Source organism: Apium graveolens, chromosome 2 (genome assembly GCF_009905375.1).
Source record: "Apium graveolens cultivar Ventura chromosome 2, ASM990537v1, whole genome shotgun sequence".
Lineage (NCBI taxonomy): Eukaryota > Viridiplantae > Streptophyta > Magnoliopsida > Apiales > Apiaceae > Apium > Apium graveolens.
Genome location: NC_133648.1, coordinates 52,010,353 through 52,082,441, shown reverse-complemented (window position 1 = coordinate 52,082,441; position 72,089 = coordinate 52,010,353). Strand labels below are relative to the sequence as shown.

Genomic DNA, 72,089 nt, shown 5'->3' with positions numbered 1-72,089 from the left:
GTCTTGCTGATTTAATGCAGATTTTAATCCAATTTAAATTCTGAAAATTCCTAAAATTAATTCAGAATTAATTAATCAAATAATTCAATTAATAAATAAATTATTCTTCGCAGATATAATTTATTTTCTTAATTAAATTAGATGACTTAATTAATTAATAGAGAATTAATTCTAGTCTTCAACAACACCCATCCTTCTGCAGATCTTCTGAAAATCACTGAAAATTATGAATCAATTCCACCACTTCAATGTTGACACTCGATGTACTGTCTGGTTCATGAGTGACTAACTTCCGTGACGTTTCTTCATGTCTTGACTTTGATACTTTGATTTTCTTCAGATTAAATCCTTATAATTAATGATACTCTGACGAGATCTCTGTCACTTGATTAAATCCACGATCTTGATTTATATCACTGAGGCATGATCAACTTCTTGAACTTCTTCCAGTGAATTAACTCCTCAAGTCTGTAGATGAACCTTGTTTCTGAATCCTTTGACAGATATTACTTTGCGAGATCTCTCTGACGGTCGATCCACTATTTACTTATTATATTCTTATTTGAGTTGAGTTGAATCCTCGAATATACAAATAGGCCTATGACATATGACTTACAAGGATCATACCCGGGATCTTATTACTTAGGTTCCCTTAACCTTTCTCAATACATTATATTCCTTTTTATGATCCTCTATTATAATCCTTTAATTTAAATCCTTTTATCCTGTTACCTTATACTCAATTCTTTCCGTATCTATTGGATTTCCGGGAAAAATCAAAGTGTTCGGATTTGGATTCTGACGATCTTTACATACACTTATATCCCATATAAAGTACTAATAAAATCTCAGAATATCCATATCAGAACCCCTACATAGTGTGGCATGAAAAGTTTTCTCATTCAGCTAAAACACTATTCACAAGGGTTACAAAAAGTTCAAAATTTTGGGGGTTATTACAGTCTCCCCTCCTTAAAAGGATTCCGTCCCGGAATCAAATTGAAAATAAATAGGGATACTCTCTTAGCATTGCACTCTCTAACTCTCGAGTAAATTTTCCCACATTGTGGTCCTACCACCAAACTCCGCCTAGTTTGATAACCCTTCTCCTAAGTACTTGTTCCTTTTCACTCTATAACCCTTCCTGGTTGCTCCATATAGGTTACGTCTGGTTGCATGTCTATGCGCTCATATGCCCCTATTTATCTGGCATCCAAATTATACTTCCTTAACATTGACACGTGGAACACGCTATGAACTTGCTACATGTTCGGGGTTAGGGCTAACTCATATGCTAACTTCCCAATACGTCTTAGTATATCCCAGGGTCCAACAATTTGTCGACTTAGCTTTCCTTTCTTTCCGAACCTCATCAATCCTTTTTCCAAGGGATACCTATAACATTACTAGGTCCCCTATTTCCCATTCCTTGTCCTTTCGTGTTAATCAACATACTTCGTGTTCCCATCTTGGGCTACTACCAGCCATCCTCTGATTAGATTTATCATATCCTTGGTCCTTTGGACTACTGCGGGTCCGAGCATCTTGCGCTCTACAACTTCATCCTAATATAAGGGATGTAATAACCCCAAAATTTTCAACTTTTTGTAACCCTTGTGAATAGTGTTTTAGCTGAATGAGAAAACTTTTCACGCCACACTATGTAGGGGTTCTGTTATGGATATTTTGGGATATTATTAGTACTCTATGTAGTATATAAGTGTATGTAAAGATCGTCAGAATCCAATTCCGAACAGTTTGGTTTTTCCCGGAAATCCACTAGATACGGAGAGAATTGAGTATAAGGTAACAGGATAAAAAGGATTTAAATTAAAGGATTATAATAGAGGATCATAAAAAGGAATATAATGTATTGAGAAAGGTTAAGGGAACCTAAGTAATAAGATCCCGGGTATGATCCTTCAAACGATAAACGAGAACGAAAGTTAAGCGAACCGTATAACAGATCAGCGGTCATTAGGCAAACGATTAGGTAGTTAATCAAAGGGATTAGTGGGAATGATGTCATCCAACCAATAGAAAGGGGACAAGGAGGGAAAGATGACATCACCACATGACACAAGCATGACATGGGAAGGAAGGAGGTGTGGTGGCTTTGTAACCACACAAATTCAAGGGCAAGAAGGTAATTGACTAAATCAAGCACAAAAACAAATCAACCAAGCCAAGCAAATTCATTCTTGATCAAAATCAAAAAGAAACCAAGGCCTTGTTCATCTTTGCTCTCGGCTTTTCACTATTCAAAAGGCAAGAAAAAATTCAAAAAATCAAAGATCCAAGCTTCCTAAATTGGTGAGTAAATTCCCTAATCATCTTCATGCTTAGTTAGGGCTATATCATGAGTTTAAGCCATTAATTCCTTCTCAATCTTCTTCATTTAATCAAAGAAGAAGACTATGAATAGTGTTTTCAAGTTTTTAACTTGAAGTTTTCTTGTTTTCCTTGAAGATCCAAGCATTCCTAAGACTTCTCAAAGCTTCTTAAGGCTTCCTAGCTCCTCCCACCACTTCAAGGAAGGTATACCATCTCCAAACCCTAGATTCCTATATATTATAAGATGATTTTGATTAGTAGGGTGCTATTGTAGCTTGTTGTTGTGATTTAGAGTTTGGGATTTGAAATGGTAGTGAAATGGAATGGTAAATGTTGTGGTTTTGATTAAAAGAACTTAAGTATGATTAAAGTTAAGCTTAGGCATAAGTATGAATGATTAAATTGAATTGGTTGGGGTTGTTATGATGTGATAAGGATGGATGTTGGTTGTATGTTGGATTTGAGGTTGATTTGGGATGGTTTTGAATGGTTTAAAATATTGGAAATCGCGTAAACATAGCCGTCGTAACGTCCGATTTTCTTTAGACTGTTTTTGTGCATAACATTAGGACCCGAGAACCCCCTGTTAGATTATTACCATTGCCATGTCTAGATAGCTCATGTTACGAGCTTCGTTTTGATATGTAGTTCGTTCGATTCCGATGCACGGTTTAGGAGAAACGACCGTTTCAAGTAACGGCGTTTCGCGAACGAAACTTTTCCCTTCGCCTTACTTTGAAACATAGGTTAAAGACCAAAAAGGGTTAATTAATGTATGAAACATTTATGGTAAGTGTGTTAGGCAGTTGGTAAGACACTCGCGAAGGAATCGCTTTAAAACTCGTAAAGGTTAAATTATTAAAAATGGTGGAGCCGAGGGTACCCGAGTGACTTAAGCGAATCAGTGAGCGCAAAACAAGCATTAGAGTCTAAGTTAGTTAAAGTATAGATTTACAAGTGATTTTGGTTTAATCCCAACTTACTTGTTGTTTATAGGTTACCAGACTCGTCCCGAGCCTTTTATCACCCCAAGTCGCTCAGGCAAGTTTTCTACCCGTTATACTGTTGTGGTGATGAATATGTGTATATGCATGATCTTGCGATAAATGCATATTGGTTATTAGCAAATTCTTGCGATATATTGTAGCATGTGATATGGTATATATGCATGCCTGATTTATATTCTTGGTTTATATATCTGTTGGTTCAAATGCTTATAGTTGCATAATACCTATGCTAGAGGATAGCGGTAACTTGCATATACCCTTAGTATAGGGACCCAAAGGTGAAAATATTTTCTAAAACCGGGAGTCGAGGATTCCGAGTAGATTTTGTATATATGGATATGAATATATATATATATATATATTTATATATATATATGGTTATAGTTTTCCAAACTATTAATCGAATAAGGTTTGTTCGATAACTTTAACTTTATTTTATTATTGAATATTATTTCGAATATTCATCCGAGGACTTATGACTCCTTTATTTTATTATTGAATATTATTTCGAATATTCATCCGAGGACTTATGACTCCTTTATTTTATTATTGAATATTATTTCGAATATTATTCGAGGGCTTATGACTCCTTTATTTTATTATTGAATATTATTTCGAATATTATTCGAGGGCTTATGACTCCTTTATATTATTATTGAATATTACTTGGATATTCAATCGAGGATGTATGACTCCTTTATTTTATGAATATTATTTATAATATTCATTCGAGGTATTATGACTCCGCTTATTACTGAAATATATTCTTTATTTTATTAAAGAATAAGTTGTCAATAATCAAACTTATTTTCGATTATTCAAATAAAGATAATACTTTCATATAAGTATATCTTTGGTTATTTAATACTCGTTTCAAGTATAAGTTTTAATACTTCTACTTCAATTATTTTTATAAAGATAATTCTTTGTGGGAATATTATTTAAATAATAATATTCAGATATTTTCTAATATATCGGGACTGATTTATTTCATTAAATCAGTATTACTCCAAACACTCTTTAAAGTGTTTTCGAGTCTTCAAAATGATTTTTAAAAGTTAGAGCGGATCCCAAAACTCATTTTTATATTTAAGATCTTCCTTTTAAGGGGATTTAAATACCCGCTCAAAACCTGAGGGATCCGGCTCTATGGTGTATTTTATATTCGCAACAAGGTTGCTGTTTTGATAAATGAATTGATTACTTGCCCAATGTTCGGGAAGTAAGCCCATCTAATTGAGTCGGCATAAGCGACAGGCCGGGGTACGGTCTATCAAAGTGTAAGTGGCTGGGTGGCAGTCCATCAACGCGTAAGAGGCCGGGTGGCGGTCCAGCACAAGGTCCTTATGTGGCCAGGGTGATGACCGGTGGGGGATTCATCCATCTACTAGTAGAAAAGGTTACTTATTGGTATCTTTGCCTGATCAGCAAGATATCTGGTTTATGCCAAAATTCTTTTCCTTTCCAAAATTCATTGGATGTTTCAAACTCTGTCATACTTTACATAACAGAGGTTCCAGGAAATGTTTAAGAGATATATATGTGGGTATATATATCGGGACTAAATAAAGTATCTCGTAACTTTATTTCATTCAATAATATTTCAAAGATTGAATCTATTCAAGTCTTAACTTGTGGTCTCATCTATGGGAGGTTTTTTTTAAAAACTTATAATACTTTGAACGGTGGTAGTTCAAGTAGCTTTATAAATGATATAAGTGTAGTGAAGTATTGGTAACTTCATTCCTTGTTTTTACTTATATCTAGTAAGTAATTATCTTACTCATGATAAAGATTCTAGTAAGTATCCATTTAGATACTTATATTATTGTTATCACTATGTATTATCTTGCGAGCTGTAAGGCTCACTCTTGCTTTATTTCTTCATCACACAACAACAGTTAGGAGAGATGGCCAGATTCCAGCAGACCCAGCGCAAGCGCGTGGGAAGCGTCCCGCGTCTTCCCGATGATGTTGTAGCTGCTATAGCTGCAGAGGTAGATCTATTGTAGTTCAGACCATCTACTTTTGAGAATCAAATTATGTATAATTATAACTTGTGGCAGATAATGGCAATTAACTGTAAATTTATCAAGTAATCATTTTGGGTTGTAATAACTTTTAAATGGTGGATTCAAAGACTTGTACTTATTTCAATTTCATCTCTGAGACTATAACGGGTTGTGGTGTGTGTTAGTGTGGGGTCACAGCATAAGGTTATTATTATTAATTAAGTGAAGTGATATTGTGGAAAGAAAGACCGTGACGACCCGGATCCCCGACCCCGGATCTGGGGGTGTTACAGAAATGGTATCAGAGCTAAGCGTTATAAATCTCAGAGATGATGCGATGATATAATAATAAACTCACAAAGATAATAAGAACTCTTGCCAAGTTCATGGTCGGACTACTTAAAGTAGTACTGACAGTTAAAACCCTTACGGGAACCCTTATAAGTATCATGATAGTAACTTAGCTCGTTTAATGTGTAGGCGCTTGAGATAGGGGACCCTGAGATGTTCGAGCGCGAGCATGATGAGGCACTTCTAGATGTTGAGGATCAGGAAGAGCCTGAGATGGAGGAGGATGAGGAGGACCCCTCAGAGGAGTCAGAGACGGAGGTCATTGCTATTTCAGATGAGGAGGACCCCTCAGAGGAGTCAGAGACAGAAGTTATTGCTATTCCAGATGAGGAGGACCCGGATGAGGTCCCAGTAGCTGAGGAGCGTGTTGGACCTATGGTAGTGTATGCTGGTATCCCTTTACCCACACTCCCGGTGGTCAGAGCTCCTACCCCTCCACCACTATCCTGGATTCCCGATGATGACAGCTCAGAGACCCATACTTCCGAGCCTAGGCAGACCGAGGAGGCACCCTCAGCGGCTCCGGATTCACCACCTCTTGACCCTGCCCACAGGCAGTCTTCGTTAGCTCATGGATATGTTCAGGATGTATTGAGGACCCGAGTGGCTGTTGCCGAGGGCCGACTGGATGAGGCCAGGAGGGAGTTGGATGCAGAGAGGGCAGGTAGGCGTACCCGAGCTTATGAGACTAGGGCTTCTATACCCCGATCCTTGAGGAGGGAGCTTACGGGGATAGAGCTCACATCCCGAGCGAGGCTCAGATCGCTCCAGGGGGACAGGCATGGTAGGATCTCCAGGCGGCAGGCCGACTATATCTTCCATCGTGCGATGGAAAGGGTATGGGAGCTGACCCGCTCCGGTGTGTGATTCAGGATTGATGATGGAATAGTCTAGTTGTCTAGTTAGCCGAGGCCTTAGTAAGAGCCAATTTTCCGGGATAGTTGACTTGTATTTAGCATCCTTTTTTCTGACTAGACAGGTAGACTCTTGTGTATAACTTTTGGGACAGATGACTGTAGCACTGTTGTACTTTTGACCAGATCAAACTATGTATTTCTCGCATTATGTATATATTTGTTTCCTTTCGGTTCAGTTCCATAGTGACGGGATCACTGTTTTTATCATTATTATTACTGCACTTCGTATTAGAACTTTCTTAAAATAATAGAATTGCGATATACATTCTCCCCATTATAAGAGCTGTGCAAGGCACAATGTTGTATATGATTGTGACCTAACGTTGAATTTTCCCAAAAAAAAAAAATTATTATCAGAATCATGCCGCCAAGAAAGATTGCAACTAGGGCGAACCCTGGATCTGAGGACCAGGGAAGCCATAACCAGGATGATAGGAACCAGGAGCACAGTGAAGAGGAAGATGAGGATTATGTGGAACAGGATGACTCCCTGTATGAAGAGGAAGAGGAAACATATGATGTTGAGGGATTTGAGATAGAGGCTGAAGAAGAAGAAACCGAGGTTGAGCAACCAGTACCAAACCCAGGCATGGATCCCATGGGCCAGTTCATGCAACTCCTAAGGCAGAATTTGGAACGTCAACCCAACCCACCCCCTCAAGGAAGTAACAATGCTGTGGCAAACTCTTTCAGGGCTTTTAAGTCCCTTAAGCCCCCTGAGTTCCACGGATCAGCCGACCCAGTTGAGGCAAGGGCATGGTTAAAGGAAATGGAGAAATCTTTTGAGATTTTGAGTACCGAGGAGGCACAGAAGACTGTATTTGCTACCTACCTTCTGAAAGGAGAAGCTAACTACTGGTGGGAGGCCAAGAAAAATATGGAGACAGACGCTATTATAACCTGGGAGAGATTTAGTTAGTTGTTTCTGGGGAAGTATTTCCCGAGGTTTATGGAAAACCAGATGGAGCTCAAGTTCTTGGAGCTAAAGCAGAATAACTTGTCTGTAGAAGAGTACGAAGCGAAATTTACTGAGTTATCAAGGTTTGTGCCAGAGTTTGTGAGCACCGAGGAAAAGAAAGCTAGGAGGTTTCAGCAGGGACTGAAACCGTGGATTCATAATAGGGTGGCAATCTTTGAGCTTACGGACTATGCCACTCTGGTACAAAAGGCAACGATTGTAGAAGTTGGAAGTGAACAGATGCAGAAGGAAAGAGAGAAGAAAGGAATAAAGAGGAAAAGTATGAGCATGGGTGGAGGTTCCGCGGGAAGGAGCTTCCCAACTAGATTTAATCGAGGAGCAGTGTCCCTACCGGGAAAGAACACTGGGTTTAAGCGGCCAATGAGTGTGAGTGTGAGCCAGGGCGGCCAGAAGTCAAGAATGTCCTATTCCAACCAGTCTCGACCCCCATTGCCAGCCTGTAACATATGTGGAAGGAATCACACTGGGGAGTGTAAAGGAAAGCCAGTAACCTGTTTTAAGTGCGGTCGGGAAGGCCACTACTCAAATAAATGCCCTTCGTCAGCCCCTGCCGTCATTCCAACCACCAATTGTCATCTGTGTGGACGCCCGGGTCATTGGAAGAGGGAATGCCCAATGAACAAACCAGCAGCTTCGGGAGCAAGCAGGGCTGCTTCTAATAAGCCACCTACTGCGAGGACTTTCAACATGACAGTCCAGGATGCTATGAAAGATTCAGATGTGATAGCAGTTACCCTTTCTCTAAATTCAGTCAGTGCAAATGTTTTATTTGATTCGGGAGCAACTAAATCTTTTATATCAAAGGACCTTGCGCGTAAGTTAAGACTTAAGGCTGAACCCTTAATAGAACCCTTACAAGTAGAAATAGCCAATCATGAAATTATTCCTGTTAACCAGATTCACCCCGTCTGTGAGATAGGCATAGGGGAGCAATCTTTCAGTGTTGATCTGATTCCTTTTAAATTAGGGGAGTTTGATGTGATTTTGGGAATGGATTGGCTATCTAGCAACGATGCTCAGATAGACTGTAAAGGGAAGAAAGTTAAGTTAAATATCCCCGGGAAGAAAGAAGTTATATTTAGAGGAAAGAGGCAGGCGCATAAATTTTTGACCATGGCCCAGGCCAAAAGGATGCTACGAAAAGGGAGTGAGGCTTACCTAGCCTATGTGGTGGACACGCAGAAGAAGGTGCCCAACTTACAAGATATTCCAGTAGTCAACGAATTTAAAGATGTATTCCCACAAGACCTTCCGGGATTACCACCCGATAGAGTGATTGAATTTGCTATTGAGTTGGCCCCAGGGACGGCGCCAGTTTCAAAAGCACCTTACCGGTTAGCCCCGTTAGAAATGAAGGAATTAGCTATCCAATTGCAAGAACTCTTGGATAAGGGTATGATAAGACCCAGTGTGTCTCCGTGGGGAGCACCAGTTTTATTTGTTAAGAAGAAAGATGGGAGCATGAGGTTGTGCATCGACTATCGAGAGTTGAACAAACTAACCATAAAGAACAGGTACCCATTGCCTAGAATAGACGATCTGTTCGACCAGCTAAAGGACGCTGTTTATTTTTCCAAGATCGACCTGAGAACTGGATATCACCAACTAAAGATTAAACCTGAAGATATTTCCAAGACAGCGTTCCGTACCAGGTATGGGCATTATGAGTTCTTGGTAATGTCCTTTGGATTAACCAACGCCCCAGCGGCTTTCATGGATTTAATGAATAGAGTATTTAAGAAGTACTTGGACAAGTGTGTGATAGTTTTTATCGATGATATTTTGATCTACTCAAGGACTGAGGCAGAACATGCAGAGCATTTGAGGATAGCTCTAGGAATACTCAGAGAGGAGCAGTTATATGCCAAATTCTCGAAGTGTGAATTCTGGCGGAATGAAGTACAGTTTTTAGGACATGTGATCAATAAAGAAGGAGTATTGGTCGACCCCTCCAAGATAGAGGCGGTCTCAAATTGGGAAAGGCCAACCACACCCACAGAGGTAAGGAGTTTCATAGGATTGGCTGGCTACTATCGTAGATTTGTTCAGGACTTTGCGAAGATCGCAGCCCCTTTGACACGACTTACTCGTAAGACAGAGAAGTTTGAATGGACGGAGAAATGCGAGAACAGTTTTCAGGAATTAAAGAAAAGGTTGATAACGGCTCCGGTATTGGCATTGCCGGACGGAAAAGGAGATTTTGTGATATATAGTGACGCGTCGCACAAAGGATTAGGATGTGTGCTTATGCAGCATGGTAAAGTTATTGCGTATGCGTCGAGACAACTGAAGGAATACGAGGTTAGATATCCTACTCATGACCTTGAGCTCGAGGCAATAGTATTTGCTTTAAAAATTTGGAGGCACTACTTGTATGGAGAGAAGTGCGAGATTTTCACAGACCATAAGAGCCTCAAGTACATATTCACGCAGAAAGAGCTCAACATGCGCCAGAGGAGATGGTTAGAACTAATCAAGGACTATGATTGTGAGATTCTCTATCATCCAGGGAAAGCCAATGTGGTGGCTGATGCCCTTAGTAGAAAGGAGAGACTCAGAATGATAACGACTTCGGAAGAGTTGATAAGGAATTTTGAGAGAATGGAAATAGAAGTAAAGGTAACCGGAACCGGAACTGAAAAGCTTTTTGAGATCTCAATGCAGCCAGAGTTATTGGAAAAGATCAGATTGTGCCAGGAGAAAATAATGAATGAAGGCAGAGAGTTAATGACTGGAGAGGAGATCCATACCGAGAAAGATGATAAAGGGATAATGAGGTACTCCTACCGAATTTGGGTTCCGAATGTTCAAGAACTTAAAGATGAGATTTTGGATGAAAGCCATAGTTCAAGGTATTCTATTCACCCGGGAAGTACCAAGATGTATAGGGATTTGAAGGAATATTACTGGTGGCCCAACATAAAGAGGGACGTAGCAGAATGGGTAAACAAGTGTTTGACTTGCCAAAGAGTAAAGGCAGAGCACCAGAGACCCAGTGGACTTTTGCGACCCCTGGAGATTCCCGAATGGAAATGGGAACAGATAGCGATGGATTTTGTTGTAGGCTTGCCAAGGACGAAAGCCAATCACGACGCCATTTGGGTAATTATAGACCGACTGACAAAGTCAGCTCATTTCATTCCTATCAATGAGAGATACACAGTCGATAGACTGGTGGACATTTACCTTAAGGAAATAGTGACGCGACATGGAGTCCCAGCGTCCATTATCTCAGACCGAGACCCCAGGTTCAACTCCAGATTTTGGAGGAGCTTTCAGGAATGTGCGGGGACCAAGTTAAATATGAGTACCGCGTACCATCCCCAGACGGATGGACAGAGTGAAAGGACCATCCAGACACTAGAGGATATGTTGAGAGTCTGTGCAATAGACCTTAAAGGAAGTTGGGATGATCACTTGCCGTTGATCGAGTTTTCTTATAACAATAGCTTTCATGCTAGCATCAGAATGCCGCCTTATGAGGCCCTGTACGGAAGAAGGTGTCGATCTCCCTTATACTGGGATGAAGTAGGAGAGCGGAAGATGCTCGAACCCGAAGTGGTCCAAAGGACCAAAGATATTGTGGATCTTATCAGAGGGCGACTTGTAGCAGCCCAAGACAGACAGAAGAAATATGCAGACCTAGCCCGAAAGGACAAGGAATATGAAGTAGGGGACTTAGTACTGTTGAAAGTATCCCCTTGGAAGGGATTAATGAGGTTCGGAAAGAAAGGAAAACTAAGCCCAAGATACATTAGACCTTTTGAGATATTAAGACGGATTGGAAAGTTAGCTTACGAGCTAGCCCTACCCCCTAATTTGCAACAAGTTCATAATGTGTTCCATGTGTCAATGCTAAGGAGGTATCATCGGGATGCCAGACACATAGTGGAGTACGAGCAGGTGGATATGCAGCCAGATCTAACTTACGTGGAGAAGCCAGTAAGGATTATGGATAAGAAGGAGCAGGTGCTTCGGAACAAAGTGATCAAGCTAGTCAGAGTACTATGGCAGAATCATAACGTGGAAGAATCAACTTGGGAACTAGAGAGCACAATGCTAGAAAAGTACCCCCATTTGTTTTCTGTTTGATTCCGGGACGGAATCCTTTTAAGGAGGGGAGACTGTAATAACCCCAAAATTTTCAACTTTTTGTAACCCTTGTGAATAGTGTTTTAGCTGAATGAGAAAACTTTTCACGCCACACTATGTAGGGGTTCTGTTATGGATATTTTGGGATATTATTAGTACTCTATGTAGTATATAAGTGTATGTAAAGATCGTCAGAATCCAATTCCGAACACTTTGGTTTTTCCCGGAAATCCACTAGATACGGAGAGAATTGAGTATAAGGTAACAGGATAAAAAGGATTTAAATTAAAGGATTATAATAGAGGATCATAAAAAGGAATATAATGTATTGAGAAAGGTTAAGGGAACCTAAGTAATAAGATCCTGGGTATGATCCTTCAAACGATAAACGAGAACGAAAGTTAAGCGAACCGTATAACAGATCAGCGGTCATTAGGCAAACGATTAGGAAGTTAATCAAAGGGATTAGTGGGAATGATGTCATCCAACCAATAGAAAGGGGACAAGGAGGGAAAGATGACATCACCACATGACACAAGCATGACATGGGAAGGAAGGAGGTGTGGTGGCTTTGTAACCACACAAATTCAAGGGCAAGAAGGTAATTGACTAAATCAAGCACAAAAACAAATCAACCAAGCCAAGCAAATTCATTCTTGATCAAAATCAAAAAGAAACCAAGGCCTTGTTCATCTTTGCTCTCGGCTTTTCACTATTCAAAAGGCAAGAAAAAATTCAAAAAATCAAAGATCCAAGCTTCCTAAATTGGTGAGTAAATTCCCTAATCATCTTCATGCTTAGTTAGGGCTATATCATGAGTTTAATCCATTAATTCCTTCTCAATCTTCTTCATTTAATCAAAGAAGAAGACTATGAATAGTGTTTTCAAGTTTTTAACTTGAAGTTTTCTTGTTTTCCTTGAAGATCCAAGCATTCCTAAGACTTCTCAAAGCTTCTTAAGGCTTCCTAGCTCCTCCCACCACTTCAAGGAAGGTATACCATCTCCAAACCCTAGATTCCTATATATTATAAGATGATTTTGATTAGTAGGGTGCTATTGTAGCTTGTTGTTGTGATTTAGAGTTTGGGATTTGAAATGGTAGTGAAATGGAATGGTAAATGTTGTGGTTTTGATTAAAAGAACTTAAGTATGATTAAAGTTAAGCTTAGGCATAAGTATGAATGATTAAATTGAATTGGTTGGGGTTGTTATGATGTGATAAGGATGGATGTTGGTTGTATGTTGGATTTGAGGTTGATTTGGGATGGTTTTGAATGGTTTAAAATATTGGAAATCGCGTAAACATAGCCGTCGTAACGTCCGATTTTCTTTAGACTGTTTTTGTGCATAACATTAGGACCCGAGAACCCCTTGATAGATTATGACCATTGCCATTTCTAGATAGCTCATGTTACGAGCTTCGTTTTGATATGTAGTTCGTTCGATTCTGATGCACGGTTTAGGAGAAACGACCGTTTCAAGTAACGGCGTTTCGCGAACGAAACTTTTCCCCTCACCTTACTTTGAAACATAGGTTAAAGACCAAAAAGGGTTAATTAATGTATGAAACATTTATGGTAAGTGTGTTAGGAAGTTGGTAAGACACTCGCGAAGGAATTGCTTTAAAACTCGTAAAGGTTAAATTATTAAAAATGGTGGAGCCGAGGGTACCCGAGTGACTTAAGCGAATCAGTGAGCGCAAAACAAGCATTAGAGTCTAAGTTAGTTAAAGTATAGATTTACAAGTGATTTTGGTTTAATCCCAACTTACTTGTTGTTTATAGGTTACCAGACTCGTCCCGAGCCTTTTATCACCCCAAGTCGCTCAGGCAAGTTTTCTACCCGTTATACTGTTGTGGTGATGTATATGTGTATATGCATGATCTTGCGATAAATGCATATTGGTTATTAGCAAATTCTTGCGATATATTGTAGCATGTGATATGGTATATATGCATGCCTGATTTATATTCTTGGTTTATATATCTGTTGGTTCAAATGCTTATAGTTGCATAATACCTATGCTAGAGGATAGCGGTAACTTGCATATACCCTTAGTATAGAGACCCAAAGGTGAAAATATTTTCTAAAACCGGGAGTCGAGGATCCCGAGTAGATTTTGTATATATGGATATGGATATATATATATATATTTATATATATATATGGTTATAGTTTTCCAAACTATTAATCGAATAAGGTTTATTCGATAACTTTAACTTTATTTTATTATTGAATATTATTTCGAATATTCATCCGAGGACTTATGACTCCTTTATTTTATTATTGAATATTATTTCGAATATTCATCCGAGGACTTATGACTCCTTTATTTTATTATTGAATATTATTTCGAATATTATTCGAGGGCTTATGACTCCTTTATTTTATTATTGAATATTATTTCGAATATTATTCGAGGGCTTATGACTCCTTTATATTATTATTGAATATTACTTGGATATTCAATCGAGGATGTATGACTCTTTTATTTTATGAATATTATTTATAATATTTATTCGAGGTATTATGACTCCGCTTATTACTGAAATATATTCTTTATTTTATTAAAGAATAAGTTGTCAATAATCAAACTTATTTTCGATTATTCAAATAAAGATAATACTTTCATATAAGTGTATCTTTGGTTATTTAATACTCATTTCAAGTATAAGTTTTAATACTTCTACTTCAATTATTTTTATAAAGATAATTCTTTGTGGGAATATTATTTAAATAATAATATTCAGATATTTTCTAATATATCGGGACTGATTTATTTCATTAAATCAGTATTACTCCAAACACTCTTTAAAGTGTTTTCGAGTCTTCAAAATGATTTTTAAAAGTTAGAGCGGATCCCAAAACTCATTTTTATATTTAAGATCTTCCTTTTAAGGGGATTTAAATACTCGCTCAAAACCTGAGGGATCCGGCTCTATGGTGTATTTTATATTCGCAACAAGGTTGCTGTTTTGATAAATGAATTGATTACTTGCCCAATGTTCGGGAAGTAAGCCCATCTAATTGAGTTGGCATAAGCGACAGGCCGGGGTACGGTCTATCAAAGTGTAAGTGGCTGGGTGGCAGTCCATCAACGCGTAAGAGGCCGGGTGGCGGTCCAGCACAAGGTCCTTATGTGGCCAGGGTGATGACCGGTGGGGGATTCATCCATCTACTAGTAGAAAAGGTTACTTATTGGTATCTTTGCCTGATCAGCAAGATATCTGGTTTATGCCAAAATTCTTTTCCTTTCCAAAATTTATTGGATGTTTCAAACTCTGTCATACTTTACATAACAGAGGTTCCAGGAAATGTTTAAGAGGTATATATGTGGGTATATATATATCGGGACTAAATAAAGTATCTCGTAACTTTATTTCATTCAATAATATTTCAAAGATTGAATCTATTCAAGTCTTAACTTGTGGTCTCATCTATGGGAGGTTTTTTTTAAAAACTTATAATACTTTGAACGGTGGTAGTTCAAGTAGCTTTATAAATGATATAAGTGTAGTGAAGTATTGATAACTTCATTCCTTGTTTTTACTTATATCTAGTAAGTAATTATCTTACTTATGATAAAGATTCTAGTAAGTATCCATTTAGATACTTATATTATTGTTATCACTATGTATTATCTTGCGAGCTGTAAGGCTCACTCTTGCTTTATTTCTTCATCACACAACAACAGTTAGGAGAGATGGCCAGATTCCAGCAGACCCAGCGCAAGCGCGTGGGAAGCGTCCCGCGTCTTCCCGATGATGTTGTAGCTGCTATAGCTGCAGAGGTAGATCTATTGTAGTTCAGACCATCTACTTTTGAGAATCAAATTATGTATAATTATAACTTGTGGCAGATAATGGCAATTAACTGTAAATTTATCAAGTAATCATTTTGGGTTGTAATAACTTTTAAATGGTGGATTCAAAGACTTGTACTTATTTCAATTTCATCTCTGAGACTATAACGGGTTGTGGTGTGTGTTAGTGTGGGGTCACAGCATAAGGTTATTATTATTAATTAAGTGAAGTGATATTGTGGAAAGAAAGACCGTGACAACCCGGATCCCCGACCCCGGATCTGGGGGTGTTACAAGGGAGATCGACATTGTCTTCCCTCTTGGATCTCATAAGGCGATATCTCAATACTGACATATGATCTATTGTCGTGATATAACTTAATCCGCGTTAAGTGATCATTCCAAATTCTTTCAAGTCTATTGCACAGACTCTCATTATAGCTTTTAGTATTAGAGCTTTTGCTTCTCAATACCCATTCTTTTCCAGTTCGTAATCGCTATCACCTTCCGTTCCTAATATTATACTGGTTATACTTTTGCTCGTTAGCGTTTTATAACCTTTTAATAACCATGCCAACCTTAGTATCACGAATGTGTTTCCATTCCGAATACTACCACAACTTTATTACTCCTTTTTCAGCTGTTTCTATTTTCGAAAGCTTAATCCTTCATATAGAAGTAAAAGAATTTATTGAGAGATCACTATGATCATGAACACTTGTTATATCGCATAGTTAGTACAGAAGGTGGTCAGCCTTTAGTACTTGACAAGCAATTAAACAATAGATGGTATCCTACTAGGCTTCTATCACACAGATAGATAGTCATTCGGCAATACCTCCCCTTTCTGGAAGGGTTGTTCTTCTCAGCTTACATGAAATAAAAAGAAGAGAAAAGAACGAATTGAAGAGAATTGTATATATGAAAAAAATATACTGCCATAAAATATCTGGCTTGGAACCTACCTCTGAACTATAGAGGTTTGTCATAGGAGAACAAAACATATACGTATTTATATCAGCATCAAGTATTATAGCATCGTATTTCCCATGCCTAAATATTTCTATTCCGTCCATCATTCTATGAACCCATGCTCTTCCTCGAGCTTATACATAATCACCCTTGAAACTCCTTCGATATCGAAAATCGAACCTGGGGTCTCATTCTAGACATCATCGTTACTTGAATTCTATGCTTGCACCGTAACCTTCCTCGTATAATAATACGACTCTCTATTGATAAGAAAGAATAAATATTCAATAGGTAAATACTCTACTTAATTAGTCTATCAATGATAACTTATACACTACCACGACCCGTTTAGTGGTACTCAATCTCAATATCCATTCCAATACAACTCTCACGGTTGTAACCAGCTCATTACTCGCAGAATCATTGCTGCATTACTATGGTCCACTACTGACCTACTGTCGTCATTCATTTTCCATGAAGTCTTAATAGCTAACCATACAGAGTCCATACATGTCGTATCAAATCCTTCTAGGGAGGTAACATAATCACCATTTCTGATTCATGAAGAACACTCCTGATCCTGACATACATACATGACATGAAGCAGATAAAATTGCAGAAGAGTTTCAATCAAAGCAACGATAGCAGGTTAATACCATTCTAAATCATATACCTTAAATAGAAGACTTACTCAAAGGTTCGTCTAGTCCTTTTTGAAACATGGTCCTGGCTTATCTCAAGATAGGACCTTCTAAGATAGATAGCCCGTTCATGGCGATTACACGAATTAAACCTTTACCAACTACTATTACGGTTGGGTATTGCACAGTCATCAGAAGGAATGTCAATCTTCCAAACCATAGTACAACCTTCACAGTTTTAACCATCATCACTGTATTCTTTTGGCACAAGCGCCTATAATTATCCTCTTACCTTTAAAGTTCAAGAAGAACTTTGGAGCAGCCAAGCCAAATAGAAACATGGTAAATAAATCAAAATTAATGTTTCAAATGTGGCTTGGCAGGGCACTTTGCCAGTGAGTGTAGAAAGTCAGATTCCAACAAAAAAGAAGTTTGAGCCTGTGGATTATAAACAGAAATACTTTGAGTTGCTCAAACAAAAGGAAAGGGCTTTCATTACACAGGAAAATGACTGGGCAGCAGATGGTCTGGATGAAGATGAAGATGTCAGCTATGTCAATCTAGCCCTAATGGTCAAGTCTGATGAAATAGAGACAAGTTCTTCAAGTAATCAGGTATTTACTACAAACCTTGCACATTTATCTAAAGCTGAGTGTAATGATGCTATAAATGACATGTCTACAGAGATATATCATTTGCGTGTTACACTTAAGTCTCTTACTAAAGAAAATGCTAAAATCAAAGAAAACAATTTATTTTTAAGTGAGAGGAATAATGTGCTAGAGTCTCAGTTCATTGATTTTGAAAAATTAAGAATTGAGTGTAAGATTGCCAAGGAGGAATTAAATGAGTCCTTGAAGACAGAAGAAATTTTGAAGAAGCATCTTGATCGTGAACAGGAGGTGATTAGGGCATGGAAAACATCTAGAGATGTTCATGCTCAAATCACCAAAGTTCAAGGGATCGAGTCCTTTTGTGATGCACCCTAGAAGAAGAACAAGGAGAAGCTAGATTCAAATTTGGTGGAAGGAGTGCTAACAGATATAGACTCGATGGATGATGAGGGTCATCCGTCGGATAACAAAAACTGTTATCCATCGAGTGATGTAAATCCTCATCCGTCGACTGTGAGCAAGCCTATCAGTAAAGCCAAACTCATTAAGTTAAATGAAAAGTATGGATCAGTTTCCAAGAATTTTGTTACAGGAGAATCGAGTCAAGTTAAGAAAGGGAAAAAGGCTAATGTTGGTCATATGACTGTCAAGCAATTGAGTGACAGACTTGAAAAGATTGAGGTTAAAATAGAGGCTAAAAAGAAGAATAATAGAAACGGTAAAGTAGAGATTAACAAACCCAATAACTACACACCTGATAAATATGCTCCAAGAAAAATCTGTGTCAAGTGTGGTAGTGTAAATCATTTGTCTGTTAATTGCAAATCTGCCATGCCTACTTTCATATCTGTGCCACCTCACTTTCCCAACATGAATGTCATGCCTCCTATGCCTATGAATGCTATGTCTACACAGAATATGAATGCACAGTTTGCTAATATGCCATTTGCACCTAATCCCTATTATGCTGCATTTAGTATGCCACAAATGCCATTTAGCATGCCTTACTGGAATAACATGTTCACTAATAGCATGTCATTCCCAGTTAATCAAAGTATGCATGATAATTCTGTTATGATGAATGGTTTCAAAGGCCCAACTCAAATGACTAAGGATGAATCTGATATCCCCAAGTCAAATGAGATAAATCCTAAGAAACAGAAATAGAAAACTAACAAGGCAGGACCCAAGGAAACTTGGGTACCAAAATCAACTTGATTTGATTTTGATGTGTGCAGGAAAACATAAAGAATCTATGGTACTTGGATAGTGGTTGTTCAAGACACATGACTGGTGATTCTACCCTGCTCGCCGAGTTCAAGGAGAGAGCTGGCCTATTATTACTTTTGGAGATGACAACAAGGGTTATACTGTGGGATATGGCTTGATTTCAAAAGACAATGTCATCATTGAGGAAGTTGCCTTAGTGGATGGTCTCAGGCATAATTTGCTGAGTATCAGCCAGCTTTGTGATAAAGGTAATTTAGTAACCTTCAACTCAGAAGCCTGTGTTGTGACTAATAAAAGGAGCAACAAAGTGGTTCTCACTGGTGTGAGAAAAGGAAATGTGTACCTAGCTGACTTCAACTCATCAAATGCAGAATCCGTTACTTGTCTTATCAGCAAAGCAAGTCAGGATGAAAGTTGGTTATGGCATAAGAAGCTATCCCATTTAAACTTCAAGACCATAAATGAGCTAGTAAAGAAGGAACTGGTTAGAGGCATTCCTCTAGTGGAGTTTTCTAAGGATGGATTGTGTGATGCCTGCCAAAAGGGAAAGCAGATTAAAGCATCATTCAGAAAGAAACTTGATTCAACAATTGAAGAACCTTTGCAACTGCTACACATGGATTTGTTTGGACCAGTTAATGTGTTGTCCATTTCAAGGAAAAGATATTGCCTAGTAATTGTAGATGATTTCTCAAAGTTCTCTTGGACATATTTCCTAAAGTCTAAAGATGAGGCTAGTGAAATCATCATCAATCACATAAGATAAGTCAATAATCATCCTGACTTCAAAGTAAGAAGAATCAGGAGTTATAATGGAACTGAGTTCAAGAATTCTGTCATGAGAGCATTTTGTGAAGAAAATGGAATTTTGCATGAATTTTCAGCAGTAAGAACCCCACAACATAATGGAGTAGTGGAAAGGAAGAACAGATCACTTATTGAAGTTGCCAGAATAATGCTTGAAGAATCTAAATTGCCAACTATTTCTGGGCTGAAGCTGTAAACACTGCATGCTACACTCGGAATATTTCTCTTATCAATCAAGCAAAATGCATGACTCCTTATCAATTGTTCAGGAACAAGAAGCCAACTCTAAATTTTCTTCATGTCTTTGGCTGGAAATGCTATATCTTGAGAAATCAAACTGATCAGAATGGGAAGTTTGATGCTAAAGTAGATGAAGGAATTTTTGTTGGATATGCTGTTGGTAAAGCATATAGAGTCTACAATCTAAGAACCAACATTGTTGTGGAATCAATACATGTTGTGTTTAATGATAAAAAGATTGAAGGAATGCAAGATGGAGACTACCATGAAAGCCTCAAATTTGACAATATGGAGATAGTTAGTGATGACAGTGATAATGAAAGTGATCCAGAAACAGTATTAAAGGATAATGCAGAAAAATCTACTACCAATGGAGCACAAGATTCAACATCTGTCGAGTTGCAAAATGCTTCATCCGTCGGGAGACAATCTTCCTTATCCGTCGGAAGGCAATCTGCTTCATCCATCGGTACTCAAAATTCACCATCCGTCGGGTTATCAAAAGGAGCAGGAAGTCAGGATAGATCACCTATAGAAAGTTCCCCTTTCTCAAATCAAAGATCCACAAACTCAGGGGGAGTTTCTAATAATCAAAACTCAATCACACATCAAGACAACAATGAGGCCTCTTCATCTAGAGCTAATCTACCTCAACAAAGAAAATGGACAAAAGATCACCCCTTTGAGCTCATAATTGGTGATGTATCTTCTAGAGTTCAAACAAGGAGAGCAACTCAAGAAGAATGTCTGTACATCAGCTTTCTTTCTAAGGAAGAACCAAAGAAGGTAGAAGAAGCTTTGTTGGATCCTGATTGGATTTTAGCTATGCAGGAGGAGCTAAACCAATTTGAAAGGAACAATATATGGAAGCTGGTGCCCAAGCCTAAAGGAAAGAATCCAATAGACACCAAATGGGTATTCAAAAACAAGATGGATGAAAATGGCATAGTAGTCAGGAACAAAGCTAGATTGGTTGCTAAGGGCTATTGTCAACAAGAAGGAATAGATTTTGATGAAACATTTGCTCCTGTTGCAAGACTTGAAGCCATCAGAACCTTCTTAGCCTATGCAGCCCATGCCAATTTCAAGGTCTATCAAATGGATGTCAAAAGTGCCTTTCTGAATGGAGATTTGGAGGAGGAAGTATATGTCAGTCAACCTCCTGGTTTTGAAGATCTAAATTTTCCAGAACATGCCTATTATCTTTTGAAAGCACTTTATGGACTAAAGCAAGCACCTAGAGCCTGGTATGACAGTTTATCAAAGTTCCTTTTGGAAAATCACTTCACAATGGGTACTGTAGATAAAACTTTATTCTTTAGAAATGTTAATGGCTCTAGCATACTTGTTCAAATTTATGTAGATGATATTATTTTTGGCTCTACAAATGAGAAACTTTACAAAAAGTTTGCCAAATTGATGCAAAGTAAGTATGAAATGAGTATGATGGGAGAACTAACTTACTTTCTTGGTTTGCAAGTTAAGCAAGTTAGTGATGGAATATTCATTAGTCAAACTAAATACATTTTTGATCTTTTAAAGAAGTTTAATATAATGGATTGCACATCTGTAAAAACTCCGATGGCTACTGCAACTAAGCTTGAATTAAACACTACTGAAAAATCTGTGAATATGTCAAGTTATAGAGGCATGGTTGGCTCACTTCTATACTTAACAGCTAGTAGGCTAGATATAATGTTTGCTACATGTTTATGTGCTAGATTTCAGGCTGACCCTAGAGAATCTCACTTAGTAGCTATTAAGAGAATTCTCAGATATCTCAAGGGAACACCAAAACTTGGCATTTGGTACCCTAGAGATTCTGGTTTTGATCTAACTAGTTATTCAGATGTAGATTATGCAGGTTGTAGAATTGATAGAAAAAGTACAACAGGAACCTGTCAATTTCTAGGAAACAAGCTTGTGTCCTGGTTCAGTAAAAAGCAAAATTCAGTTTCTACTTTAACAGCTGAAGCTGAATATTGCTGCTGGCAGTTTCTGTGTACAAATTTTATGGATGAAAAATCAACTGCTAGACTATGTTTTGCAAGTTGAAAGGATTCCTATTTTCTGTGATAACACAAGTGCAATTGCCATCACTGAAAATCCAGTACAACATTCAAGGACAAAGCACATAGACATCAAGTATCACTTCATAAGGGAACATGTAATGAATGGTACTGTGGAACTACATTTTGTTCCAAGTGAGAAGCAGCTTGCAGATATTTTTACCAAGCCACTGGATAAATCCACCTTCTCAAGGTTGGTAAGTGAGTTAGGTATGCTTAATTATTCTTAAATCTTTATGAGATAATTTGAAAGTTGTAATGCAGCCAGAAATTTAAATTGATTTTTCAGTCATAGATGAAATTTTGGCTAAGTCAAAATTTACATCTCGACGGATGATCTTTATCCATCGAGTTTGATCATCCGTCGGAATACTATTTGCTAATAAAAATCAATTATTTTTCTGGAATATTTTATGACTCGACGGATAACAGTTTATCCTCATCCGTCGAATTGTCTTAATCCTAGCCGTTAATTTCCTGAACATTATCCATCGAGTATACTTACAGTTTGTAAGCATAACACGACAGATAATTGATGGAATTTTTACAGTTTATTTTTAAACGGCTATTTTAGGCAATTTTAATTGGCTACTTTATTTTACTTTAATATTTTTGGCAGTTATTTTTGAGATAGTATAAAAACCTATTTCATTTCCATTGCTTTTCTTTTATCATTCTCAAATTATCTGCTCAATTTCTTTCTCTTTCAAAGCACTTACTCTCTCTCTCTGCAAGCTCTTATTCTCTAACAATGGCGCCTGTTGTCAAGATTATGTCTCAAACTGGGTTCATTTATGAGAAGAATAACTTCACAGCCTTAGTGAACAAGGGGATTCAGCATTCTGGTGACTACCACAAAATGATGGATTTTGTGAAGAACTGCAAGCTTAACTACGCCATGCTAGAATCACCCACCATCTTTTGTGAAGTTGTTGAAGAGATGTGGACCACTACAACATACAATTCAACTGATAAGACCATCACACTCACTATCAAAGGTAATAAATTCTGTATTAATAGTGATGATATCAAAGCATGTTTCAAAATTCCTGACAATAATGTGACCTCACCACACACAGATACTGATATAGTTAATATGCTTAATTCCATGAACTATGCTCTTTCTACTTCTAAGTTGAGTGACATTAGGAGATTGGGTCTCAGAAAGGAATGGAGTTTCATGTATGATATAGTGACAAAGGTCTTTTCTGGTAAAGTCAGTAATTTTGATTCTGTTAATATTTCCATGCTTAACATGCTCTACATGCTAGTTACATATAAGTACTTTAATTTTAGTGACCTTGTTCTGTTTGAGTTGGGTTTTAAATTAGGAGAGTTAAACAAGAGGGGTAAAAGTGTTTATTATGCTAGATTTTTCATGATGTTAGCTAACCATCTCTGTGAGTAAATTGTGCTTGAGAACCCAAACAACAAATTAGATTGTTGGGTTCAAGAGAGAAAGATTATTGCATATTTGAATAGGGCAAATCATCACAAGGAGGTGCCACTCTTCTATTTCCCTATAATGGAAGCACCTCAGGTAAGTGAGGTAAGTTCATCTATCCCTACTACTATTCCAACCTCACTAGTTTCTTTGAGTTCTAGTGTAGCTATGGCAACTGTATCAATGACCCAACAGTTTCCTACCAAAGCTACCAAATCAACAAAAACTTCAAAATCCAAATAAAAGAAAGCCCCCTCTGGTATCTCTCAAAAGATGCCAGTTGCAAAATCCACCAAAACCAAAGAGGGGAGTGTGAAGGTGGGCAAGATAGGTGAGCGAAAGGGTGAATATAAAAGAAACCCTAAGGATAAGGATGGAGAGTTGAGTGGTTCCCAGCCTAGCCATACTGCAGTTTCCCAACAAACTGCAGTGCTTAAAAAGGATAAAAGCTCATTTCTAGTTGCATCCTCCCAAAAGGATGTAACTATTGAACAAAGTTCTTAACCAAGAGCACAGGCCAAGAGGGTAAGGGACACAAGCTCATCCCAAACTTATGCCAGAAAGAAGAAATCCAAAACCCTTGGGGATGCACAGGGTACACACACTGTGCAAACTGGTGCTACAGACACAGTCACTGCACCTTCTCAAACTCAGCTTGATGTGGCTCCAATAAATGTGGAGTCACAGCCAAATTCTCTAGTAATAGAAGCACCTCAAACACCAAATTCTCCTACTATTTCTCTGGATATGGATATGATCAACACATCAATTCCTGATTCCCCTTCTTTAACTTTGCTGGGGAAGCCAAAATCTAATGCAAGTGAGCATCATCTTTTAGATGATTTGTTGGCTCACTTGCCAATTCTTTCAAGAACTGTTGTATCATCTGTGCCCAAAATATCATCAATCAGCACAGAGTCCACAATAGTTTCTATTCCTAGTTCATTCATTTCTACTCTCTCGATGGATATTGCTCATCCGTCGAGTAGTGACTGTATCCCGATGGATAAGCTTAACAGCAGTTATCCGTCGGTTAGCAATCACTAACCCGATGAATATTACTCATCCGTCAAGTGTCTCTGCACAACTTCAAACTTTATTTATTTCAAGTGCAGAAGACTTATTGGTTGTCTAGTCATTCTTAGGATTGAGGGAAGAGAGTGTTATGAGTGAGAGTCTGGGTTGCTCCCAGGAAAAAGGAGAGGAAAAGAGTGAAACTATGCAATCCATTTCTTCAGGATTGGCAAAAGAGAGTGAGAGGAGTCCCACCTTAGATGGTGAAGGTGAGGGTGTGAGGGTGGGGAGCCAGGGTGAGACCCCGATGCAACAAAAGAGAGAACACGAGAGAAATGCAGGTACAGGAGCTATAAGGATGGATGTCATTGCTAGTGAGTTAATGAATGTCCAGGATGCAGACAGGGAGGGACTATCTCAAGAACCTCAAGCTATTATAGATTCCACCTCCCTTGATGTTGAGGCATTTACTCACCCTGTTCCAGCTTATCAACTTCTAGCTGAACAGGGCAATGACAATACAGAAAGGATGCTCAATCTAGTGCATACCACTCAGTCAATGCTAAGGGCTAAGGACGCCATCACAGCTTTGCCTTCTATAGCTGGTGATGTGGATTATGAGACTGGTGGTTCAGTAAATTTCTTTGGTGATAAAGGTGGAGATAGTGAAGAAGAGGCATTGGACATAGGGGGAGAAGTAGGTTCAAGTTCTAGATCAGGAATGCCATCATGGGCATTTTCAAAGCACTGTGATGAACACTACTTCAAGACAACCCTGATTCAACTAATCAATCAGACAAATACTGCTCTTCAAATCACTACAAATTCCAACACCAAGAAGCTCCTTCAAGCACATCTTGCTTCTCTACAACTATAACAAATTCAAGGCTTCCAACATGCTAGAGATGTTAACACCATCAAGGGTGATATTGATGAAATGAAGAAGGCTCTTTTAGATAAAATGGATTCTAAGCTTCCAGAAGCCACAATGCTTGACATCAAGAGGCAACTAAGGAAAAATTCTGATCTTGCAACAAAGATAGATGCTTTAGATACAAGAATGTCAGCTATGGAAGCATCTCTAACATCCATTCATCTTCATCAAGCCCAACAGACAGATTTACTTCAGAAACTGGTGGATGCTCAAACCTCCTCTACTCAACTTGATGATAACAAAAAGGGGTAGAAAGGACCAAGTGAGGGGGAGAAGCTTTAAATTCATATCAGTAAAGTAATTATGCCCGCAATTACTTTCACCAAGCCACCAGTAACAGATAGTATAGATCTGATCAATGCAGCAGCAGCCAACATAAGAGCAGCTAAAAATGAGCAGTTGAAACCAATCAACTGGGAGAAAATTGATGAGGATATACAAAAGAATTTTGGGCTAGTAAAGGAGCCAGTTAAGTCAGATATTCATCACTCTGAAGTCAAACAGATCTCTGTGAATGAAATGAGCGTGAACTATTTGGAAAGAGGACAACCATCCTGCATCAAATCTCCAAAGGGTGAAATTATTCTGAAGCCATGGGTGAGCTATCCAAAATCATCATTGAAGAACCATGTGGATACAGTGTATGAGATACCTAAACCTGATGAGAAGAAACTTATGTCAAGATCAATTGCCTTCTACAAGGATCCAGCTGATTCAGATTTAAAGAGAAGAATTGCTAAAGCTTTCAGGAATGGGAAAGAAATTTGTGTGGTGGCTGGACATCCTCAATTTGCTCAAGCAAAGAGAGAAGAAAAGATTGAAGCAGGAAAAGAAGCAAGCTATTCTAGATGCCAAAAAGGCTAAGCAAAATAAAGAGCATGCTGCTATCTTGGCCAAGCTACAAGCTGTGAAACCATCACAACAGATTCCTTCTCAGCCATCTGGAATCACTGAATCTCAAGATCCAAAGAAGCAAGTTCAATCAGAACAGAAGAAATCTCCAAGATACAAGGAATTGGCCAAAAGAACCAAAAGGAAACTGGATTTTATTGATAAGGAATTGAAGGACCAGTTTTCTAAGGAATCCACTTCAACTACAACTCAAGCATCAAAACCCACTGTGGTATTTGAAGACATCAAGGTGGTGGATCCTTACAGGAACATTCACGGTGAACCTATTGTGCCTAAGGATGAACCAATAGACTGGGAGAGCCTACCAATTCCTGACTTCAATTTTCCAATCCTTAACAAGACAAAGAGAACAAAGTCAAGGGCAGTCAAGAAAGTGAAGTTGTTACCTCTCAAATCAAAATCTCTAGTACAAGCTAAATCAAAAGTCAACAAGGGAGATTACATGTACTTGTGTGACATCAAGGAATTCTCTGATCTAAATCTCTATCTAGATGAACTAGAAGAAGTGAGAGGGATTGATGCATACAGAAACCTACCTGAAAGGCTAGTTTTCAAGTACAAGGGATGAAAGGAGATTCAATGGCCACTTCACAGGATCCTTCACGAAAGCCAAGTTATACTGATTAAGGTTTATTCATCTTTCAAGAAGAACTTTGGGTTCAATGTAACTGCAAAAAGATTGGTTCTAAAGAAGATTGAAGAACTGAGGAGTTTTAGAGCTAAAGATGCACTCCCAAAGACTCTAATTATTCCTTATACAGGGAAAAGAGTGCATCTAAGGCCCTACTGGCTGATGGAGTTCATTGATGACAAAGTGGTTAGAAGATTTTTCAGATTAGAAGACCAATTGAGCATCTCTAGCAATGAGACTCTCTTGGAGATGCAAGAAAAGCTAAATCTCTCAGAATCTGATGAACTGGAATTCCACAGACAGCTCCAAAATCAGATAGATGAAAACAATAGAAAGCTTGGAAAGAGATCCAGACCTTCAAGGAACTAGATAAATCTGCTCAGGCTAGATGAGCACCTTGAAAATGACTATGAGCTAAACTTTGCACATTTTGTTAATTGAAGCACTTTACAGTTTTATCTATCTACTTTCAAAGTTGTATTTTTAGGGTGTTTTGTTATCATCAAGTCTCTTTTAATTTATGGCTACAATTCCAGTAGACATAAATTGGGGAAGATTGTTGTGTATATGTTGTGAACTTGATGATTTCATTAACAAAACACCTTGGTAGATTTTACTTAGTGAAAAATGTAGCACTCGACGGATAAGGATTATAGTCCCGACGGATGATACAATATAGTCCCGACGGATGATGATTTATTATACATCGAGTGAGTAGCTTATGTAACAATAAGTCTGTAGCACATTTCTGCATACACATTGTTTAGATTCTGTAAGTAGTACTCAAGTCATGTTGACTTTATCTAGATATGCAGAATAGGTTGATTAATTGTATATAGATGATGTCTTGTAATCCTACATAAATGAAATGAAGTCAAGTGTCATATTGCTACCCGACGGATAATCAACAATGCCATTCGACGGATGATCAACTAGACAACCCGACGGATGATCACGAACTCGACGGATGATCATGAACCCGACGGATAAAGAATTCAAATTTCTGTTGACAATGACAACACAGTCACATGCGTCGAGTGTATGCATATAGAATATGGAAGCCTATTCAACTGGGTTTTAAAGAACAAAGAAGTATTGCCATTTCCATGCTATTATGAAGATATTCAAATATGCTGGAATAGAGTAATGAAGTAGCATAGTATTAGACTTGATAGTTTTTGTTTTATTATCTTGTCTTATTACTTTGTGATCTTGGTGATATATAAACCAAGAAGCAGCAAATAGAACAATAACCTAAGAAACTAAGCAACCAAGAGAGAAACATTTGTAAGCTGTATTCTCAGTATTTCTCTGTATTCTTATTTGTTCATTTGTAAGCAGTTGTGAGCTATTTGCTACATAGAGTTCTCTTGATATATTATATATCTCTGGTGGATACATTCAAATCCACCAGAAAGTTTTTAAAGACTTGTGTTTTTAATTACTAGTGTTTTGATTCATTTCAAGTTATTATTCCGCACTCTGCAAATCAATTCACTCTGATATATATATTTAAGTTAGAACAATTTTATTTGTGAAAAAGTTTCAAGAATTTCATTCAACCCCCCTTCTGTAATTCTTGTTGCATTGTTAAGGGACTAACAATTATGATAATAATTATCAACAAATACAATTATTACCCAATCCAATTATATCTTGTATCACCAACCCATACCACATATTGGGTTTAAACCCAACAATCATCCCCTTCAACAAAATACTCCAGATCAGGTTGAATGGTAACCATCAGGGCCGATGCCTCCCCTCAAACGAATTCATTCATCCCATTCTTCCAACTTTTGAGAATCACTAAAACTCGTACAACGAACTCCAAACTACCATTTTTCATCATAACGACATATCCATCCACAAAATTATGTGCATCAATCACGAGTGCCTCCTTTCATCATTGAGTCACCCGATCCTTACTTTCACGATCCTTCTACCAGTTGAAGAAGAACAACAACATCATCCAAAAACTTTCACCAGGTTGATCAACTATCAAACTATTGAAACTATTACAATGATCTCTTCCATCTTCCATCTCGAGTCCGGACGAATTGATTCACGGTGCAAGTCAACCGCCATATCACACGTAACTTTGTCAACAATCCATCACGTACTCTATCATACCAATAAACCTCGAACTTTCCTCCAGCCCAATTTATCATGAACCCGAACCTCGGCTCTTGACACCACTTGTTAGGAGGAAAGACAAACACATATTCGAGATTCAATTATACCAATACAAAGTACACACATAATAATTTATTTGATGCAGAAAACCTATGTCCCAATTTGTATTATTACTCAAAAAATATCAATAACACATCAATACATAACACTTCAATGGTGTCTCAAACTAATACTTGAGCCAACCAATGCTCAAGCATCTCTCGCACGATACCTAAGACGACTACATCTCTTAAGCACACCTCAAAATAATAACATGGCTATGTATATATAGCCATCACAAACTTAGCCAACAAGACATACCTAATCTTATTATAATAATAATTGTCTACCCATATAATTATTACACAATCCCATTATGATAAGAATTGTCAACACATATATTTATTACCCAATCCAATTATGTCTTGTATCACCAACCCCATACAACGTATTGGGTTTAAACCCAACATATTGCTCCCTCTTGTGCCTCTTGCTGAGGGCTCATCATTTTTGTCATTTGGTGGGGGCACTATATGGTAGCCGACTCCTCCTGTCTTGTGCCTTTTTACTTCTCGCACAACCCATTCATTGAGCTTGTCATTACCAATCAGACCCTTTATTTGCTCCTTCAGTTGCCAACAATCTGCGGTCTCATGCCCTGTCTGCTCATGAAAAGTGCAATACTTTTTGGTGTCCTTGGTTCTGAATCTATTCTTTTGAGGAGGCTTCTTGAACATGCCCTTATTCATATTTATGACATATATGTGTTCAATGGAAGTGACCAAGAGAGTGTGGGTGGGCTCTCTCCTGTACCCCGTCATTCCTTATTGTGGGGTCCCATCCCTTGTGCTTCGGTCCCTTTTAGGGCTCTCACTGTGACCTCTACCATTTCCTTTGGGACTTCAGGACATCTTTCTCTTACTTCCCTTCCCCTTACTGTTACTGTTGTTGCTGCCTCCACTCTTTTTCAAATCCCGCATAGAGTTTTCTACCCACTTGAAGGATTCTGCTTGGGCATGAAAGTCAACAAGAGTAAAGGGAGTTTGTGCTTGCATATGCTTCTAGAATTTCGTTCTTTCCCTGAGCCCAACAATTAGAAAAAAAATTGATAGCTTCCTTAATTGCATATCTCACTTGGGGGACTTCTGAATTGAAACTTATGAAGTAATCTTGAAGCGTTTCACCCTCCATCTGCCTGATATTGGCCAGAGTGGCCACATGGGAGCATGGAGCATTAAGTTCCTCAATCTTTAAACCTCCGATCTTTATAATAGGAGGAGCCTTGCTGGGAGGCTTAGCAGAGTTGCATTGGAGTGCCCCTCATCATCATTGCTGAGTGGCATTTATGTCATCTTATAACGCTCTGTAAAGCTTTGAATTGGTGTTTTGTACTCAAGTTGTTGGTGTTTTTGACGTGTTTTTGTAGTAATTTACATTTCAGGCTTACATCAGGAAGTCGGGTGATCTAGCATTATTTTGATGCTAAATTGGTGTAAGGATAGTGTTTAGACTAAAAGCTCGTGAAAAGACCAACTCAACCAGCAAGAAAAGAAGAAGTCGGAAATTTTTCCATAGAGTCAGCGCCCGTGCTGTAGTAACGCGCGGTCGTGCTAGGATTGCAGAAGTACAGCGCGCCCACGCTGGTGAAGCGCGCGGCCGCGCCGGGTCGAATTCAAAGAATCATGTTTTAACTCTGATTTTGATCTAAAAGACTTTTAATCTGCATGGGCTGCTATATAAACATAATTTATGTTCGTTTTTTATAATAAGACGTACCAGAGCTTAAGGAGAAGGCGTAAGAAGACCGTAGATCATAAATCAACCAAGGCGAAGAGGATCTAGTTTATTCTTGTGATTTTTTGTTTTAAGTTGTAACTTTGGATGCTAGTTTTCTTGCTTGTGAACCTACACTCTTATTTCGTACTTGGTTTATTATTTATTCAGTATAAAGACTATGTTTATTATACCATGCTTTCATCGGAACCCACGATGATGATGAGTCCGATTATGGGCTAATCGTTATCATGGGGTTCTAGCGGATTTATTTATCGATTTCTTTAGTTAATTTGTTTCGATGCCTTAGTGTGTGGTGATTGTATGATATCCTAGTATTGGTTGTGCTTATTCGTCTTATGAGCATCGCGAACTTATAAGATAGCGTGTTAATCTCTAATAAAGTGAAAGTGAAATTAGGGGTTTAGAACTTGCCATGCTAACATAGGTTCATGTATTTGATATGCATGATTCGTAGGTAATTTTAACCATCTTACTTGCCCTATGTAATCATGATAGATAACTCGTGCGTTAAACCGTTATGTTGTCAAATTTTATAGACATATAGGGTCTCAATATAATTGGTGTCTATTCAGCTTATATCTCTTTTGTGGATGTCTAGTAGTATGGTATTCGTACAACGAAAGTTGGCATTTATCAGTTTCGTGTCATCTGATTAGTGTCATCGCCATTGCATGCTAAGGTTAAGAATGAAAAGGCTATTGAATGAAGTATTTAATGAAGTTAGAATCCCATGTTTGTGTCATATAGTATTCAACTCTCTTTATTCTCTTAGTTAATGTTCCTTAGTATAATATCTTAGTTAATTGTAGTTACCAACCCCAATTAGTTATTCGTCTTAGCATTGGATAATAACCATACCCTTGTTGCGTAAGTACATTGATTAAAATTAACTTAAACCAGTCCATGTGGGAAAGAACTAGAATTAATTCTATATTACTTGCGATAACGTATACTTGCTTGAATATTAATGCGTGTTCTAGCCCTAACAAGTTTTTGGCGCCACTGCCGGGGACTCGTGGTTAATTTTTAGTTTATGTGTTTTTATCATTGGCCGTTAAAGTTCATTGACTCAGACATTGTTACTTACTTATTTCCTTGACGTGTTTCAGGTACTCTAGCGAGCGTGTATGCATACGCGTTCTCGGTCTCGTAAGAGAACACTGGATCAAGCTGAGGAAGAAGTTGTAGGAGCTAAGGGTGTTTTCGAGGAAGTTCTTGTCGAGGAGAAAGTTGAAGAAGAAGCACTTAGTGCAATGGGAGAACCAAAAGCAAATCTGAAGGCTTTGATGGATTACTCTCAACCGAAGATAAATGATATTCAATCTAGCATTGTTTGACCAGCCATCTCGGCTAATACCTTTGAGATCAAGTCGAGCATGATTCAGATGATACAGAATTCAGTTCAATTTGGGGGTTCTTCGACAGAAGACCCCAACATGCACATCAGAGATTTTATCGAGATCTACGACACTTTTAAGTTCAATTGAGTTTCTGAAGATACTATAAAGTTGAGGCTTTTCCCATTCTCTCTGCGGGATAAAGCGAAGTGTTGGTTACATTCTCTACCACCAGGGTCTATCACCAATTGGGAGGATCTTGCTCAAAAATTCTTAACTAAATTCTTTCCTACGGCGAAGACTGCGACAATCAGAAACGCACTTACTCAATTTGCTCAGCAATTTGGAGAATCTTTATGTGATGTTTGGGATCGCTACAATGAGATGCTAAGAAAGTGTCATTATCATGGGATGCCTGAATGGATGATCATTAACTGTTTCTATAATGGTTTGGGTGCTACTTCAAGACCCATTCTTGATGCAGCATCAGGAGGAGTCTTGTGGGCTAAAAGCTATGATGAAGCTTATGAATTGATTGAACTGATGGCTGTGAATGAATACCAGAATCCTACTCAAAGACTATCTCAGGGCAAGGTAGCAGGAATTCTGGAGTTAGATGCAGCTAGCTGCTCAGCTTAAAGCTTTGACAACGAAGGTGGATTTTTTGGCTAATTATGGAGTTAATCAAATCACTAGTGTCTGTGAGCTTTGTGCTGGTGCCCATGAGACGGAGCAGTGTGCTATTTCTAGTGAATCAGCTCAGTTCGTGAGCAACTTTCAGAGGTCCCAGCAGCCTGTGCCAGCCACCTATCATCCTAACAACCGCAATCATACTAACTTTAGTTGGAGCAATTCTCAGAATGCGGTTCAACAGCCTTATCATCAGTATCCAGCAAAGCAGTACAACCCTCCGGGTTTTCAGCAACCACAATATGCACCAAGACAACAACTCCAGCTGCAACAGTCTAATGAAAAATCTAAATTGGAGGAGTTGAGGCTCATGTGTAAGAGCCAAGCGGTTTCTATCAAGACTTTGGAAAATCAAATTGGACAAATTGCCAATTCCCTGCTAAATCGTCAACCTGGTACACTCCCTAGTGACACTGAAGTACCAGGAAAGAGGGAAGCTAAGGAGCAGGTTAAGGAAATTACATTGAGGTCTAGGAAGGTTGCAAATCCCGAAAAATCCCAAATTTCGGAAGAAGAAGCTATGGCTGAAGAAGAAGTGCAGAAGGAAGCAGAAGTGGAACCAAGGAAGACTACTATTGAACACACTCCTTCTGAGGGTAATACAGGGGAGAAGCAGATCTATCCTCCACCTCCTTTTCCTAAGAGGCTGCAGAAGAAAAAGCTAGATAAGTAGTTTGAGAAGTTTCTGAAGGTGTTCAAGAAACTTCATATCAACATACCTTTCGCTGAAGCTATTGAATAGATGCTTAGTTATGCGAAGTTTATGAAAGGTATTCTCTCTCAGAAGGTGAAGCTTGATGACTTAGAGACCGTTGCTCACACAGAGGAATGCAGTGTTGTGCTGCAACAGAAGTTGCCTCCGAAGCTCAAAGATCCTGGAAATTTCACTATTCCTTGCACCATTGGAAAAGTTTCATTTGACAAATGCTTATGTGACTTGAGACCTAGCATCAATCTGATACCCTTGTCAATCTTCAAGAAGTTGGACCTACCTGATCCAAAGCCTACTTATATGACCTTGCAGTTGGCTGATCGATCGATTACATACCCACAAGGCATTGTGGAGGATGTTTTGGTCAAATTTGATAAACTCATATTTTTGCTGATTTTGTAATTCTTGATTTTGAGGAGGATAAGAAGATTTCCATAATCTTGGGAAGACCATTCTTGGATACTGGCCGAACCTTGATTGATGTGTAGAAGGGTGAGCTTACTATACGAGTGCTGGATCAGGATGTTACTTTTAATATGTTCAATGCAATGAAATTCCCTACGGAAAATGAGGAGTGCTTAAAGGTGGAGTTGGTCGATTATGTGGTCACTTCAGAATTTGATCAATTGCTAAGGTCTGATGCCTTAGAAAAGGCTTTGTTGGGGAATTTAGATAGTGAATATGAAAAAGATGATGAGTAGTTGCAATATCTGAATGCTTCTCCCTGGAAGCGGAAGATGGATACGCATTTTGAATCTCTTGGAATGGAGGAGCTGAACAAATCTCCAAAGCGCCTCAAGCCATCTATTGAGGAAGCTCCTACACTTGAGCTTAAACCATTGCATGAACACTTAAGGTATTTTTTTTAGGTGATACATCTACTTTTCCTGTGATTATTGCATCTGACCTTTCAGGTAGTGATGAGGAAAAACTCTTAAGAATTCTGAGAGAGTTCAAATCGGCAATTGGATGGACTATAACAGATATTAAGGGAATCAGCCCTTCGTATTGCATGCATAAAATTCTGCTAGAGGAAGGTAGCAAGCCTACTGTTGAGCAACATAGAAGGCTCAATCCAATCATGAAAGAAGTTGTGAAGAAGGAAATTCTCAAGTGGCTAGATGCAGGGATCATCTATCCCATTTCTGACAGTTCTTGGGTGAGTCAAGTTCAATGTGTGCCAAAGAAAGGAAGTATCACTGTTGTTGCTAATGAGAAGAATGAGCTCATTCCTACTTGAACAGTCACGGGGTGGAGAGTTTGCATGGACTACAGGAAGCTGAACAAGGCCAAGAGAAAGGATCACTTCCCTCTACCTTTTATTGATCAGATGCTTGACAGATTGGATGGGCATGAGTACTATTGTCTTCTGGATGGCTATTCGGGCTATAATTAGATTTGTATCACTCCAGAGGATCAGGAAAAGAATACTTTCACTTATCCATTTGGTACTTTCTCCTTTAGAAGAGTTTCTTTTGGTTTGTGTGGAGCACCTGTCACATTTTAGAGATGCATATGCCTATATTCTTTGACATGATTGGTCAGAATGTGGAGGTTTTTATGGATGATTTCTCTGTGTTTGGTGATTCTTTTGATGAGTGCTTACAAAATCTTGGCGCAGTTCTTAAAAGGTGTGTTGAGACCAATCTAGTTCTCAACTGGGAAAAATGTCACTTTATGGCGCGATAGGGCATTATTCATGGTCACAAGGTCTCTAGTCAAGATCTTGAAGTGGACAAAGCCAAGGTGGGGGTCATTAAAAATCTTCCTCCACCAATTTATGTCAAGGGAGTTCGCAGCTTTCTTGGTCATGCGGGTTTCTATAGGCGGTTCATCAAGGATTTCTCTAAAATCTCTAAACCCTTGTGCAATCTTCTGGAGAAGGATGTTCTGTTCAAGTTTGATGACGAGTGCCTAGCTGCTTTTGAGTTCTTGAAAAAGAGTTTGATCACGACACCTGTCATAACTACACCTGATTGGACTGAACCTTTTGAGATAATGTGTGATGCAAGTAACTATGCAGTTGGAGCAGTTCTTGGGCAGAGGAAGAACAACATATTTCATGTGGTCTACTATGCAAGTAAGACCCTCAATGGTGCTCAACTGAATTACACTACTACTGAGAAAGAACTTTTGGCCATTGTCTACTATTTTGAGAAGTTTCGATCTTATTTGCTTGGGACATAGGTGACAGTTTTCACTGATCATGCTGTGATTTGATATCTTGTCTCGAAGAAGGACTCGAAGCCTAGATTGATTAGATGGGTTCTTTTGCTTCAGGAATTTGAATTAGAGATCAAGGACTGAAAAGGTACTGAGAATCAAGTCGCTGATCATCTCTCGCGTTTGGAAGATCCAAGTGCAACTTCACAAGATAAGATATTAATAAATGAGTCTTTTCCCGATGAGCAGCTGTTTGGTGTACAAGAAGAAGAACCATGGTTTGCAGACATTGTGAACTACCTTGTGAGTAATATCATGCCTCCAGACTTGTCTTATGCTCAAAGGAATGAGGTTTTTCATGAGGTGAAGTGGTACATGTGGGATGAACCATATTTGTTTAGGCAAGGAGCTGACCAAATCATCAGGAGATGTATCATGTATAGCGAAACGGGGGGATCCCGTGAGACTGTCATTCGACTGTTTATGGAGGCCACTATAGTAGAGAGAAGACAGCGGCTCTTGTCCTTCAAGCGGGATTTTTCTGGCCTATATTATTTAAGGATGCGCATCACTTTATTTTGAAGTGTGATCAATGCCAGCATGTGGGTAATATGTCTAGAAGGGATGAGATGCCTCTTAATGTACTTTTCGAGGTTGAAGTCTTTGATGTTTGAGAAATCGACTTCATGGGGCTGTTTGTCTCATCTTGCAATAATCAATATATCTTGTTGGCGGTCGATTATATGTCGAAATGGGTTGAAGTTAAAGTTTTGCCGACAAATAATGTGAAGGTAGTGCTTAATTTTCTTTATAAGCAGATATTCACATAATTTGGGACTCCAAGAGTCATAATCAGTGATGAGGGATCGCATTTCTGCAATCGCAAGTTCACTCTTACGATGAAAAGGTATAATGTGAATCATCGCATTGCTACAGCATACCATCCTCAGACTAATGGTCAAGCTGAAGTGTCTAACACAGAGATCAAGCGTATTTTAGAGAAAGTGGTGTGTCCATCAAGGAAATATTGGTATTTGAAGCTTAATGAAGCTGTTTGGGCGTATAGAACAGTATACAAGACTCCACTTGGCATGTCACCGTTTTAGTTGGTTTATGGTAAGGGTGTCATTTTCCTGTGGAGCTCGAACATAAAGTGTATTGGGCTTTGAAGAAGTTGAACCTTAATTTGGATGCAGCTGGTAAGAAAAGAATACTTCAATTGAATGAACTCGACGAATTTCGGCTTCAAGCATATGAAAACAATAAAATATACAAGGAGAAAGTCAAGAGGTGGCACGATAGGGGACTGGGGCTTAAATCATTTGTACCGGGGCAACAAGTTCTTGTGTTCAACTCTCGTCTCCGTCTTTTTCCTGGAAAATTAAAGTCGAGATGGTCTGGGCCTTTCATAATCAAAACTGTGTTTTCGCATAAAGCTGTGGAGATTTTTGAGAATGATCCAGGCCAAGCGTTCAAAGTGAATGGACAGAGGTTGAAGCACTACTATGGGGATACGGCAAACTGTGAGGTGGTTAGTATCGTTCTATTATTTACTTGATCTCGAGATTCTATGTTAAGCTAACAACGTAAACCAAACGCTTCTTGGGAGGAAAGCCACGTTTGTTGTATATTAGTAGATAGAGGAAGAAGGAAAAAAAGGAGAAAAATACAAAAAAATCAGAAAAACAGAAAAATTCAGTGCCAACTACAGTAGCACGGCGCGCCCGTACTGAGAAGCGGAGCGACCGCATTGAAAAGTTAGTAGCACGTCACGCCCGCGCTGGCATGCGGGGGCGGCCACGCTGGTTTTCTAGTAGTATGACGCACCCGCGCTGCCAGGCGGGGAAATGTAAGGCAGCAAAATAACAGAAAATCGGGGACTTCAATACAAAATCAATTCAAACCCGATTTTTACTCTTCCACATCCCAAATTTCCCTCTCCAAATCAAACCCATTATTCCCAAAATTAATTCCCACTCCTTTTCCATAACTAATCTCTCCCAATCTCCTATATATACATACACTTATACACAAACTCCTCTATCACTTCTCAAACTCTCAAACACACAAATCTCTCTTACAAACTTCTATTCTCTCAAGCTTATTCAATCTCAATGGCACCAAAAAGATAATGAACCCAAGTTAACAGTAGCAACACTGATTTTTCGAGTGTGGGTGGTGTGAGGCCCAGGTTTTCAACTTTCGAGGCTGAAGTGGAGTATGCGAGGCTTCTTTCGAAGCCTATAGCCAAGAAGCGTGGTTTTCTGCCATCGGGGAAAGATGGTAAGTTGTTGGAGATGATCTGGGAGATGGGCTGGGTTGCTTTTTATGAGACACCCGCTGTTGTGCCCATGAGTGTGGTGCGTGAGTTCTACGCGAATGCTAAGGTGGAGATGAACGGGTTCACGGTGGTTAGGGGATGACGGTGGATTATAGTGCTAAGGCTATTCGTAGGGCGATTGAGCATCCCGAGAGGAGGCCGGAACAGGAGAATTGGAATGAGAAGACTCCGGAGGAGCTTAACTTAGATTTGATTGTTGCTACCCTATGTGTGACTGAGACTCATTGGAAGTTCAAGAAGGGCACGAACGAGTATTCCACTTTCCATGCATCGTGCATGAACAGGTTTGCACGTGCATGGAATTCTTTTATTTGTGCTAACATCATGCCATCTTCTCACGTACATGATGTTACTGTAGAGCGTGCACATTTGTTGTGGGGTATTCTTCAGGGAGACTATATGGATCATGGGACGGTGATTCATCAGGGTATTCTGAGGTTCTTGCGAGGGAGTACTACGGGTTCTATACCCTATGCGTCCATTGTGACGAAGCTGTGTGAGGCGGTTGGAGTTCATTGGCCCGCACATGAGCAGCTGCAGCTCCCGAGTGCCCCGATTGATAGTTCGACACTGTTAAATATGAGAAGTGGTATGGTGGGAAGCCCAATCCTAAGGGGCTTGAATACTCTTATGATCATCTGCCAGGTGGAAGGCCAGTTCCTCAGGCATATGCTGGTGGCACGACGCAGGCGAGTAGAGCAGCTTGGAGAGCTGAGTTGGGAGAGGTCGGTCCTTCGGGATCGCAGCAGCAGCAGGAGGAAGCACAGGGCAGTGCTGGGATGAGTTCAGCGCAGTATAGGCGTTTTTTAAGGAGGATGGATGCGATGCATGACATCCATAGTCACTTTGCAAAGGACCTTACCCAGACATTGGGGACTGCATTCAGAGCCACAGGAGTTGACATTCAGTTGCCAGTATTCGGTGAGGATTCTGTATATCCGCCTCCATACACTCCTGACACACCACCCCTTTAGGGTGATGACCCTGATTCTGAGTAGGTTTTCCTGAATCCTTGCTATTACCTTCACTGAGGACAGTGAATATTTTAAGTTTGGAGGTAGTAGTTAAGGATTATGTGTTTTGTGTGAGTCACATAGAGTTTACATATTCATACTAGTTTAGTTCATATAGTTGCATATTTGTCATGTAGTAGTTTTTTATATTTTTGTAGTTTTTATTTTATTTTTGTATGATAGATTGTTCATATAATTTCATGCATTTGCATTATAACATGATCCCTTAGATGATTTTTTCGATTGATTTGTGATATTGATGCTAGTGTAGTGATGTCGTGTTTAGTGATGTTAAGTCTTATTGAACTGATTTGCATGCTAGAGACAATTGTTTTTCCCAGAGTCTTATAGGTTGTTTGAGTGCTAGATCATGGTCATGGTTTATTTGTTTGTCAAGGTTTAATCACTTGTTTATATTTAGAATTTGGGATATTTTCTTAATGATAAAATAACATGGATATTTAAAAATTGGAGAAAATTGGATATCATTGCTAGTTATTGTGGCTAGGTTTCAAATGGCTAGTAGCCGGCTCATTTTATATGAGTAGTCTAGGGTTGAGCGAGATGGAGCGAAACACACTCGTTCAGAAATATGTGAAAAAAGAGAGAAAAAAATATGAAAAAAATGTGTTTATGCATAATTGATCATGAGTGGGCTCTTTAGTACTCGGGTTATTAAGTTCATAGGGGACTTTGTGCCTAGTGACCTAAGGCTTTTATAGTCTGGGATCCACTAGCCTAACGCTCGCTACATGGGTATTATTGTATAAGCCTTTTGTGGACCTCACTCATTGCACAATCAAATAAACATATTTGTGTTGTTTATGTGTTGTGAATAAAAGCATGAATCCTTGTAAAACTCCGATTTAAAAGTTGAAGTGTTATAAGTCATTTTGAGTTTAGCTTTTATTCTAGTTATAACCTTGTGATTGCCTTGATGAGTAGTGAGTCATGATTATTGATCTAGTTGTGATAGTATATCTGTAAGCATTTGCACACACGCACGTGTCTGGCTTGTAAGTTGATTTGTGGGATTTAATTGATCTTTGTGCGAATAACTGCATTTTTTGAGATGTTGCTTGTTGATTGGTTTAGTTATTCTATGGGGATCGTTGCATTCATATAGTTTAGATTCATGCAATTTTATTTCTTGTTCTTTGAGTCTGTTTATGCTTGAGGACAAGCATCGATTCAAGTTTGGGGGTATGTTGAGTGGAATTTATGTCATCTTATAACGCTCCGTAAAGCTTTGAATTGGTGTTTTGTACTCAAGTTGTTGGTGTTTTTAACGTGTTTTTGTAGTATTTTGCATTTCAGGCTTATATTGAGAAGTCAGGTGATCTAGCATTGTTTTGATGCTAAATTGGTGTAAATATGGTGTCTAGACTAAAAGCTCGTGAAAAGACCAACTCAACCAACAAGAAAAGAAGAAGTCAGAATTTTTTCCAGAGAGTCAGCGCGCCCGCGTTAGTGAAGCGTGCGCCCGCGCCGGGTCAAATTCAAAGAATCTTGTTTCTACTCTAATTTTTAATCCAGAAGACTTCTAATCTGCATGGGCTGCTATATAAATATAATTTATGTTCCTTTTTCATAACAAGACGTACCAGAGCTTAAGGAGAAGGCGTAAGAAGACCGTAGTGCACAAATCAACCAAGGCCAAGAGGATCTAGTTTATTCTTGTGATTCTTTGTTTTAAGTTATAACTTTGGATACTAGCGGATTTATTTATGGATTTCTTTAGTTAATTCGTTTCGATGCCTTGGTGAGTGGTGATTGTATGAAATCCTAGTATTGGTTGTGTTTATTCGTCCTATGAGCTTCGTGAACTTATAAGATAGCGTGTTAATCTCTAATGAAGCGAAAGTGAACTTAGGGGTTTAGAACTTATCATGCTTGCATAGGTTCATGTATTTGATATGCATGATTCGTAGGTAATTTTAACCATCTTACTTGCCCTATGTAATCATGATAGATAACTTGTATGTTAAACCGTTATGTTGTCAAATTCTATAGACATATAGGGTCTCAATATAATTGGTGTCTATTCAGCTTCTATCTCTTTTGTGGATGTCTGGTAGTATGGTATTCGTACAACGAAAGTTGGTATTTATCAGTTTCGTGTTATTTGATTAGTGTCATCACCATTGCATGTTAAGGTTAAGAACGAAAATGCTATTGAATGAAGTATTTAATGAAGTTAGAATCCCATGTTTGTGTCATATAGGATTCAACTCTCTTTATTCTCTTAGTTAATGTTCCTTAGTATAATCTCTTAGTTAATTGTAGTTAACAACCCCAATTTGTAATTTGTCTTAGCATTGGATAATGACCATACCATTGTTGCATAAGTACATTGATTAAAATTAACTTAAACCGGTCCCTGTGGGAACGAACTAGAATTAATTCTATATTACTTGCGATTACGTATACTTGCATGAATATTAGTGTGTCTTCTAGCCCTAACAATCATGTAAGGGGTCCTTTTTCTTGGGCATGAATCGCTCCGGGTCACGTTGGGAGGACCGCTCGCCTTCTCGATGAGAGGGGGGTCGCTCTGAACTATGGTCGTGACTCGGGGGTCCCCTTTTCTATATCTCAGCCTTCATTTTCTCCAATTTGAGCCTCAAATCATGTTCAGTGAGTTGCACACCAATCCTATTAAGGACACTGGTTGGCCTAAGCTCAGATGAGGTTTGGCCTTGCTACTCCTCTCCTTTCTTCTCCTCAGCCCCGTTTATTTCTAGGGTCTCGCCTTCAGTTCTCCCATTGAAATTATCAATTAACTTTTTCTTTGTGCTACCACCCTTAGCACCCTTTACAAACTTCTTTCCTTTCTAATTTTTCTTCTTTTTGGAGATGTTATGGCCTTGCTTCACCCTTCCCACTCGCTTACCCATGTCCTTCAATTTCGCCCCTATTCGTTCCAGATAGTTGAGGACCTCCTTATTTCCTATTGATGGAGTGGGGGGTGTCCCTCCACCTGTCGACTTTGGGTCATCTAAGTCGTTTGGGCCCTTAGAGGAACTTATAGGTGGAGGCCCTGTGATTAACAGGGTCTTCACAGTTGGAATTTTCGCGTCGAGAGTCTTTTTGCTGAGGGGGCGTTCAAGACTCTTCGGAGGATGACCATCAGGCGACTCAATCTCCACTTCCAGGTTCGTACCCTTGCGATGTTTAAATTAGTCATCTTTCTCCCAATTGATGAAAAATGCCCTCCTTCTAGCACCAGATGTTATAAGGAGAATTTGGTATAACAATACTTTGGAGGTTTGCTGAAATCAGGGAGCAAAATATGATTATTTTGCTAAAAACACGAAGAATACGGAACGTATTTTAATGGATTTTGTAGCTGATCTTGTTCGTTGATTTGAAGAATGCAAGAGAGAAATTGATTTTTCTATCTTATTTCATACTATTAATCGTCCGTAAATAAGAGGCCTACGTACCCTTTTATAGGGGTTCAAGACACACCTAATTCTTAAAGGACAAGTTACCTAGACGAGCTCAAGCACAACTAGGTTGTAATAGGCTGCCATAGCATCAGGCGAAGATATCTCGTTGTTGAGGCACATGAACACCTAGAGGCCTCACATGCGACCCCTTAGAGTCTGGTCATGTGATGTGGTCTCATAAATATGTAAGTAGTGTTGAATTCGAAGAGGTCCTTTCAAGCGTAATATAGTCCCACAAAATGTTCATGATGTGCCCCAATAGGATCATGTAGTCATATATCGTTGTAATTATATCTCCTATGCGGTTGACATATGAGTGGGGAGTCTTATCTGTCTCTTCAAGTCTCTTTAAAATATGAGGTAAGAATTCTCCTCTTGTTGATATGGGGGCATGATTACCCTATTGTTGATGTGGGGGCAACTCGCTTGTTGTACCTGGTAATATAATATGAGGACTCCTCTCATTGATATATTCTCACATGTGAGCTAGTGAGGTCTTTATCAATATAACGGTACATGGTGTATGGTCGATATACCGGTACGAGAGCTCGGCTATATTTTCGGATCCAATTATTTTAGCTTAATAATAATAACAATTATTGTAATGGATCAGTGCAGAGCACATGTCAATTTTCTGGTACAACAATTAGCAAACTTTTAAGAAAAAATCCTTTTAATGAGGTCAAAATACGGACAGGGGAAATATAGGTGTGACCAAAACTCTTCGTCCAAATTGCAGAACACACGTAGTCTCAACTAGAGCTAAGCAAAAACTGATTTAAAACCGAAACCGAATCGAAACCGAAGAAAACCGGGAAAAAACGAACCGAAAAAAAACCGATCTGGAACCAAAATCAAAAATTAAAAAATCGAACCGATTTAAATGGTTCGGTTCCGGTTATACCTTCTAACCGAATCGATAAAAACTGAACTGAACTGGCTACTAATATTAATAAATAAATATTATATTATATATATAATACGTATATTATTTATGAATTTTTTAAAAATTATAATATTATAATCATATAATAAAATTAATCTGTAATTTTTGTTAAGACTTACAATGGGCCTTTACAAGTTACTGGGCCTGAGCCCATACCAAATTAAAATCAGCCATCTTCAATTGCGATTGCAGATTCATTTAGGATTAGGTCATTCACTGGTGGTAATCTCTACTCTCTCACTCTCTTAGTCCGATAACGACGAAATGGTCGGGAATGAAATTTCTGAAGAAGGAGCTCATCAGCAAGAAGAAACTCGACATCAAACAGTTGGAGAGGTTTTTATATATGAATATATGTTGAACCCATATCTTGCATATCTTGCATTTGTAGTTGTAGTGGGTCTTAAACCCATATCTTGCATTTGTAGTTATGTGCAGTTGTAGTGGGTCTTAAACCCATATCTTGCATTTTGCTTAAAAATTTCATTGCTTCATCAATCTGAGAGGCTTCGCAAAGCCCTTTCACAAGAGTATTATAGGTAACATAATTATAAGACAGACCAAATTTATCCATCTCACTCAAAAGATTAAGAGCACTTTCAACTTTACCCTGCCTGCAGTAAGCAGTGGTCATGGTGTTAAATGTAGCAGAATTTGGTATCAGACCCCGCTGTCTCATTTCAGCATATAGAATCTGAACTTCATACTTTCCAAGTCCAAGCAGTCCGTTAATTAGGACATTGTATGCAACAACATCAAACCCTATATTTTTCTCCATCATCTCTTGAACGATGTCGAGTGCAGCTGACTCTTTTCCTGCCTTAAAATATCCATCAATTAGAGATGTGTAACTTACACAATCTGCAATCAGTCCCGCTGATGTAGTATTTCTAAAGAATGCATCAGCCTCGTCCATTTGTTCTGTTCTTTTCAAATTGTTTATGAAAACATTGAATATGTAGTCTGGTAGTTATTGTTTCTTTCCTTAAAATATACAATTTATTGTTTCTGCATTATAGACTTTATAGTCACAATCTGAGGCCAGGCTGATTTTGCTTATTTTCTGCATTTTTTTTGAAGTAAAAGATGAGATATAACTGTGATGAGATATAAATTATGAGTTTCTAGTCACTATTTACGCCCATTTTGATTGGATAACTTGTAGTCTTGTACAGAGTAGCATAAGTTAAATCTGACTAGTGATTAATTGATTTTGTTGATCTTTTTTGCTAAGCAAGCTAGTTTTTTGGTCATGTTATGGCTTCCTGATGTTGTGTCCTCCTGATGTTGTTGGTACATGTTGCAATCTATTTCCAGAGGACCTTTTCAAATAGTCCAATAGTAGGATTTTTATTATCCAATAGTAGGATATTTTGTTTAGCTTGTCTTTTGTGAAAGACAACTTCGATTCCCACTGTTGGAAATTAAAATATAATGTACTCTGTTATTTTTGTTGAACTCTACTGATGTAATATTTATTAATCTCAAGATTAAGCGTATTAATCACTCTCAATTTATATTATTTTTTGTTTTTATATTTGCCGGTTTTATAACCGAAACTGAGCCGATTATAACCGAACCGGGTTTTTTTAAACCGAATCCGAACTGGCAGTTGCGGTTTTCAATTTTAGAAACCGAAAAATTATGATTGCGGTTCCAATTTTATCCGTAAATCCAGCCGAACCGGCTCATGCTCTCCCCTAGTCTCAACCGCCAAAGGAGACTTAACCTTCTATCTTTATACTCGTTGTAAACAGCCATGTTAATGTCACTGGACACTTTATAGGTTACATTCAAAAGTACATGGTTGGCCGCATAGAATCAAATAAGGGCTTCATTATGGCCTCATTAGCTTCATATGAGCAAACAATGTTTGGGCTTCCGTGCAAGGTGTTCAAATATTTTCACTGACGAGATATACCCAAATTTACAAATGCCAATGCTCCGGCTTTTAGGAAAAAAACACAAGTTTTCGCCAAATATAGATAATTATAGTAGTTATTTAGCTAATCATAATTTGCGATCCTTTTTTCTTTTTCAAAAGCTCAAAATTGGCAAATTCTGCAGGGGAATATAGTAGGAGCCACAGAAAAAGTTATAATCACAGTCAAAAATTTAACTGAGTACTGAAATTTATAATTACGCCAATCAATTTTTGTTATGCAAATTATGTTACTACTTATTTTCCAATTATAATATTTCTTTCCAATTATGTTTTTGCAAGTAATTAATAAATATAAATTAAGTAAATAAAATAAAAAAATTAGGTGACAGACATTTTCAAATTCTCCTACTCAATTAGTATTCTAAAATTCTCTCCTATAATCACAAAACAAAAACATGAAAAATTGAATTTTTTTTTGAAAAACATGTCAAACACCCACTTTTTTTTTACTAATATGATTTATAGTATTTCTTTTAAAAAATTCTCGCTTTTTTTTTACTAGCATCATTTATAATCTTATATTTAAATACTTTTTATAAAAAATTCTCGGGATAAGAGAAAATGAACCCTCGTGCTAGTCAAACATTTTGCTTGATGAATTTCGACTTCCATATCAGAATTTCAATTTCAAATAGTTAAATGCCGTAGATCCTTCTATCTATACCGGTCTGAGAAATCAATCCAAATTTTATTAAAGTATAAAGCTGGACGATCAAATTAGACAATAACTTTTATTTTTTTTTATTTCTTTTATTTTTTTTATCGTATGTAACCCGTAGTAGGAGGCATAATTATAAATTCTCCTCCCGTGAAATTCGAACATGTGACCAAAAGGATAGTTATCCTCTTTTATTTTCTGTGCAGGTATAATAATAATTATGTGAAATGTCACATATGTATTAATATTAAACAAGAAATTTCCAAAAAAAATGACTGGGAATGTCTATGTAGTAATCAAACATTTTAATTCGTGGTCTGTAATAGAGCCGGAGACAACATGTTCGTCTCCAATTCGTTATTATAATATAAAATTGTTCTATCTTTTGAAATTGTTATTAAGTTCATTATTAATCTCTTATATATAAAATATATATTGAGTTTGGGATGGTTTTAATATATAGAATAATTTAAGCAGATATAAGAGGTATCCTATGCAGTGAGGAGGAAGAAGACAAGTGAGAAATCGGTGAGGGATATAAAATCGCATAGACTTATATTTTGTTTTTGTTCCATGTAGGTAGCCAACATAATCAAAGTGACATTTATCAACGCAGCTGCATATATTTAATTTAAATTAATACAGTGAACTGTTCATAAATAAATGACATAATTATATAAATAATCACAGTCCGCTAAAAATACTATCATTAGTCATAACATGTAATTTTAATTTTAATACATAAATTGTAATAATAAGATATTCTACTTACCAGTTTATAATATAGCTTATTTTCATGATTCATTTTTTCAGAATTATTTGTTCAAATTACGTGTTATACCCGGAGCGATGGACTTACTGCTAATTACGTGTATCATTAATAATTTGTGAAGATAGTATCATTCATTTTATAAGGAAATATGTAGATGATCAACTATAATATTACTGCTAATCTCTAACTAATCCATTGGGGAAGTAAAAGATAAAAATAAACAATCACACACACATGCACGACATGTCATTTTTTTGAAAAGATAAGAGAGAATATATTTACAAGCTACGCCTATTGTTTTTTTCTTGTGACTTGTGCTATATTTCTCAACCATTCTACAGTTTTTCTATCTTCTCCACCAGAATGTCTGAGGATCATAAACTTCCTGAAAATTCTACCCAAACCCATGGTGATCATATTTTACAAATCAAGCATGAAGATCATAGTCATGAACCAGAAGATAAAATCGAAGAAAATTTTGTAAAGAAAGACCATGTTGAAGAAGAAAAAGAAGGTCTCGAAAGAAGCAAAACTGATGATGATTGTAGAACTCCATGTTTAGAAGAAAACAAGATTCCAGGATGTCAGAGTTGCCCGCCAGCTCCATCACGCAAGAGAACAGAAGAACAAGTAGGTTTGTCGCATAAGAGAAAATTATTCTTTGAAAATACAGTTGGAGGTGCTGAGGAGGTTGAATCTTTGTTTGAAAATTCATCGTCTACTGTTAATGAAGTCTCTGGGGTCTCCGTTACTGTTAAGAAAAAACGCAAGAGATGAAAGGTTTTTCCGGGTGCAGAAATTTAAATACCCAAGCTTCTCTATTCATGTCAGTGCCAAGATTGAGGCAACCATGAAGAAAGGAGAATCCAAAGTAAGTGATGGAGTGAAGAAAGGAGAATCCAAAGTAAGTGATGGAGTTGATGAGGCTATTAACCTAGGTTAATTAATATTTATTTATTTATGTATATTGGTATATACTCCCTTGTCCCTTATACTTTTCTCGTTTACATTTATCACGTTTGTGATGCACACTTTTGATAGTTAATATTTTTAACTACGTACTAATATAAAATATAAAAATTTCACCATATTAAAATACTCATAAATATGAATCAAACAAAATCATTCGTGATCTACTCTTACAGATTAATATTATAAACAGTCCTGACATATAAAACGAGAAAAGTGATAAGGTACCGAGAGAGGGAGTATATATGTAGAGGTACCCATAATCCTATCTCTTTATAGCTTATAATTAAGTTAAGCATCAATCTTTGAGTTGTTTACTGATATATAATCCTGATTAGTAGTAATTATGCTGTCATATGTATGTTTAAGGTTTAACTTTGGCCTACTCGAATAGTTGAATGCATCATAGAATTGAGCTGCACACATAATTGGTATGTAAGAGACTAAGAGCAGTGATTAATTTGATTATTTTATGAATATAACTAGGAACATATCTTATGATTTATGAACTACTCCACCGTAACATTTATCTTTATTTTGTTTGAATTATTTAAACCTGCGTGTTAGGTGACCAGAAATTTGTGGACGCGCTATCAAATTTATCGATGGAATGAACTATCATTATAGAATAATAATACTTGTATTCCTAAAATTATTTAAATATATATCCTCGGACCTCGTTAGATAACTGATAGCATCGCAATTGTTTAACAATAACAAATACTTATTTGGACCCGGAATAAGTACTCGTCTTTTTTTTATTTTTGAAATTGGAAATGGTGAATTTTTTATGTACGGATGCATTCAGAATAGTAATATTAGGTTGTAAAATTTGGAAATCGAATTTATTCAGTTTTATTTTTAAATTCGAGTTATCGATCGATTTTTCGAATACTTATAATATCTGAGAAATTAATCGAGTACTCATTTAAATTCGAATCGGTTCACCTCCGATTTCTGAATACTTACCCAAGAATTCGTTCGAGTTGACTGAGTTTTAAAATAACGGTTAAAAGTATAACATGGAATATGAATGCTCATTTAATTAAAGAAATTTTCCAAATTCATTATCAACAAGCATTTTGTCCGTATTATGCCAAAGTCCAAACACATTTCAGACAGAGTGCCGTTCTTGAATTGACATGCAGTCCATTTAACATGTTCAACCCAAAGGGACGAATCTTGTAGTACTTATAAGATTAATAAAATCAAACTGCACTGTTTTAAGAATCTATTTTTTACTATAATAACAAATATTCTAGATAAGGGCGGTTGGCTAAATGAAATGATCCCACCATTTCCACAGCAGACTCATGGTAACAAGTCTGCATTTCATATGAACTGGACTAGCATCTTCGAAATTGAATGTATCCACTGCATGCGAAGAAGAAAACAAACTTGTGGAATCGGATTAATATATGCCCTCACCATTTATATGTTTAATAAAATGGTCCTGCAGCTCAACAAAAGAAAACGAAAACCCACGTATTCAGTATTTGCGAACACAAATTCATGAATGCAATGACAGTGCAAACAATATATTGAAAATCAAATAAATTGCAAAGTGGTGGTTGAACTTTACCCGCTCTTTCATTTTGTTGGCCGATGTTTCAAATTTGTAATATACTATTCAAATATTGCTTTAACTCTTCTAAGAAGTGTCTAAGAGTCATTTTCAAAACTTTTGAAATATAAAAGTAATATTGTGTCATTATATTGCAAATTTGAAATTTCAGCCACCAAAATAAAAGAGCGGGCAAAGTTCAGAGCCACACTTCTGTATAGTTTACTCATCTATTTTTAAGTACACTAACCTGTGTGTCAAAAGTTTATGTCAATTGTCAATCGTGTTAGTTCACTTGCAATGCCTGTTTATTCAGGTAACAATTTTTATGTGTTTTTTCTCACACTGACACTCTTGCCTCCCTGCACTACTGTATGGAAAAGGACGGATCACCTCAATTACTGGTGCCCAGCACATTGGACTTCTATCTCTGCCCTCGGCCAGCTTCTCTGCACATTTTGAGCATGCACATATGTGCCCACACCTGTAATAGCAAAAATGTTCATATTAGAAACATAAAGCAAGATTTTATTGTAAGATTGATAATGGAGGGCTTAATTTTTTTCGGAATTTTTTAGGTTTACCTGTACAAAAAAAAGTATTTTGGCATCACAGCATATGCAGCAAACCCCATTTTTCACATGTTCCAAATTAGATTCATCAGGAACCAAGTATTTCCAATCTACATCAAAGAAATAGCCCGCTCAGTGATCGTTAATTCTTTTGAAAATGAAATATGTAGAACCTAAAACTAGTAGTAAAATTGATTTAAAAGATCGTGCTCGTCTCCTATATGATATTAGACCTTCTCCAGAACAGTTCATCTTAGAAATGAAATCCAGATAAAAGTAAGAACAATAAAGTATAAGATGGGAGAAAGGATGCTAAATTACCTTCTGATCTTGATTTCCAATTAAGAGCTGCAGAAACCTCCCGTCTCACTGAACGCTGCAACTCAAGTTGCATACCATGCAGGCTTCGAGCATCCTCTGCATGCTGTCCATCCTCTGATAAAGCCTATTCATGTCAACTTTCAACTCATTAATGATCTCGTAGCCCTGCTTTGAGACTTTGATATTTGAAATAGGATATTATGATGTAAACATTATTCAGCATACACATAATATTATTTCAATGTGAACTGTGCATTTGAGCCCTATCTTTTGATATATTTTTAAAAACAAACAGGAAATTGACGTTGAATCTAAACCAACGATAATATTATATTCTATTGTAGCTTGAAGAGGCTAATAATAAGATGCAAACAGTGACAGACACAGAAACTGGATGTTGAAGTCAAATATCCTACCGAATTGACGCTGTGTTAGAGCAACTCTAATGGGCACTCTATGCATGCTCCTAAGTCAAATTTTAACAAAATTAAGATAAAAATGAACTCCTATATACTCTTAAACTCTCCCTAAAATAACTTAGGAGCCCATTAAGTATTAGTTTTTATAAGGAGTCTTGCAAGCAGCTCTTGGAGTTACTCTTACAAACTATAATTATTATAACTTAAACAACAATTAAAATGATAGAACCTTAAGCTTTTAAAACAAAATTATATTTAGGAACACAAAATTGGATAACTAAGCAGTCACATTTAAGTGGCCAAATTTTCTAGCATAACAAAATAGCATCTACCACCAATGACAAAAACTAAAGAACTTTTTAGTGCAGGACAATGAAATAGCAGCCTACAACTAGTTATAAATATGAAATTGCAAACTCACATTTTTGGAATGCTGCAGGCTGTTCACTTGTTGCTGGAAGTAAGCATTATGGTTCCATATAGTCTGTGAAAACGAGACCTGCTGTGGACGGAGAATCACTGTTGGGAGTGTTGTACCCAGAAGATCTTCTGGGTGGCTTATGCGCAGATGTCCAGTCTGTTGCTCTTGCTTCTCTTCCAAAACAGCGGCTGAAGAGGATGATACTCCCTCTACTTCCCGGTTAATAGGGGCATGATCTTGCCTCTCCACATTTGTTTGCATTAACCGTTCTAAACTTGTTCGAAAATTACTTCTAAAAAGATTTGAGACCCTTCTCCTGCATTTTTAAATGGTGAAAATATTCATCACACTTTTCATGAGTCTGACTGATAAACAAATATCATGCTTTAGTTATCAGGTAATATACCTGCTCAGAAGTTGTCTGAGCTCTAGAATCTGTCCATTATCATTGTCAGAGAAATGAGATGTATAAACTGGGGTAACTTCCTCGACAAAAGGTTCATTTGGCCAATCATTCCTAGTGTCAAGTAAAGCATTATCATGTCGTTCTTCTTGTGGTACCTCCAAATTATAATGTTTGTTGTCGTTAACTGATATTGTTGCTGGCTTCTGACATGTGATATTGCTTTAGACTGCCATCTTCACTAGTTTGTCTCCATCCAGTATAGTTACCATTGCTTAACTGTCGCCAGTCAATGTCACCGTCTTCTGTAACTGAATCTTGCCAATCTTCTAATTCACAAGACATGTTTTGCCAATTTATACATTCGGTTATGGTCCCTTCTAACCAGTCTATGTCGCCAGATGCACTAGGTGCATCTATTTGATTGTTTTGCGAATCAGAACCTTGAGTAACTGATTCCATCAAAGCACCTTCCTCGCTGCTTTCAATGCCCAAAGTTTCAAGCCACCTTCCATCAGCACTATTTTTTTGTGAATTTGCAGATGCAATTAATCTTCAAAAATTAAATTCGACAGTGGATGATAGTTGCTTCCGTCCACTCTTTTCAAAACCACGAGACTTTCACCAATCAAAGCTTCAGATTCTTGCTGATATAAAACTTCACTTACACCGCATTCTGAGTCCTCTGTATAGGAGATATTAGTATATGTGCCTCACTAGGAGGCTCAGACTGACTACAGAATTTTTCCGAAACGGTATCCTGCAAGCTACTTGCTTGAGTGGGTTCATTTCTATAAAATGAATGTCATTATGAGATATGGTGTCTGACTGAACAGTGTGAACCGGACCACAAACAAAGTTTTACAATTTGGATGAGAGAAATCCTTCCCTGCATATTTTGCAAATGTGTCAATATTAACAAGCCCCGGCATATGTTTCACACATTGGAAAGGCAACCCAAACCTGGTAATTAGGTAAGATGAGATGCCTCTATATTGTTTCTTTATAACTTGATTTGCCCCCTCCCCGTTACGCCATCAAGCACACCAGAATGGAATGGTGAAACTCTATCTGAAATTTTAGCCTAAGTGCAAGTTCGAACTTAAATTTTTTAACAGAGGTTATATGTGTGCCTTCATAAATCAGTTTCAATCTTCTCAGACAGAAGTTGTTTATATATCATTTATAGGAAAAAACTGAACAGTAATACGAGGACCCCAATCTGGATAATTTTTTTTATAGAAATTATTACAGAATAACAAGAAAGTGAGTACCTTAAATCTGCTACAGTTTTCTTTTGTCTTAATATGCCCAATTCACTTGCTGCTAGAGGAGGAGGTTTCTCATCCTGTTATTATGTTTTTCCCCTCAAGAATCTACCTTTGAGTACTGACTACAAAGATACTTCACCCCGTTATTCATGAAATATACTTGTGCATAATGAAATATAGCACAACAGTACCAAAAAAATTCAGGCAAATATCATGTTATGCCATGTCCAATTTGTACCTATTATTTAGAAACAGGCCAAGATTTAATTGTTAATACCTTCCACAATAATTTGAGATGTCATGTCCAATTTGTACCTTTTATCTGTGAATCTATACATTTTTTTGGTTGTACATCCAAATAGGATAATTAAACCCTATATTGTTTCTGAAGTACATTTGAGAACAAACATTACTATCATCAGCACAAAGATATATGTATTGACATAGTTTGAAAGATTACTATAAAAATACTTTGTAACAACTAATACACCAGAGGAGTAATGAAATTGCAATGACTTTATCATAGTAGAAAATAAAGTGATCACAACCAACCCCATTGACAATATAATACAGTGAAAGGGGAACGAAACAAGCCTCTGATAGAACTCTTTAACAACTTGGGAACTTGCAAACTCAGATTAACTAAATTTATACCTTGGAAAAACAGATCATAGTTTTAAGATCAACCTAAGTAACCGCCTCTCATTACAGACTTATAGTACTAGTCTACTTGACATTCTAAATGTTGTCTACGAAGACCCTAATGAACATGTTGAATAATATAATTAATTTAATTTTAATATATCCAAAATCCTAAATCACATTCTTGCAATAAAAACAAATGTGGCAATATAGAAAATCTAACCATAACTAACCTGAATACGGTTCCCAAAGGGAAAATCTGATACATGCCAATGTTTCAACAAATCCTGAAGTTCTCCTCTTCTTTCATCCTCAGCCCTCGTCAGAAGATCAAGAAGATTCTGTCTACCGGCCTAGAGAGTGTCCTTCTGCATAATCCTTCACAGACAAGAACAATTTGAGCACCAGTTTTCGCGTCTTGTCCTTCTCTGCCACCATGATAATTGCCTCTCTGCTGTGTAGTGTTTTCTACCCATTTCCGTACAATTCTATCCCTTTCATACTCCTCATGAAGCCATTTCACCTTTAAATTGTTGTTTGGATGTGAATCATTGGGCGTGTGTTTTTCAGGCCATTGTTCTGCCATTCTTGGAAAACCTTCCTCACCTTCTCTCGTTCTAGTTTGCCAAAATCAATAAATTCCGAACTTGAACTTCTACTATCGTGATGTTCATTTTGTAATCTTCTGGAAGACATATTGTGCTCATTCTCTTTTTCATTGGAATCTATCAAGCCATTTACATCGTCACGCCGTCTCCAGTAGATAAAAAAAGTACTAGGAAGGTTGAGTTCAATGACACTCCTTTTTATTGATCTTTCTCCAATCCTTGTTTGGAATCACCTGTAACGTGCTTTACATCAAGCTCGCGCTGATAATCCCGATTCACCCCGGTCCTTGCTGGCCCCGGATTTACCTTCCGTTTGGACAGGAATAATGGCGGCGACCGGCGTAGCTGCAGGGTGTGAACCTACAAAACAGAACCAGAAGGGTGGCGTCCCCGCGACACCTCGTCCTGAAAATGAGAAAGAGTTTTGGAGGAGAAAGGGACAAAATAGAAATTATGGGCGTGAGAATGAGAAAGGGTTTTGGAGGAGAAAGGGGCAAAACAGAAATTATACGAGTTTATTGTGATGTGTATATGTGTGTATATGATAGATAGAGGGTACCCCGTGTGTATATGTGTGTATATGAGAGATAGAGTGTAACTGTAACCTTAGTTTTGTCCTGCCTTTTATAGGCCTCCCACTAGGGTTCAGGGGTTTGTACCTTTTGATCTGGACCGTAGGTGTGTCTTTTGAACTGTATGACGTGTGGACGCTCAGAATGAGCCGGTGTGCTATGGAATCCGGACCGTAGGAATATTCTGTATCCGGGGTACCTAGACGGTGGTAATATTGCCACGCATCTTGGGCTCTCCAGGGTTAATGTTGAGTGCTTCCTGGGCTTTTCTTATTGGGCATCGGGCTTCTGTTATCGGGCCTGTACTAATATAGGCTATCATTTGCCCCCCACTCCCTTATGCGGGTTTTCCCGGATGGGGGAGTAGATTAGTTATTATTGTGTCGCGACGCCTAAGGAAAAAATTTGGGGGTTTTATTTGATTTGTTGCCCTGTAACCCCGGGGTCTAATATGAGTAAGACTTCGGGGTTGACTTGGTTAGTCATTTGATTTGGATCCAAGGTGGGATTCCTTGAAGTACTTAGAAAATTTTTAGGGGTTTTATTTGATTTGTTGCCCCCCTAACCCCGGGGTCTAATGAGAATAAGACTCCGGGGTTGACTTGGTTAGTCATTTAATTTGAAATTTGAATTTTGGATAAGATTTGGTGGATAAGGGTAATCTGACATTTGATTTGACCGGACTCTGAAAAGCTGATGCTGAAAATCCAGAATGTCAAAAGACCTTTGATATTCCAGCCGAACTCATAAATATATACGCGTGTATAAATATACATGACAGAGTGCATGAGACGTTTCACCCCCCTTCTTCGCTGAAAGGCGCACCATCACCATAATTACCGTGCCATGTGTGTAATAACTTTTGTGCAGTTAATTTGCGAGCACCAACTAGGGGTTGCCACGTGGCCACGCTGTCCTCCTCTTTATTGTGAAAACTGTTCACTCTTCCTTTTTTCTTCTATAAATACAAGCCTCCTTTGTTTCTTTCTTCTTTTACGCGATAAAGACCTTCGAGAGAGAGACTGAGAAATTGAAACCTTCAAAGAAATATTTCTGCGAGATTGAAGCCCCCATTTTTCTCATGTTCGCTTGTAAGTTCTTCATTCTTCTTTCTTATCTCTTGTTTTCTTTCATTTTTGCTATATTTTGTGCCATGCATGTCACCATTTTGTGCGAGTTGTTGCTTCACCATTCTCCATTGTTTTTGTACCTATTTCGTTGTTTTGACCTTGAATTTGTGTAGTTGTGTGAGTTTTGTATGGTTTTTGCAGTGGCTTTGTGTTTGATTTGTGTAAGCAACATCTATTTTGCTAATTTAATCTGCGAAAATATGGGTTTTTGGTAGTGTAAAAAGTTGTTGAGCCTGGGGTGTGTTCTTGATATGTGTTTTTGGTTGTATATGTATGTATGTGTCGTAGATCTTGTTTTTGGGTTTAGATTTGTACACGAACTGTTTCTAAAACTCTTCTGTTTTTGTTTTATTTTTGTTGTTGGGTTCGGGTTTGGCATTGACTCCAGGGTGCGTTTATATGTAAATATATATAGTATATGCCAGGTAGCCACTTTAAGAATACTGCTACCCTTAGAACACGGTATCCCGAGCAACCCAGTGGCTTAGGTGAACTGTTGTCAGCCTACCCTTCATCTTCCTCTTCCAGTAGTAGCTCTCTAGAAATGCCTCCCCGAGTTGAACAACCTCAGCAAGTTTTGGCTCAGACTTTAGTCCTAGGCCCCGGGGGTACCTTGTCCAACCCGGATGGGTCTTGGGTAGACGTGGACCAATATTTTGTACAATGCCGAGTAGACGGTAGGGAGCCATATGACCAAACTGATATGGATAGGAAATTTTTTACCGCCCCGGGGACCCGGTATGAGTGTGGGGCGGTTCATAAGGAAATTCAAGATAGGTATACAGACGCCGAGGTGGATAGCGCCCTTAGGTTTGCCTTTAATCTTGAGGACAAATACGAACGGAGATGGCCTGAGGAGCACGAGAGGGTGTACCACAGACCGGAGGGAGGTTATGTAGGGATTCCCTTAGAACACCTCCGGGGCATGCGCCGGGACTTCACCAGTTTACCAAGTCTCTATGCAGGGACGTGTACGGGATTCCCTTTACCCAATTAGCCCCGAACTCGGTGAAGTGGATAAGTTGGTTCTTGGCTTGTTGCCATGCCAAAAGCTACCTTCCCACTTTCAGACTTTTCCACCACATCTTTAAAATTAAGAGATCAACAGCCCGACCAATATACGAGTTTTTATTCCGGATCGAGGATTGTGGGTATCCGTCCGATAAGATGGTACTCTCGGTTAGCATGTTGACCTCACTTAAGGGCTAGCGCCGGAAGTTTATTTTTATCCGAGGTGGGGATATGAAATTCATGCCGCTCCATAAACTTGAAATTAAAACAGATAAATTTCCGGTCCAGCGGCTCGGGCAGGCAGTTTTTGCGATGGTTTATGCATTCTGTGAGGCACTCGGGACGCAGTGGACCCGGGATACATTTAATAATAATGAAAATATGCATGATGTCGGCTGTAAGTCTCTTGCCTTAGCTTTATTTTCGTGCTTTAACTTTTTATTATTTTTTTTTATCCAGGGCTGACATTTTGCTGTTTCATTCTCAGGTATTCCGAAGTTCATCCCCTACCCTCCGAACATGTCTGCACAACTCAAAGATTTGGCTGGCAAGTTTCTGAAGGATTGGAGGCCTGACAAGTGTGGATGTCGGGAAGAAGAAGGTTGGTAAGGGCGAAGATGTGGCCCAGAAGGTTGCGCCGACTCGGCCGGGGAGGTCCACCATTTTTATCAACGAACCCCGGGTTGAGGACGTGCAGCCGAAGGAGACGACGAGGGTCCCGGTGCCCCGGAAGAGGAAGGGTGCCCCTGTAGGTTCCGGGGAAAAGGAATGAGAGGGTTCTGAGGGCCAGGTTTCCAAGAAGGTTGTTATTGAACTTGCCCCGGACACCCCGGAGACTCTGAAGGTCTTGCTGGCCGGCTTCACTCTGGAGACTCGCCGGAGAGAGCTCTTTGAAAACTATGCCAGCACCGCCGAAAGGAAGAAGTACAGGAAGGAACCCCTTGATGACTTTCTAGTCGGACTCCAGGAGGAGATGACTGCTGTAAGTTTCTTCCTTGTTATATTTTTTTTCTGTATTTGTATTGTCTAAACCTGATATGTAATTATTTCAGGCTAACTCCCGGGTTGCTGGATTGGTTTGCATAACCCGGAGCTTGAAGGCGAAGGCTGATGTTGCCGAGATTTATAAAACTGAGGCCGAGAACCTATCCCGGGAGATCAAAGAGCTGAGGGAGGCTAACGCAAAGGAGGTGGATGCGCACAAGAAGCTTATAGCCGAGATCCGGGAGAGGCAGAACCGGGCTGATGCTTCATTCCAGGAAGTGAAGGCGGAGAATAAGAAGCTGAAGGATGATTTGGCCGCCCGTCCTACTCCCGAAGAGGTCCTCGCGGGGTTCTGGGGTACTCCAGCATACTTTGAGGAGTTAAATGACAAAGCCTTGGAGAAGATCCAGATTTGCCGGAGGGTTGCCTCCAAATACCTCGGCGAGAATCCTCAAGGCACGATCGATGTCTTCCTGGAGAAGTACATCGAGAAGGAGATCTGGTTGGAGCAAGAGGCAGAAGGCATCTTGGCCAGAGAGTCCGGAGTAGAAGGCTCCGGCAGCGTCGCTCCTCTCCCCGTATCCCCTCTCGCCCAGCAGCCTCCACTCCTGGAAGATGATCCTGAGCAGCCTCCCTCTCCTCCTGTCGAGCCAGCAGCAGAATCTGAAGACTTTGTCATTTTTGGCATGTAATTTCCATTTCCTGTTTTTTAAGTATTGTCTGAACTTAGCCTTTCGGCTATTTTAATCTCGTTTGTAATCAAAATGATTTCGATTTGCCCCCCCCCCGGGTGTGTTTCCCCGAGGTAGTTTAATGTAATTGTGGTTTTCTCCTTTATTTTCACTTGTCTTTTTGATTTTATGGGAGAATTTCTAACTTAGAAATTTAAAAATTATTAGAAATTTTTCTAAGTACACATAGGCTGTGTTTTTGCAGACCCCGGAATAAGGTAAATTTCTAACTTATAGAAATTTTTCTAAGTACACATGTGCTTTTTCTAAGTACACATGTGCTGTGTTTTTACAGACCCCGGGATGGGGTAAAATTTCTAGCTTGTAGAAATTTTTCTAAGTACACATGGGCTGTGTTTATGCAGACCCCGGGATGGGGTAAAATTTCTAACTTATAGAAATTTTTCTAAGTACACATGTGTTGTGTTTTTGCAGACCCCGGGATGGGGTAAAATTTCTAGCTTATAGAAATTTGTCTAAGTACACATGGGCTGTGTTTTTGCAGACCCCGGGATGGGGTAAAATTTCTAGCTTATAGAAATTTTTCTAAGCACACATGAGCTGTGTTTTTACAGACCCCGGGATGGGGTAAAATTTCTAGCTTGTAGAAATATTTCCAAGTACACATGGGTTGTGTTTATGCAGACCCCTGGATGGGATAAAATTTCTAGCTTATAGAAATTTTTCTAAGTACACATGGGCTCTGTTTTTGCAGACCCCGGGATGGGGTAAAATTTCTAGTTTATAGAAATTTTTCTAAGTACACATGGGTTGTGTTTATGCAGACCCCGGGATGGGGTAAAATTCTAACTTATAGAAATTTTTCTAAGTAATATGATGGCAAATATAGAAATAACATAATGAAATTGATTCAAGCTATGGGACGCTTAAAGTAGAGTTTTTCATTTAAATTGAAAGCAAAAATTACATTCTGGGGTGAATGAGAATAGCGTTTACATCAAGATATCACAGTACAAATGTAGAGATGTTCCCAGAATATGCACCTTTCTCTTACTGGTAAAACTTCCTTAACCAGGCTCCGTGCCAGGTGTTAGGGACCTCGGTGCCGCTGAGGGAGTTCAGTTTGTAAGTTCCTGGCCAGAGCACTTCCTTGATTATATAGGGGCCTTCCCAATTCGGCTGCAGTTTCCCTTGGTTTGTTGGGTCTGAGGCCTCGGTGTCCCGGAGTACTAAATCTCCCACCAAATATTCTCTTATCTTGGCCTTCTTTGCAAAGTAAAGTTTTATTTTTTCCTTGTAGCTTTCTATTTTCTCTACAGCCTGGTCTCTTACCTCAACTAACAGTTCGAGGTTGGTTCTGAGGCCTTTAATATTTTAGACCTCGTCAAAGTTGACCACTCTATGGGACGGGGACCCAGTTTTCACCGGAAGTCGGGCCTCGGTTCCGTAGGCGAGTTTAAATGGAGTTTCACCAGTTCCAGTCCGGGAGGTGGTTCTGTAAGACCATAAGACTTTCGAGAGCTCGTCTAGCCAGTTCTTCTTAGACTCTTCCAACCACTTTTCCAAACCTCGGATTATGGTCCTGTTGGTGACCTCTACTTGTCCGTTTCCCTGTGGATGAGCTATGGATGTTTTCTTATGTTTTATCTCGAGCTCTTTTAGATAGGCTTCGAAATCCGAACCCACGAACTGCAGCCTGTTATCCGAGATCAGGACCATTGGAATCTCGAATCTCATTAAAATCGAATCCATGAATTTGATGCAGTCTTACTGGTTGATGGTTCTCATGGTTTTGGCCTCTCCTCGTTTAGTCATATAATCAATGGCCACCAACACGTAACGCAAATCTCCTTTCGCCCGAGGGAAAGGACCCATGATGTCGATTCCCCAAACAGCGAATGGGACTGGGGATAGAACTGACCCTGGGAGGCTCGAACTTTACTTCGGCACATTGCTGAACTTTTGGCACTTGTTGCACCTCTTCACATAGGCAACTGCATCTGCATGGATAGTGGGCCAATAGTAGTCTTGTTTGATGACTTTGTAGGCTAGTGCCTTGGCAGCTAGGTGATCTCCGCAGATTCCTTCGTGTACCTCCCACAGACTATAATTTGCCTCATCCGGGTTAACACATTTGAGAGTTGGCGCAGAGAAGGTTCGTATGTATAGCTGATTATCTTCCAGAAAGAATCGGGCAGCCTTGTACTTGAGGTAGCGTGCCTTGTTCTGATCCTCTGGTAGGGTTCCATCTTTCTGATAAGCTATGTAGGGAGACATCCAGTTATCTGGGCTACTGATGCATAAGACTTCGGGCCGTTCGGTGTGGGTGCACCGAGCTCTTCGAAGTAGACTGAACTGCTTAAGTCTGAAGTGTTCTGGACGAGCTTGGATAACTCGTCCGCCTTGGAGTTTTCTTCTCTGTTTATTTGCAAAATGGTTGAGTTCGGGATGGTTTTCAGGATAACCCTTACCATTGCCTGATACTGAGCTTGGGATCCTTCGCAATATATTCACCATTGGTCTGTCTTACCATAATTTGGGAATCCTTATAAATGATTAAACGTTTTACCCCAAGGGATTTGGCTAACCTAAGTCCGGAGAGGAGAGCTTCATATTCAGCTTGGTTGTTGGTCGCTTTGAAAGCGAAGGTTATGGCTTGCTGAATTGTGAATCCATCTGGGATGGAAAGGATCAAGCCAGCCCCGGACCTCTCGGTTGTCGCCGAGCCATCAACATATATTGTCCATGAACTACTGTTGTTAACCTCCTTTTCTTCTCCGGATTGAATTACTGGTATCTCTGGGACTTCGGGGAAGTTGTATTCCATGACGAATTCGGCCAATGCCTGGGCTTTTATAGTCGTTCTTGGAATAAATTTGATGTTGAATTGGCTCAATTCAATTGCCCAATTGACCAATCTCCCGGAGGCATCTGAATTGTGAATGATTTTCCGAAGTGGTTGATTAGTAATCACCTTGATTTCCCGGCCTTGGAAATATTGCCTTAGCTTCCTGCTCGAGTGCACAGGAGCTAAGGCGAATTTCTCCAAGTTTGGGTTCCGGGTTTCAGCGTCCTCGAGGACTTGACTCACATAGTATACCGGACTCTGTGAACCATTTTCTTCCCAGATGAGTGCAGAGGATACCGCTCTTTCTCCGGCTGCAATATAGAGATAAAGAGGCTCTCCGGGCTTGGCTTTTGAAAAAATAGGCGGGTTCATCAGGTGTTTCTTGACTTCTTCAAATGCTGTTTGGCACTCCGGAGTCCAATCGACTAGCTTTTTGTTTCTGGCTTCTTTTAACAGCTCAAAAAAAGGCAAGCACCTTTCTGCCAATTTTGGGATAAATCTGCGAAGGGTGCCAAACATCCTGCGAGCTTCTGAATATCCTTTTGAGTCTGGGGAACTGTCATTTCCCTTATAGCTTTGATTTTCTCCGGGTTGGCTTCTATTCCCCGTTCGCTAACCAGAAAACCAAGAAATTTCCCGACGGGGACCCCGAAAGCACATTTTTCCGGGTTTAGTTTCATGTTATACTTCCTCAAATTGTCGAAACATTCCTTGAGATCTTTGATGTGGTCCGGGATCGTGACTGACTTGGAGATCATATCATTTTTTGATACGTCGCCCCGGCGTTGATTATCCCGAACGACATCATGACAAAGGCGTAGACAGTCTGGTGTGTAATGAATGCAGTCTTTGCGATATCCGCCAGATTCATCTTGACTTGGTTATATCCTGAAAAAGCATCCATGAAGCTTAGCATAACATGACCCGAGGTTGCATCTATCAACTGGTCAATGTTGGGTAGGGGGTAGGGATGGGCATTTCCCCCGCCCCGCCCCGCCCCGATCCGATCCCCGCCCCGAACGGGGCGGGGAATCGGGGATTTTTTGGGTACGGGGCGGGGATCGGGGAGATATGTGTAAAATATTCGTGGATCGGGGCGGGGGCGGGGATTAATGTCTCCCTGCCCCGATCCCCGACCCCGAATCGTATTTGAAATAAATATAATATAATAAATTTATAAATATCTCAAATAAATATTGAAATATATATAATATATTATTATTTTTAATTTCTTATCTTTTAAATGATTTAAATTTACTTATGGTGATATTTTTTCATTATAATAATATTATTTTTGTTTATTATTATACTAGAAATAAATATTATTCAAATTAAGGTTAAACATTAATATTAACTTTTAAAGAAAATATATATATTATGATTTACTATGTGAATTTTTATTAAAAAATATAATTTAATTTTTAATTTTTATTACACGAAAAAAATAGAGAAATTCCCCTAATCCCCGCGGGGATACCTGTTCCCCGTTTGGGGCGGGGAACGGGGAGTAAAATAATCCCCGTTCGGGGATCGGGGCGGGTTCGGGGATCGTTTTTGGATTCGGGGATCGGGGGCGGGGATAGCACTCCCCGACCCCGAAGTCACCCAATGGTCATCCCTAGTAGGGGGTAAGAATCTTTAGGACATGCCGAATTGAGACTTGTGTAATCAACGCACATTCACCACTTTCCATTGGGTTTCTTGACTAGCACAACATTTGCTAGCCAATCCGGATACTTAATTTCACATATGATGTCTGCCTTCAACAACTTTTCGACCTCTTGATCGATTGCCTGCTGTCTTTCTGGGGCAAAGTTTCTTCATTTTTGTTTGATTGGTCTTTGCCTCGGATCTACGTCCAGACTGTGCATCGCCACAGATTCATCAATCCTCGGCATGTCTTCTGGGGTCCAGCGAACACATCAGCATATTCCTTTAATAGGTCAATGAGTTCTTTCTGTGATGCGGTTTCCAGGCCTTTGTCGACTTTAAGCTTCCGGGTGGGGTTCCTGGGCTCTAGGTCCACTTCAATTATTTGCTAGGCAGGTTCGACTTTTGTCCTCTCCTTTGTTTCCATAAATTTTTGTATCCAGACGTCTGCATTGGTTATGTTGTACCCGGAATCCTGAATCATATTCACATCTAGTCTTGCCCTTTTACTGAGGTGTTCACGATGCTTCTTTCTGCTTTGCCTCTTGGGTAGGGTCATCAACCTTTTTCTGTTCTCAGGTTCTGTTTCTGCCATGACCAAAGCTTGGTCATAGCACTTCCCTGCCATTTCTCTATCTCCTTTTAGCTCTCCAGTACCTCTCGGGGTCGGGAAGTTGAGATTTAAGTGAATAGTTGAGGGGATTGCTCTGAGTTTGGTGATTGTAGGCCTTCTAAGGATCTTTTTGTACGATGAGGTTGCACTTATCACATAGAACTTCATTATGTGAGAGATGTTGGGGTGCAGTCCCAAAGGTAATCGACAAATAAATTACTCCCCGGATTGGAATCATTGTATTTTCAAATCCATACAAGGGATCTTCAAGACAGGGGTCCATTCGGAGGTGTCCGAGCTCCATCCTGTTAAGTGTGTGCTCGAATATAATATTAGCAGAGGAACCATTGTCAGCTAAAATTCTTTTTACCTCATTATTCGCGACATACAGGGTGACCACCAAGGACAAGTTGTGATCCAGATTGAGTCCCTCATAATCAAAGTAAGAGAAGTAGATTGGTTCATCCTCCAAAGGCTGGATCATCATCACATCATTATCCAGGTCCGGGCTCCGGGGCGGAGAAGCTGTACCTCCAAAGACAATATTGACCATATTTTTGCCGCTTCCCGGGGCCCTGTCTTCGTCATTCAACCTCCTTTGAAGATACTGGTTCATGTTTTCCTTCTTGATCTGATCTTCTATGAACATTTTAAGAGAGAAACAGTTTTCCGTGATATGACCATGATCTTCGTGATAGCCATAATGTTTGTCCCGGGCCCTGTTCTCAGGAGGCACAAGTAAAGGTTTTGGCGGATAATAAAATGGCTTACCTTTAACTTCATGCAAAATGTCGACCCGGGACCGATTGAGGGGTGTCCACTATGGTTCTGGTTTGGGTTCTCTTTTGGCCTTGGGCTTCCTATCATTCTTCCTTTGTTCGGCATAACCCTCCCGGGGTGGGGTTCCCCGAGATTGTTAAATATAATTGGCCTGTCTATCCAGCTTGTATCTTTTGTCCTTCCGGGATGACGAGCGACGCTCCGGGGACTCATCATCATGTATTCTCCAATTCATTTTCATTGACTTGAGAAAATCATTTTCCTTTATGAACTTTGATGCCAAGGCATAGGCAGATGCCAGGCTCTGGGGTTTTCTGTGAATAAAATCTTTGACATATCCTTCGCAGGATATTAGATGCAAGTTTCTCCGAAAGATGTTTACTGCTTCCTTTTCTTCTAAGTTAGAGAGTTGATTGACTGCTTCCTAGAATCTTTTAATGAATTCGGGAAGGGACTCCTTACTCCTTTGCTGGATTGTCTCTAAATGGCACATTTGTAGTTCGTTCATTCGGTTAGCCCTGAACCTTTTTAAGAATATCTCACGGAAATCTTTCCAGGAATCAACACTCCGGGATGGAATTCGGCTGAACCATTTCTGCGCTCCCCCTTTGAGTGTTGATGCAAAAAAAGGGCATCTGGTGAGGTCGCTGTAATCATAAATATTGGAGATTTATTCGAAGTAATTCAGATGTTCTTCGGGGTCCTCTAATCCATCAAAGGAGTCAAAATTGAAGTGCTTGAGCCCTGACTCTCTGGAGGTGAATTCCAACTTTTTAGTGAACGGGGTGGCCGCTACACCCATTTCCATATCGCCTTCCACCTTTCTCTTAAGATCACGGAGAGCCCAGGCCATTTGTTCTTGTTTGGACTCCTTTTCGGGCTCTGAATCCGAATAAACATGAATTCAGTGCTACTTCCTTTTCAATTTCGCTTCTTATTCCCAGATTCGCTTTTCAATTATTTTTTTGGTTTTGGCTTCTTCTTCTTTTCGAATTTTCTCCCGAAGGGCGGCTCTTTTGATTTCATCCCGTGCATCCTCTAAGGGCTTCTTCAAGTTCTTTGCAATCCGATCAAAGACGGATCCCCGGGATTCTCCGGACCTCTCTTCCTGATCCCCGGGGCGGGTCTCAGGTTCGGCATTATGCTTTTCCTTCCAAAGGTCCATCGCAGCTCGTATCTGATCGGGGGTCATGTCCCCCCATGGGTTAGCTGAAGTTCCAGCATGCTTATGGGCAGCTTTCTCGATGAATAGTCTTTGGTCTCCTGGTTGAAGATTTTGAGAGGGAGTTTGGGTTATGAGGAGCCCTTCATCCACATCTTCCATTTCTCCATCCCTGGGTTGGGGCGGAGGCGGAAGGAGAGAAACGGAAACAGCTGCCTTGCTCTTTCTTGACGTTATGGTTGTTTAACAATACCCCAAATTTATAGTAATATAACCCGCAATTTCAAGTACTAAAACAGATATTTTAGATCCAAGATACACTGTATTACAACGTTACAAATAGCGGGGCTAAACAAGATCTATTAATAGTATTCAAAAGAAAATGAGCTCAGGGTAAAAGTAGATTTGGGAGATTGGGAGTGAAGTTCTTACTGAGGAGTAGTATTTTGATTTACGGGATGGAGTAGGAGCAGCAGGTACGAGCACCATTGGACGGAGGTTTAGGCCCCTCCTTCTAGCGCCAATGATAATCCCGATTCACCCCGGGGTCTTCTCCTTGCTGGGCCCGGATTAACCCTCCGTTTGTACAGGAATAACCGCGGCGAGCAGTGTAGCTGTAGGGTGGGAACCTACAAAACAGAACCGGAGGGGGATGGCATCCCCGCGGCACCTCCGGCATGAGAATGAGAAAGGGTTTTGGAGGAGAAAGAGGAAAAACGGGAATTATACGAGTTTATTGTGGTGTGTGTATATGTGTGTATATGAGAGAGAGTGTGTAACCTGTAACCTTCCTTTTGTCCTGCCTTTTATAGGCCTCCCACTAGGGTTTAGGGGTTTGTACCTTTTGATCTGGACCGTAGGTGTGTCTTTTGGACTGTAGGACGTGTGAACGCTCAGGATGAGCCAGTGTGCTATAGAATCCGGACTATAGGAATGTTCTGGATCCGGGGTACCTGGACGATGGTGATGTTGCCACGCGTCCTGGGCTCTCCAGGGTTAATATTGAGTGCTTCCTGGGCTTTTCTTATTGGGCCCCGGGCTTCTGTTATAGGACCTGTACTAATATAGGCTATCACTCACCATATTTGCAAAAGAGAGGCCTGATTGCAAGGTTTCTCATGGTTGGCACACCAATTTGATAAAGGAGACTGAGAGTCTAATATGAAGAACTTATGGCAGAGACATTTTATAAACTAGCAACAACCATTTTGCTGACTAAAACATATAACAAGCTTCAACCACGATAATCATCTTTCAAAACTGATTAGCCACCATCCACGTTCCTGTGCAAAAAAAAACTTTTTCAATTTCACCAAAAAACAATGGCTTCAAAACCTTCCATGAAGAAATATATAACAATAGATCATGTGACATTTACAAGAGAATAGCGAAGCTTCATTAGAAAAAAGGTATTAGTATAATCAAACTGTGTATATATATTGATTATGTACTCTTAATAACTAACATTCTTACAAAGTGGCCTTTGCCTCGGTGGGTGTCTGAGTCGTAATTAACAATATACAAGGTTATAAATATAAGTCATTATGTGGTCTGTAGAAGATTGGGAACAGGGGGCACGCTGATATCGCCAACATGGAAACATCCTTTAGTTGAATTAATTATCTAAAATACACACTCTTGCCTGATACACCTATTTGCACTATTCATCTCATTTTCCGCTTACTAGGTAAGAAAATATGCGAATTTATTTTTAGGATAATAGGCAAGAAGATTGTAACGACACCATTTCTTGAACAGAGTTTCAAATTTGTGCCATTTACCAACAGATACAACTTAATTTTGTTCCGCAAAGAGACAAAGGTTTATGTTGTGCCTAAAATCAGCCGTGGGCCGGATGTATGGCCCATAGGGAGAATTGGGCTTTGTGGATGGCAAAGCAGGGGTATTGGACCTGAATCGATTACTATTGAGGGGATATAGGGAAGATAGTGATTACCTGTCTGAAGGGGTATTAGCTAGGGGGAGCTAGAAGCATATTTAGTGGTTGACTAATACCCCGGGGTCTCTGTAATATGCTAAGACACCAGGGTATTTGGAGAAGGGTATTTAGCTGGGCTATACTAATAATGGTAAGAGGCATGTAGAAGCAGTGTTCTAGTTAAAAATGAACTCTACAATGGGACAGCAAGATGGATACGATTCCTAACATATTACAACTACTTATAAACGGATTTATACGATATATGTATTGAACATGCATATATTTAATGGAAAAATACAATGATAAAAAGGATAAATAAGGGTTAGTGGTGTATTAGGAGTAGGACTTTCTTATTCTAACCTAGACCTAGCTGGATAGGGATCAAGAGCAACCATGGTCTTGGGCAAAAATGTAGTTGGCCCATTAAAAAGGAGTCCTAAGGCTAATAGAACTACATAAGAACTTGATTCCCATAAATATAGGATATGTAGGCCATTTGCGTGGTTACACGCATATTTTCTCTACTAATCATCGAGTACAAGCACTCTATGAGATCATTCAAGTATGCTTACGACTGAGTAGGAATTATTCAGTCATCATATCTCGAAAACCTTGCAAATTCAGTCTAAACACAGCCTTGCTTGCCACCGAATTCCGGTGAGTTGAGCGTATACAACTATTACGAACAGGCATACGATCAGGTCTAAATCCAGACATACTTCCTGTTATTTCAGTGATTTCCTCCAAAAAGTGTTGTACCATTTTCCTCTCACAACATTTCCGGCGCTAGAAGGAGGGGAGGCTATCGTGCTTAAATTAATCTCTAGAGAGGAGAGATGTCGGGAAGTTCCGGTAATGAGCGAACACCAAGCGGGAGTCATAGCGACCACGAGATGGAGATGGAGGAGTTACGAATTCGGAGCTCCTTAGGAAGATTGAACAGATGAGCCAAAAGATTGTTTTCTTGTAGAAAAAGTCTTTAAGAATGAAAAGGTGGAGGCGAAAATATGACGGTAGTGGCCAGAAGGCTAAAAAGGCTCAAGTTTCGCCGGTTCGCCTTAACTTTGACGATGAGGAGGACTTGGAGGACGATCAGAAGAAACCAACATTTTCAGATGTTGAAACTGATCAGGAAAATCTCGTTTGGGATACCGATGAGGAGGACTATCACGAGTCTGAGGGCTCCCCCACGCGTAGCATCAGCGTGTTTGACAGAATGGGGGAGAAGTTGAGTAATAAGGACCTGCGTCATAAGTTGATTGAGATACGAGATAAGGCTGTGTGGAGAAAGTAAATGGAGAAATCAACCTCAAGGAGGTCTCAAAGGGAAAAAATAGTCTCTCGGGCTTCTCAGAGGGAGAAATCAGGTTCTCGGTCTCACACCCAAGATCGGAGATCTCGTTCAGCAAAGACCCCAACTGTGGAAGAGGAAGAGCGCAGTGCTAGCTCTCGTTATAATTCCGTGATACCCTCCAGCGGGGATTCCACTGAAAACTCAGACGCCGAGGGAAGTTTCTTCTCAAATAGGGAAGACAAGCAATATAAAGTGAAGGACCTGAGGGTAGCCCTAAAGAGGCTAAAGGCCAAAAAGCATGCACGCTCTGATTTGGCTGTCACATCTCCCTTTACCAGGAAGGTGAGAGATTCCCCCCTTCCGCGTTCGTACAGGGGGTAGGGGACTTAAAGTTCAGTGGGGTCACAGACCGCGTGGAGTATTTGACTCATTTTAACACAGATATGGAGGTATACCAAACTAATGATTTGACTAAATATCTTCTGTTGGTTGCTACACTGAGGGATAATGCCCACCAAAGGTTTTAGAGGATTCCATCTAATTTGATCAGATCCTGGAGGCAAATGAGCGAAATGTTTCTATCTCAATTCCGAGCTTCGGTGGCATACGTTCCACCAGTTAATATGCTGGCTAATATCAAGCAAAAGGATCATGAGACTTTGAATGAGTACCTGGAGCGTTTTAATGACAAAGTACCCAAAGTGACGAAAGCCTCTGAAGAAACTTATAAGAATAGTCGGGGTTAATCCAGGAACGGATTTCTGGAAAGAGCTCCAGCGACGCGAGCCAAGGACTTTAGCAGCCTTCTATGCCAAGTCAGAGCCCCATAAGGTGGTGGAAGAATTATTGGCTAAGCTCAAAAGGGATAATAACCTAGGAGGCTCACGAAATTGGGGCAAAAGTAAGAGGAATAGGTCTTCTATCCCTAAAGGAAGGGGTTATGCTCGTAGGACCTCCTATTGGACGACCCCATATAGTGTAAACCAAGCGGACGGGTCAGAAAAGAATGATAAGAAGGCCCCAATTACGGTAAATACTTCTGGCTCTCAAAGGAGCGTGAATTATAAGTACCCCACCAAAAGAGAGGTTGCTAGGTATACGGAGCATAACCCATTAGTTGCCCCAATCGGGCATATCCTTAAAGTTGGGGACAAAAGTGGTATTTTTCATAAACCAGCCCGAAATGGGCCACCCGAAAGAAAGAATATGGCTTGATATTGTGCTTTCCATGATGCTAATGGACATGAGACGGCATAATGTCATTACTTGAAAGACCATATAAAGGATCTAATCAGAAAGGAATTTCTGACAGAATTTGTGGCTGAAGAGGCCAAAAGATGTAAGGATGATAAAGCGGGAAAATAAAGGGAAAAAAGAAATCTCGATAGACCCACAAGGGCCAAAAGCATCCATACTATCATAGGAGGTCCTTATATTGGAGGCTCAAGCCGAAATGCTACGAAAAATTATGCTCGTGAGGCTAGGGGGTCAATCCTCACTAATGTATACAACCTGTCAGAGAGGCCCCCCAAGTACTTTAAGGGGGAATCAGCCGACGTAACCTTCAGAGAGGTAGACGCTAGACACGTGCATCACTCTCACAATGATGCCTTAGTCGTGAATTCTTTAATTGGAGGGACTAACGTATAAAGAATATTGGTGGATAATAGGAGTTCCGTCAACATCTTAGCCTATAGCACCTACCAGAAAATGGGGCTATTAGATAAAGAGTTATTACCCTGCTACAATGATGTGTACGGATTTACTGGAAACCATGTCTTGGTGGTGGGGCTGATTAAATTACCTGTTACTCTGAGGGAAGAGCCTTTAACAGCCACGCAAATCACCGAGTTCATGGTGGTAAATGAAGACATCTCCTAAAATGGGATTATCGGCAGGCCCTTACTGAGGGAAATGAAAATTATTACTTCTATTCACCACTTCTCTATAAAATTTCCTACCCCTAATAGAATTGGATGGGTAAAGGGCTTCCATGTGGACTCTAGGGAGTGTTATAGCAGAGCTCTGCATACGGAAATTCTAGCTAGTAGGCATTTGTTTGATGGGGTTTCAACTGAAGAGTGTTACCGATACTTGTAGCCGGCCAATGGGAAAAATGAAAATACCTCTCAAGAGTAGAGAGTAAAATTATGAAGGGAATCTTGTAATGCAATTATAATTATGCAGCACCCTGGTGGGGAGCCATACACAGCTGTTGCATCTTTTCAGGGGGTCGATACCCGGAAAGAAGTATTATTATTGGAGGCCCCGAAAATTGGGAAAATCACGGAAGTCGTAGAACCCCTGGTGGAGGGGGTAGTTGAAGAGGTCAATGACAGCAATTTTGAAGGCCTTGATGTTATCGATGGTTTACCCGAGAAAGAGGAAATTAAAGAGACTCAACCTGGGGTGGAAAGAGACCTTGATTCTCGAATTTTGGAGGCGAACGAAAAGGCAGCCGCTGCTGGAGACACCGTCTCGGTTATGGTAGATGATTTTGATCTGACAGGGGAACTCAAAATTGGTAAACAGCTAAATACTGATTTACAAATAGCCCTGATCTCATTTTTGAAAAAAAACTTGGATGTTTTTGCATGGATTCATTCTGATATGATGTGGGTGGATCCCAGAGTCATGTGTCACCATCTGAATATTGACCCTGCTAGGAGGCTTTAAGGCAGAAAAGAAGGGCTATAAGTGGAGAAAGGGCTTCGGCTTTGAAATAAGAAGTTGATCGACTGTTGAAAGCTAGCCTAGTGAGGGAATCATTCTACCCCATGTGGCTGGCAAATCCTATTTTATTTAAGAAGCCTAATGGGAAATGGCGTACATGTATGGATTTTACTGATTTGAATAAGGCATGTCCGAAAGATAGTTTTCCATTGTCTCGTATTAATCAGCTAGTTGATTCAAATGGCAGGTCATGCCCTTCTGAGCTTCATGGATGCATACTCGGGGTATAATCAAATCCCAATGTATGAGCCGGATCAAGAACATACATCCTTCATTACTGATAGAGGCCTATATTATTATATTGGAATGCCCTTTGGCTTAATTAACGTTAAGGCCACTTATCAAAGGCTAGTCAATATGATGATTAAGAATCAAATTGGGAAAACCATGAAAGTGTATGTGGATGATATGTTGGTAAAATCAAAGATGGCAAAGGATCATGTAACATGCCTTGCAGAAATGTTTGACATATTGAGACAATTCA

At 39.2% G+C, this 72,089-nt stretch overlaps 4 protein-coding genes and 1 non-coding gene across 12 annotated transcripts; all 5 read right to left on the bottom strand.

Annotated features, from left to right (window-relative positions):
* Nucleotides 1-32,618: 32,618 nt before the first annotated feature.
* Nucleotides 32,619-32,725, bottom strand: LOC141709402 (small nucleolar RNA R71). The gene has a single exon (XR_012569980.1). It is a non-coding gene; the product is annotated as a small nucleolar RNA R71 (small nucleolar RNA).
* A 16,315-nt stretch (nt 32,726-49,040) lies between these two features.
* LOC141707417 (uncharacterized) lies at nt 49,041-54,684 on the bottom strand. 8 transcript variants are annotated; one of them, XR_012569050.1, is made up of 9 exons: nt 53,820-54,684; nt 52,637-53,066; nt 51,677-52,562; nt 51,271-51,586; nt 50,431-50,554; nt 50,122-50,219; nt 49,931-50,021; nt 49,788-49,841; nt 49,041-49,426 (listed from the first exon to the last, which is right to left on the bottom strand). XR_012569050.1 is itself a non-coding variant. In XM_074510572.1 (8 exons), the coding sequence occupies exons 4-7, from the start codon at nt 51,529-51,531 to the stop codon at nt 49,962-49,964; spliced, it is 543 nt and encodes a 180-aa protein (XP_074366673.1). In that variant the 5' UTR covers nt 51,532-51,586; nt 51,677-52,562; nt 52,637-53,066; nt 53,820-54,683; the 3' UTR covers nt 49,041-49,426; nt 49,931-49,961. The 8 variants fall into 8 exon arrangements, 1 of the variants encoding a protein (XP_074366673.1); XR_012569046.1 differs by having other exon boundaries at nt 49,788-50,021; nt 52,637-52,757; nt 52,948-53,066; nt 53,820-54,682; XR_012569047.1 differs by having other exon boundaries at nt 49,788-50,021; nt 52,637-52,744; nt 52,948-53,066; nt 53,820-54,682.
* Nucleotides 54,685-59,957: 5,273 nt separating this feature from the next.
* Nucleotides 59,958-60,335, bottom strand: LOC141689668 (uncharacterized). The gene has a single exon (XM_074494026.1). It carries the CDS (start codon nt 60,333-60,335, stop codon nt 59,958-59,960), a length of 378 nt encoding a protein of 125 aa, XP_074350127.1.
* A 186-nt stretch (nt 60,336-60,521) lies between these two features.
* LOC141689659 (uncharacterized) lies at nt 60,522-61,950 on the bottom strand. The gene is made up of 2 exons (XM_074494016.1): nt 61,114-61,950; nt 60,522-61,001 (listed from the first exon to the last, which is right to left on the bottom strand). The coding sequence occupies exons 1-2, from the start codon at nt 61,948-61,950 to the stop codon at nt 60,522-60,524; spliced, it is 1,317 nt and encodes a 438-aa protein (XP_074350117.1).
* A 1,862-nt stretch (nt 61,951-63,812) lies between these two features.
* LOC141689650 (uncharacterized) lies at nt 63,813-65,327 on the bottom strand. Its single transcript, XM_074494005.1, has 2 exons — nt 65,224-65,327; nt 63,813-64,413 (listed from the first exon to the last, which is right to left on the bottom strand). The coding sequence occupies exons 1-2, from the start codon at nt 65,325-65,327 to the stop codon at nt 63,813-63,815; spliced, it is 705 nt and encodes a 234-aa protein (XP_074350106.1).
* Nucleotides 65,328-72,089: the final 6,762 nt, after the last annotated feature.

Excerpts from the sequence above, each read along its gene's own strand:
- LOC141707417 (XM_074510572.1), bottom strand. The coding sequence starts at position 51,531 with ATGCAAACAAATGTGGAGAGGCAAGATCATGCCCCTATTAACCGGGAA. Across the intron at positions 50,220-50,430 it reads TTGGAAATCAAGATCAGAAG|ATTGGAAATACTTGGTTCCT; the intron begins GTAATTTAGCAT and ends TCTTTGATGTAG. Across the intron at positions 50,022-50,121 it reads AAATACTTTTTTTTGTACAG|GTGTGGGCACATATGTGCAT; the intron begins GTAAACCTAAAA and ends TTGCTATTACAG.
- LOC141689668 (XM_074494026.1), bottom strand. The coding sequence starts at position 60,335 with ATGGATTCGATTTTAATGAGATTCGAGATTCCAATGGTCCTGATCTCG.
- LOC141689659 (XM_074494016.1), bottom strand. The coding sequence starts at position 61,950 with ATGTTTGGCACCCTTCGCAGATTTATCCCAAAATTGGCAGAAAGGTGC. Across the intron at positions 61,002-61,113 it reads ATAAGGATTCCCAAATTATG|AGAAGAAAACTCCAAGGCGG; the intron begins GTAAGACAGACC and ends GCAAATAAACAG.
- LOC141689650 (XM_074494005.1), bottom strand. The coding sequence starts at position 65,327 with ATGGCCTGGGCTCTCCGTGATCTTAAGAGAAAGGTGGAAGGCGATATG. Across the intron at positions 64,414-65,223 it reads TTGGAATTCACCTCCAGAGA|GGCCCGGGACAAACATTATG; the intron begins GTCAGGGCTCAA and ends TCCTGAGAACAG.